General features: G+C 36.0%; 2 protein-coding genes across 2 annotated transcripts; one reads left to right on the forward strand and one right to left on the reverse strand.

Annotated features, from left to right (window-relative positions):
• Positions 1-12,836: 12,836 nt before the first annotated feature.
• On the reverse strand, positions 12,837-19,170 carry LOC138319326 (radial spoke head protein 9 homolog). The gene is made up of 5 exons (XM_069262402.1): positions 18,861-19,170; positions 16,208-16,373; positions 15,835-15,964; positions 14,251-14,397; positions 12,837-13,424 (listed from the first exon to the last, which is right to left on the reverse strand). Exons 1-5 carry the CDS (start codon positions 19,085-19,087, stop codon positions 13,264-13,266), a joined length of 831 nt encoding a protein of 276 aa, XP_069118503.1. The 5' UTR covers positions 19,088-19,170; the 3' UTR covers positions 12,837-13,263.
• Positions 19,171-19,266: 96 nt separating this feature from the next.
• On the forward strand, positions 19,267-21,737 carry LOC138319327 (uridine diphosphate glucose pyrophosphatase NUDT22-like). Its single transcript, XM_069262403.1, has 3 exons — positions 19,267-19,788; positions 20,939-21,144; positions 21,363-21,737. The coding sequence occupies exons 1-3, from the start codon at positions 19,306-19,308 to the stop codon at positions 21,583-21,585; spliced, it is 912 nt and encodes a 303-aa protein (XP_069118504.1). The 5' UTR covers positions 19,267-19,305; the 3' UTR covers positions 21,586-21,737.
• The last annotated feature ends 50,352 nt before the right edge of the window (positions 21,738-72,089 follow it).

Consider the following 72,089-nt stretch of genomic DNA (forward strand, 5'->3'; position numbering starts at 1 on the left):
CTTATAATTAATTTTCCAGACTACTTGATAATATAAATTACGTTTAAAGGATTTGTGCAGCCAATTTTTTTTTTTTTTTTTTTTTTTGATAATACGTCAGGATATTGCTTTGAATGAATGAAAAATCAAGTCCCACCCAACGAATCGCCTAGCTTTTAGCGCTATCGGTTGGTTTTGGTCGTGATTTACGGGTAGTGTCAACTACGGTTCAGAGATAATGAGCTAGGCGGTCATGTGGTCATGTGATGTCACAGTAGTCCGCGGCTACACAAGGTAAGCCTAGTACTATACATATATACAGCACGTTAGATCTACAATTTGAGTTTTTCGAGTAAATGATTATTCTAGCTTTATGATGTAGATATTTTCAGCTTCAAAACATTCCATTTACACCATTTCAAACAAGCATATATCTAACTTTAGATTAGATAAACAGTCCAATTTGATAGCGATATCAAAATGATGTTCAGATCAGTCTGGACTGAGATTTAGATAGCACATTCTGTAAATTTCTGTGTAATAAAAAACAGTATAATGTAACACTATCTTTTTACGAGTAAAATCACTAAAATAAGCATGAATATATCTAGAATGCGTGTTTTAATTTCAAACTTCTGCCATAACGCAACTTCGCTAGCCAAGGGTATTAGTCCGATTCTCTTTCTATTACCCTTGCATATCTCACTTCAGAACAGGTGTTTTTGCTTTCAAATTGTGATTGGATGCGGCTAGGTTCAGGCGACCAATGAAAACGCAGCTTTGATTTGTCAACAAAACTGAACTGAAGCGGTAGTATATATATAGTGACCTACATTTGTATAATGAGGCATCAGGCATGTCTGTCAACATCAACTCTTAGCGAAGTTATATTATTATCTATTTAATCAATTAGATGTTTTATACCAGCTAAATGAACGTCTTGAAGACGTTGCTCTCCAAACAGATTGGAAAGTACGTGCATGGTTTATGTTTCACAAATTAAACAATTAAAAGATATACTACGATCTCGTTACAAAATTGGACACTGCAGAACTTCTGCATGAAACGCAAAAACTGGTGTCCGAACTCACTAATAAACAAATGACTCACACACATGTTCATCTTTGGTATTTTGAATCTGTCGCAAACAACACGCGTGTTTCATAGGGCCCTGCCATTTTTTCAACCATACAACAATGATACGAGCTTTTTAATTGGTTGCTTATTACGTAAATGGAAGGGGCGCAACTGCGGTGATCCAGCAGGTGGCGCAGTGCGGGACCAACCCGTTCTGAAGTCAGATAAGCCAAGGGTAATAGAAAGAGAATCGGACTAATACCCTTGGCTAGCGAAGTTGGCCATAACGATGCAAACACGGCACAGTTTTCGAGTAAAAATAAAATGTGGACGGTTATCAGTTATGTGATATTGGAGTAACAGTACCGATCATATACCGAAAATAATATGTATATCTATATTGTTGCCTTGGAAACTGTATCCATAACGTTTACTAAAAAGCAGAAATACATCAATGATATTTCTGATGTAGTGTAGATTTTAAAAAAAAATCATTATTTCAAAATTATACTAAATCCTTAAAATAGCGTATCCATTGTCGATCCTTTTGTATATCATACCGAGATTTAAATAGTGTTGATATATGAACATACTTAGTGATATTTAAATAAGTATATTTAGTGTGGTAATGCTGTAACCCTTCTAATACATGCTTAGAATTCTAACTAATACCATAGAAATTACGGATGATTGCTATATATGCCATGATTCCGTTATTACAGTACTTGGCTGGAATAATTTTTAAGGTTAAACCTTAAGTTGAAATAGTTCTTAGAACCATTTTTGTTTCTGAATAAGTCAACTTCCATTATTGTTTTACCTGTGTACGACATATATATATATATATATATGTAATATATATTCCTAGGTATGATTAGGGATATTTTATTTCCATTTGCTTTTACATCTTCATTTTAAAAATGTAGGTGACAATAAAAAACAAGATATAGATGTACGGGGTTTCCATAATTCAAATCACAATCCAATTAACGGATGTCCTAACCTGATTGACAGTAAGACAATACCAAATACCCGATATAGTCCACCGAATAGCAAATTGCCCGCGGCCAGGTAATTACAGGTGAGTTCGATGGCGTTGTGTACAGGTAAACCACATCCTGGTCCAGGTATTACATAACCATGAAACAGAAGGCGTGGCTAATTATATAACTATATCAGTGTATCTATTCATATATCAATTAAAAATTGAACGCGACCGCACTGTCTAAAAATAGTTTGTTAATGCTTAATATTTCAATATTTTGGTCTTTTATAATATCAAAAATAAATTCTTTCTACCACATGTTGAAACGTATTACGGTATTGTAATAAATGTATCTCAATTTATTCGGTTAGCAACACACAACACAATGTTTGTAATGATCAATCATCGGTGTGTACGTACGTCAAGCATCATATTCTCGATGCTTTAATCAAGGATTTCTTTACTTGTTACGTAAAATTTCATTTTACAGTCACAAACTTTGCAATTCACAATGTATCAAAGATACAGACTACAGGAACATATTATCTAATTAAAGCTTATTCGTTGACGAACTCCTCGACAAAAAAAAATCCGAAACTTTATTTCTGAGCGGATTTTCTTTCATAATTACACGAAGATACCTGCTATTAAAGCATAAATTAGAGTATTTGAAACATCGAATTTCACTCTTTTAGTTATTTACATTCGAGCCAAAGTTATTGTACGATTAACTTCACTCAAAAGTAATCATAAAAAATTGTTGGCGGCTTTTCCTGTGACCGTCGATATAAGTGATAGCACATCAGTTTATAATAAACGATGCCTTGAAATGGAAATTTAATTTTACTTTTGTAGCATAATGATTTCAAATTTTAGCTAATTTGAAATCATATATGAGTATATGGCGAATGTAGTATAACGATGCCTTGAAATGGAAATTTAATTTAAAGATTTAACTTGATAATTTGATTGAAAAATGTGAATATATCTTCAGGCAGTTGATTCAGGAACATCGTCTAAGAATTAAGCCCATATAGGAAGTTAGTTCATATCTAGGAAGTTGTTATTGAATCATTGCCTGACATAATTTTAGGAAATCGTGACCTTTACGCCATTCCTGCTTCCTTCCTGGTATCGAATATATAAGAGACTCGAGATATTCTTTAAACACACTCGACTCTACACTCTACACTCCATAGACACTCCGGACACAACAGACACTACAGACATGGCACACTTCACACCAGGACACTTCTACAGATACCAACATTAGGAAACATGGAAATAATTTTGTACATGTATTTTAGTAGACGGAGAAGTTATGATTGTAATTCCCGTCAGGATGTATAGGACTATATGGTCCTTTATCCACTGTACTAAGTATATATATGGAACCAAATAAAAACCATGCAACTGAATGTCAACGCCTCCATCATCAATCAACTCTTCAACTACAACTACATCGACACGAACATCACGAGCCATGGGGCAACAAGTTACATCAAGCCTTTAAACAACATGTAAAGAAAAGGCATTTCATTATTACAGATGTATTGAAAAATAACAGAAATTGAAATTGGGAAAAACAGTAAGCACACGGACCCTCATTTTTCAGTTCTGCATGATTTTGAAAGAGCAACATTTTCCCTATTGATGTGCAAAATATTTCCAAAAATTTCAAAACCAGAACTTTTCAACTGTATAAGGGTGAAATCTGGCCAAAATGGCTGAAAATGGTGCATTTTTGTAGCTCAAAATATTAAGAGGTAGCATATTATGGCAAGCCAAGTTACTTTTTATTCTTTTATTCCGATATCGGAATTGAATTTCCGATATCGGAAATTCATTTCTGATATCGGAATTAGAATTCTCGATATCAGAAATTCAATTCCGATATCGGAAATTCTAATTCCGATATCGAAAATTAGAAAACAATTTCCGATATGGGACATTCAATCCCGATATCGGAAATTCAATTCCCGATATCTGAAATTCTCTCTACTCATTATTTGCATTGCAGATTATACTTCATTTCCGATATCGGAAATTGAATTCTCGATATCGGAAATAGAATTACCCATATCAGAATTAGTTTTCTTATTTCCGATATGGGAATTAGAATTTCCGATATGGGAATTAGAATTTCCGATATGGGAATTAGAATTTCCGATATCAAAAATTAATATGAATTCCCGATATCGGAAATTGATTTCTCGAAATCGGAAATTGAATTCCCGATATCGGAAAATGGAATTCCCGATATCGGAAATTAGAATTTCTGATATCGGAAATTAGAATTCCCGATATCGGAAATTGGAATAAAAAGTAACTTGGCTTGCCATAGCATATACATGAGCTATTTTGAGTAAAAATATGGGTCTTATTATAATCATAACTGCTATATTTTAAAGAAGATCACTGGGAAATAACTTCTCCAAAAATCCATGTGTATGAAACACCTCATAAGGAAATTATGGATTTAATCTCTGGTATACATGGTCAAAACGTCAAAATTCCCATAAAATTCAATATTTTGTCAATTTGGTATCTTTGAGTGACAATAGCTCAAAAACGAGCACACTTACATATTTTTTCATCCATTTTCTTTTATGGTATAAACTCCTGTTTCCAAAAATCTATATGAGAAAAAAAGTTTAATGCAAGAAAGTTTTGACTTCTCAGAAGTGTACATCCTTAAGATGCGCACCGTCAACAATTTAACTTCAGATACGGAAGTATCTTTGTTTAAAAAAAAAAAAAAAAAAAAACTTAAATGTCTTTTAAAATGAAACTCTCCCCATTTGACACCATGATCTAATTTGCATTGCAAACAATAATTAGCCCGAGATATTTAGCTAGCCCCGACACCAGACTTTGACATTATGACAGATTGAAGTCTTGTGGCATCAATCTAGTCTAAGTCTGGTGTCAGGGCCAAAATATCTCATTTTGCTTTCTACTATCATGTCCCCGCGCATACGTCGGCATAAACTGGGAAATTTCAATTTATTTTTCAGCCTTTCTTCATATGACAGGCTCTGTAGACCACACAGGCATCACCGAAGGTGCACTCGCATGGTCTAGCTGGGACCTAGTCCGCTAAACCTGCCTATATTATTAGGCTTTTTTAATTCTTATTTTTTTTTCTTGCCTAATATTAGGCAAAAAATAAATAAATAAAAAAGCCTAATAATATAGGCAGGTTTAGCGGACTAGCTGGGACCTGACAAGGGATTTGTATAATGGTATAAATAACTTTGCGTCCATAAAATGAAAAGTTCTTCGTAGCAAACCAAACCGATTGATTTGACTTTTTGTACCTTAAATTGTTGCTTGCATATGATTTTCAAAGCTTAAGGATGTATTCTTCTGAGGTTTCAGTCCCGTTTTAGTCTCGTTTCGACAAAGATCAAAGAAGTTATGAGATTTTCAAATACAATTTATCAATATATGTAGCAAGTTGCCAGTTGCAAATTTTGTCAAAATATTACAGTTCTAACTTTAGCAGATTTTTTTTATACGGGGATTTTAAGAAATGGCCCATTTGGCAGCCCTTTTAAAATTGTGTCTTTTTTCGCTTTGAGTAGAGCCAAAGTTTTACCATTTTTTACTGAAATTGTTTTTACTTAAACCATCACTGCACCAGCATTTTTAGCTGTATCGAGCTAATTTTTGCTTTAAATCTTTACTTGGTTCGTGGTAATTAAGATATTGAGCATTAATGTGTGAAATGATTCACTTTCTTCACTTTATTTTTACATTTAATGGTAATTTGAGCACTTTTATTTTTTACTCTAAAATACTGAAAAATAACAAACACACGGACCCCCCCCCCCCCAATTTTCTGCCTGATTTTGAAAGAACAACCCTTTCCCTTTTGATATGCAAAATACAAACAAAAGTTTAATACCAGAACTTTTTCACGTGGCGTTCTTAGCAATTGTTAATCTATGAGATTATATTGGCAATTAATATCTATAGATTTTCCAATATGCACGTGTTTACACTTACCAAGGTGCATTCATGCACATAGTATCCAAATCATTTTTGCAGAATTTTCCTATCATCTTCATTAGAAATTATTTAGAAGTTTTTGTGTCGTCTGCAAAAAGCTTAAGGTACATCTCACGAGGTATACTGTATAAACATTTAAATGATAATTTTTGTTTACAATTTTATTTAAAGATGCTCCACCGCTGACAAATGGGATTTTTTTCACTATCAAAAACATGAGCAGACGATTGGGTATTTTTCTTCAATTACAAAAGTTACTTACTTTACACCATTACCACCATTGAAAAGTTTGAGATTCTACTTTTACTTTAAGTTAAAAATATGAAAAATAATTAATTGCATCCCAAAAAAATTCCGTGACACTATATCCTATATGGAATGCAGTACTGATTGCGCATGCACCAAAGGCGAAATAAATTATTTTATATTATTTTTTTTGTGTTAATTAGGCATATATACACACGATTTAACACCTATTATTGTTCAAATGATGCATATCATTTATGCGCTGTCGGCGGTGGAGCACCTTTAAGAAAGCCTATTGACACTGTATATAAAAAATGTTTAACCAAAATAAGAATTTCAGCACACTATCTGAATATTGAAAAAGGTAGAAAACAAAATATCCCACGAGAGAATAGATTGTGTACATGTTGTGATTTAAATGAACTTGAAGATGAATATCACTTCCTATTACAATGTCCATTTTATGTTGATTTACGCCAGAAGTATATTAAGAAATGTTATTACAGAAGACCAAGTGTTTTTAAATTAGTTAAATTATTAAGCGTTAACAACGTTAAAGAATTACAAAATACTGGTAAATTTATTCATTTTGCTTTAAAGAAAAGGTCAGAAAAGTTAAAAAGTTGAGACATTTGGCTGGAAATTTAATATCTATTATATAATCAATTGTATATTTTACATGATGTAATTTGTACTTATGGACCGTAAGGTCCACGGAATAAAATGAATTGAATCTCAGAATCAACTAAATTTTGCAGCTCATTAACGAAAATAACGAAGAAAAGTGTTCTAGCACAGAACCTTAGTGCGACTCCAGAAGTGGCCTGTGTCCAATCTTCCCGGCCTATGAGAAAGTTTGATATCCAAGTAACTAATAGAGTATTACATCCTGGATAAACCAGAGGTTACTATGATATTACAGTCGTAATATCCACCTCTGGAATGTATCAAAGTAAAACTGAAGTCATTTCAGGAGAAAAAAAATCATAGGACTTCCCCATACTAAACAAGTGATATTTAAGTCATAAATCAGCGTCCTATTTGTTTCTATTATATTATTAGACATTCTCTTACTTCTGTCGATCTTCTTGTACAATGTGGAGATGTTGAACAAAGTCCGGGTCTTTCTTTAGACCACAGGGGGCCTATGGCAAGCCAAGTTACTTTTTATTCTTTTATTCCGATATCGGATATCAGAAATTCATTTCCGATATCGGAATTAGAATTCTTGATATCAGAAATTCAATTCCGATATCGGAAATTCTAATTCCGATATCGGAAATTCTAATTCTAATATCGGAATTAGAACAAAAATTCTTGATATCAGAAATTCTAATTCTGATATCGGAAATTATAATTTCGATATAGAAAATTCTAATTCCGATATCGGGAATTAGAAAACAATTTCCGATATCGGAAATTTTCTCTACTCATTATTTGCATTGCAGATTATACTTCATTTCCGATATCGGTAATTAAATTCTCGATATCGGAAATTGAAATACCGATATCGGAAATAGAATTACCCATATCAGAATTTGTTTTCTTATTTCCAATATGGGAATTAGAATATCCGATATCGAAATTAGAATTTCTGATATAGGAATTAGAATTTCCGAAATTGATATGAATTCCCGATATCGGAAATTGATTTCTCGATATCGGAAATTGAATTCCCGATATCGGAATTTCCGATATCGGAAATTGAATTTCTGATATCGGAAATTAGAATTCCCGATATCGGAAATTGGAATAAAAAGTAACTTGGCTTGCCATAGGGGCCAGCTGATTGTTTTCAGTAAATACGAGACTTGAAAAAAAAAAATAAAAAAAATCGGGATATTTATTAAACATTCATCAGTCCATTCACCAAATACATAACATGTTTGACAACATCCATTTTTATTGAACTGGTCGTCACTAATATTTTTCTCAAAGAGATGTGCTTTTAAGCTACTACACTGTAATCGGGGTCTGGTAAGATATTTGGACACTGAATTATGATTGCCACTTGTTTGCTATGGGGAAGTCCAAACCTTACTGTAAAACAAAATGAAGAGATTATCTTTACTGTTCTACAATTTATTATTATAGTCTGTGTGTATATGATGGAGTGAGGGTGTAGCTATGTGTGTGTGTGTATATATATATATGTGTATGGAGTGAGGGTGTAGCTGTGTGTGTGTATATGATGGAGTGAGGGTGTAGCTGTGTGTTTATATATGTATATGATGGAGTGAGGGTGTAGCTGTGGGTATATGTATGTGTATGATGGAGTGAGGGTGTAGCTGTGTGTGTATATATATGTGTATGGAGTGAGGGTGTAGCTGTGTGTGTGTGTATATATATATATGTGTATGGAGTGAGGGTGTAGCTGTGTGTGTGTATATATGGATTAGATGATGGAGTGAGGGCTGTGTGTAGCTGTGTGTTTTTATATATGTATATGATGGAGTGAGGGTGTAGCTGTGTGTATATGTATGTGTATGATGGAGTGAGGGTGTAGTTGTGTGTTTATATATGTATGTGTATGATGGAGTGAGGGTGTAGCTGTGTGTGTATATATATATGTGTATGGAGTGAGGGTGTAGCTGTGTGTGTATATGTTTATGCATGTAACCAAGTAAACTATACCAAGCATGTATTGATGTACCATGTCAATACCTGTATTAATTAAGACCTACATGTCAGAATTACATTTTATTTATGCACATGTGATTGCAACTAATTTATTTACTATGAAGTTAAATGCATGAACGTATGACACATTAAAATCTATGTATATAATAATCTACCTTGGTCAATACTTGTACTTTTTAATGATCTTACATGTCATATTTCTATTTTATTTTTGCATATGAATGATTACATTGCTACGAATTTACTTTACATAAACTAAATGTAATTTGTTTGCTATAAAGATAATACATGTGCCTATAGTAATTCCAAGCAGGGAATAATCTATATTACTTAACTGTACACTAGAAAGATCATAAGTTTATTTTATTTTTAGCCCATCATCATCAGATGGTGGGCTACTTTGTCTGTGGTCCGTCCGTCCGTCCGTCCATTAACAATTCTTGATACCGCTATTTCTCAGAAAGCACTAAAGGGATCTTTTTCAAATTTCATATGTAGGTTCTCATAGGGCCCTAGTTGTGCATATTGCATTCTGAGACTTATCGGTCAACAAGATGGCCGACCAGCCGCCTTTTTGGATTTTGATAGTTAAAATTTGTTACCGCTATTTCTCAGAAAGTACTGAAGAGATTTTTCTCAAATTTCATATGTAGGTTCCCCTAGGGCCCTAGTTGTGCATAACGCATTTTGAGACTTATCGGCCTATCGGCCGCCATCTTGGATTTTGCCGCTATTTCTGAGAAAGTATTGAAGGGCTCTCCAAGGGTCCTAGTTCACAGGGATCTGAGAATTAGCTACAGATTATATAATCATGGACCCACCAGAGCAGGGGCAGATTCAGGTTTTGAGGTTAGAGGGGGCGTGTGACCAAGCAAATCAGGCGAGGGGTCTGGGGACCGCCTAGGCCCCCAGAAGCTCTAGAATAAATGGTCAAAATCCTGCATTCTGAGGATTTCATGAACACATTTTCCAGAAAATAATTGAAGCCATTTAATGATGTTTATTTATGGTTTTCGTGTCAAGTGTCATATCTTTTATTTGAAGTTTTGATTTAATTTTTTACTTACAGAATTGCAATATCAAAATCTTAATATTTATATGGACATAAAGCGAAGAAGGGTGGGGGTCTGGGGGCCGCCTAGGCCCCCAGAAGCCCTCGAATAAATGCTAATAAATCCTGCTTTCTGAGGACTTCATGTACACTTTTTCCAAAAAATAATTGAAGTCATGTAAAAATGTTCGTTTATTATTTTTGACGTCTAATGTCACATTTTGAGTAAAGTTACAGAATTGCACTGCCAAAAATCTAAATATTTATAGAGGCACGAAGCAAAGAAAAGGATGGGGGTCTGGGGGCCGCCTAGAACGAATATACGTACCCGGCCTACTATGCATTTGCATGTTATTTTTGTCCAAAACAAACATAAATACCATGCTTACTATCTACTGTACCGCTCACAAAACGTCAAAATCACATTTTGTGAACTTGCCGTATAAATTCCCTTCTGAAAGACCTTATGTATAATGTAAACAAATAATGCCTCGATGAGAATTTTATATTTTATGTGGTTCGTTTTTATTGCCTAGTAGGTAAGCTATATCAAACAAGTACGATAAAATGTAAAACAAACGTTTTATAATGGTTTACATAATCATCACTTTGCTCCATTTGCAGTAATAAGGAACAATTGTAGCTTTAAAGAAGACACCATTTTCAGTCTAAAATACTTTTGAGCTACAATATTGCAGCTAGGGGTCGCCTATTGAAGGTTTTTATAGGACTAATAAAAATGTATGTGAACTTTTTTAACGATATAAGCTTTTACTTTTATACATTATCTGTCAGATTAGATAATTTATTTTCACTAACATACACTTGGTTTGGTTTGTTTATTTTTACGTCCTATTAACAGCCAGGGTCATGTAAGGACGTGCCAGGTTTGTTGGTGGAGGAAAGCCGGAGTACCCGGAGAAAAACCACCGACCAGCGGTCAGTACCTGGCAACTGCCCCACATGGGATTCGAACCCGCATCCCAGAGGTGGAGGGCTTGTGGTAATATGTCGGGACATCTTAACCACTCGGCCACCGCGGCCACTAACATACACAATCTTCATAATTCGTGTATTGGACAATGACAGAAAAGTAGGCTAGTGGTCTGTCTATGGCCAGACGCTGCCTGGTATTATTACTATCATCCTGTTTTCTAATAGGGAGCCTTTTGTCATGTGCATTAATTTTTTAACATCTTTTGTCCCAACTTATAACATTATCGGTAAGATATGTTTTTGTTGAAACAAAAAAGGAAGGCATCTGGCCATGGTGTGCACCCAGACCCATTGGTTCTCCATTTGGTATGATTTTCCACTTTTTTCTTTACACACATTTTCTTAGGACAAATAAAAAGCTTCTAGAAGCATTCGACGTCAGTAGTGATCTTGTAACTGGCGTTTTGAAAGTACGCACACATTTGTGAATTGATAGTCGGATTTAATACAGGACTTTAATGCTGAATCAAAAATGTGTAATATGTCATTTACAACCTGGAGAACGAAGGGCATGGCATATAGTCAACCAGCGAAGACTCATGGCCAGCTACAATTCCTTATACCCACCCCCTCCCCCTTTTCTTTTATTTGCTAAGGATATCGAGATATAACCTGTCAATATTGAATATTAATGACAATAAATTATCTAATATATTGGGATTTTATCGGGTTTTTTTAGGAAAAAGTAAATACTTGAAGGGATTTACATTGTACCTTTTAAGCGATGGAGATAAAATCTTATGTTCATGCATGTATGTACCACAAAGTCGAATACATTTAGATTTTAAAATGATAACATCAAACGGTAAAGGTAGGAAATGGAGCTTTCTGTGTAATTCTCACTCTTTATCTAATTCCTTATTTTTCCCCTTTTCCTTTCTCCCTCTATTTTTTCTTTCTTCCTTCTTTTCCTTCCCTCCCCTCTTTCTTTTTCCCTTTTCTTTTTTCTCTCTCTCCTATTTTAGGGGGTGCGTACGCCGGGTCCGCCCCCCCTTGGATCCGCGCCTGCAGAGTGCCCTAAATTGTACTATATAGTACCATGTTGAGTATGATTTTTATCGTTTTTTAATCTAGACCTCTTAAACTTCTAAAAATGTTCTTAGGGCTCTCTGGTGGGTCCATGATTATATAATCTGTAACTAATTCTCAGATCCCTGTGTCCTAGTTGTCCGTATTACACTTTGGGATTAATTGGTCACCAAGACGGCCAACCAGGCGCCATCTTGGATTTCATCGTTGAAGTTTGTTACCACTGTTTCTCAGAGTGAGAAAGTACTGAAACGATCTGTCTTAAATTTTATATGTATCTCAAATTTTATATGTAGTATGTTTGAAATAGTTTTAATAGCAGGGTAAAGATCACTCTTTCCATTGTCAGACATAGATTATTCTTTGGTGGGCGCCAAGATCCCTCTGGGATCTCTTGTTGTATATGTGTGATTGTAATGATGACAATTACAAACTTATTGTAATTTGTGTATTATAAAGTCAAATACAATTTTCCTATTGCACCTTTACCTTTACACATCCAGTACATGTGACTCATGTGACTCAAGGTCTTCTCTTGTCTATAACCATACCATATACATGACATAGTGTATGATATTGCTGCACACAATTGTAAATTATTATGGAAAACTGGATCTTTAACTATAGCCTTCCCCCTTCTTGTTTGACCACTCTACTTTATAAGATATACGCCTACCACTAATAAGGGGATGGTTTTACATTAGCTTAAAGCTAGTTACCAAATCCTAATATACATTATCAGATTGTATTCTACATGTATTACCTTATAATTGAATAAATATTGTTTAAACTAAAAGCATACATCACTCAGAAATAGTGTTCAATATACAGTTTATTTTACAAATTAATGATTTTTATTCACATTTATGCAATACATGTATATGACAGACAAAAGTAAAATATGAACAAAAAACGTCTCATTATAAACATGTTTCTATGGTAATGACACTGAATGTACTTCATTGACATTTGGAAATTATAATGAGGGAGCATTCTTCACAGTTTGCTCATTATTTATTTTTTTTCATAATATTTTCCAACTGAAATCCTCTTATTTATGAACTTTATTAGAATTGAGTGAGTTTCTGATGTCATTCATGGCTAACTTGTTCAGAGGACACACTAAACCTTAGTACAAATATTTCACTGTCTCTAATGCAAAAAATGGCTCTATGATGTAGTTGTCAAGATTTCGAGTTCCATTTTAGATGTTTTTTCAAGAGTTTTCTTTGTTTTTAGATAAGAGTTACAACATGAATGGCAGATCAAGGTTTTTCTCTCCTGTTCCAACGTAGATAGAGCCATACTTTCTACAGCCTGGAATATGGTAGAACACATAGCCTTGCCATAGCAGACTGCGCAGAGTCACTAATCCACTGCCTCGCTCAAACTGTAAACTCCACGCTCCTGTCAACACAAAATCAAATTTAAATATTTTCATATAACAGTGCATATGATACACATTGTACTTACAAAATTTGAATGTTTTTTTTTAATTGATAATAGTATCAGAAACATATATACATAGAGATTGGCAACTCCGCCATTTTTACATTTGGCAGACGTACCACTGTATGTGCTTACAGGTTTTTAGATAAATTCTAAAATAGTTAAATGCAGCAGAATAACTTTAATATGTTATGAAATATTAGTAATTTTCTTTAATATGTTATGAAATATTGGTAATTTTCAGATGGTTTGAGTAGGATTTTGGATAGAAAAAAATAATATTTTAACTTATATACAGTATAAATAAAACAAAATGCACTTCCTATTTTGACATCTGATTTAAAAAAAAAAGAAAAGGTAAAATTGCTGATTTTCATGCTTTCAAAAATCATATCAAATAACATCAATCGGGGAAAACTGGTCACAATAAACCTTGATTTGTTTAAACTTTGTGTTGATGCAAAAATATCATGTTTAAAAGAATACACTTAAAAGTAGTTAGCCAAGGGAAAATGCTTAAAAACCGGAGGAACCACTGCCTGTCAACAAAAACAAAGAAGGAGTTTCCAATCTCTATGTATATGTTTCTTATAGTATGTGATATACACAAAATCATGCCAAGCATTCACAAATTCACATAAAATGCTGTTTGGCTGTAAAAATCTACAATACATAGTGTATGGTTAAAAGGTTGTATTACAACATAAATTTTTGCATCTTTTAAATGCTCTTCATTATCTGTGTTCACAACAATTGATGTTTAAGAATAAAATATTGATAGTACCTTTTGGTATGTCTTCTTCCAAGTGATCCATGAAGTCAATAGATTTGTCCATATTGGCTTTCTGTAGGAGGGACTTTTCTGGGAGGAGTTTGGGTTCCCTGAAGTGCATGTATGAACAAAGCTTGGCAGCTTCAGATACAATCAGACCTGTGTAGCAAAAATAAAAAAACTCTGTTAGTACACTACACAAAACACCAAGCTAGATACTATGTTTTATCTCCATAGAAAAAATAGGGCATATACACATTCTTGACGAGTGACTGGGATATAACCCAAATTAGTGGTGTGGTACCCAATGACTTATTATTTTATGATCATTTTCTACGAATGATTTTTTTTGTTAAAAAATCTCAAAAATATGCAAACAGGGCACGGCACCATAAAACTTTCTCAGACAGATGTTTTACTCAAGTCACTATGTAAAATCATATACTTGAGTAAAAAATTGTGTGAGAAAGTTTATGGTGCTGGGCCCAGATCTCAGTTTATAAATTGATCAGTAATTATGAGTAGTTCATTGGTATTACTGTCGTGTCGGTCTAACCGTTGACAAAATAAATGATGTAATACCTCGCTATGTTGAGCGACAGTATTATCAACTGGTCGAGTGGTTCTGTCAATTGTCTGGAGGGGCGGAGTTTAGATAGCCTATAGCTACCCGACGTCAGGCGATAGAACGAGTGTGCGGAGTATATCTGACAATGTTCTAGAGTTTGAATGGCAATATAGCTGCGACTGATAAAAAACGCAAGCAAAATCACCAACGAAGTCTTAAATTTATAGAATAAACAGAAATAAAATAATGACCCGTTTATTGGAGAGGAATGTTCGTACGCTGCAAACGGTTCCATCAGCCATTTGAGAATTTAGAGGCAATTTGCTGCATTTCCACGTAAGGCTTAACGATAACAGCGTTAGATATATCTACGAGCGTACGATGTTTGTCCTTGAATGTTTGAAAACGGCACGTTATGTAAGAAATCCATTAACAGCCAATAAATCCGTAGTGAATTAAAAGTACTTTGATATTTAAGAAGTTGATTGATACAGAAACAAACAGAGGTAAACTTACCGCGAGGCGGGCCTCACGGCAGCCATTACGTTGTTCTCGAAGTAGCCTAGCTAACTTTTGTGACGCACATTCTTTACCGTGAATTATGCTAGCGATGACGCAAAAAGTTATCCAGTCTATCCCGGCTGAAACACGGACAGCAGCTCATGAAATCCGCATTATCGCATTTAATGCCAGAGCTTTCTTTGAAGAAACGTCTGTTGTAAAAACTGCGGGTAATAGAAAGTATGGACACATCCTGCAGTTCTTATTAATTCGGTCATACCCGATGAGTTCAGGATAGATCTAGTTCTTATGAGTACGGTAATACCTGATGAGTTCAGGATAGATCTATTACACGTGGGTCACACATATCACACCATATAAGCCACGCCCACCAACCAATCAACTCGCGTTTAGCATTATATTGTAACCCAGTATGCAATAGTATTGTGCAAGTTGCGCGGCGAGTACATCACTGTCATCGTCAACGGTTAGACCGACACGACAGTAAGTCTACTCATCATAAATACCTTCAAAACTACGATTTGATATCACTTCTCCTGTTGGTGTCTGTACAAAAGCTCCTCTTGGGACAATTTTAACATCTTCATCAATGTCTGCAATAACTGAGGAAAGTCTGTCTTCTTCTTTGATAGAGATCTGCAATAATGTAATAGATGATGTAAATGCTTAATCCAGATTACAAAATTATCCGCCAAAGAAAAACAACAATACATTTTGGTTATATTACGTTGTAGATTGCAACATTATTATTCCTGGTGTTTTATACCACAATGCATAAAATTCAAATTTCTTTGAACAAAAAAACAAAAGAAGAAAAAATCACTGACAGGGACGATTACAGCTTTGGTTTAAGTTTATCAATTTAGAACAATTACTCACAGTTTCTTCTTCCTCTTGAGCATCATCTCCTTCACCCACTTTCTTAGTTTCAGTGTGTTCAAACTCATATGAAGGGTCTCCGGTGAAACGTCCCTTTGCAAGCTTGCTCTGGTCACGCATCGCTTTTGTAGCAGGTGGCAGCAAACCCCAGTTGACACAATCTTTGCTGAAATAATGAAAAATGAAGACCTATTAGGGTAGAGTGATATTAAGTCGGACACGATCTAGAGTCGGACATTTTTAACACGTCTTACCGTCCTTATTCCGGTTACCACGTTACAAAAAAACGCTGTCTACATGCTAAATGAAGTATTGACTTTCTAGAGTTGTCTCCCGTTGATAACTTTCTCGTTTACATATTTTGCCAAGTCCGATCGCGAATAGTAACAAAAGCGGTACATTTCACGGTGAGAGCGGGTAAAGTTTTGTGACTTCAAACTGAAATGAGAAGTCATTTCTTTTGATTATTACGCTATAAAACTTAAAACTGGAATTTAACTGTAAGATTTGTGTAAAACAAATGCAGAATTATCTTTACTTTGACAATAGAAACAGCATTTTATCTCATAATTTGGTTCAAAGTCGCAAACGTTATTTGATCTTGAGTCGGACACCAAAAATGTTCAAAACAATCATAAGTTGGACAGTGTATTTTATCATTATACAAATGAATATGATATATAGGCATAAACAAGTGCTGTAATAACCCTTTTTTCACAATACAAGTTTAAATCTTTCATCCCTTATTTTTTTTTATAAATATTTAATATCTATTTTTATTTTCAAATCAGTCTTTAAAGTTTCCTTTCAAGTTTAACGAGAATGTATGGCAAAGCACATTTTAGTGGGAAAACGTGTGCAGCCAAATGAATTAATTTTCTATTTAAAAATATATTATATATACACCAAAATTTCTCTTGTTTTATTAGTGGCATTCTGTTAATTGTACTTCGTAAAGCAAAGAAGTTATATCAAGTACGCAATACACGATTATTTTTACTCGTCCATCAAATAGACAATTTTCTCTGACATATAGCAATGGTACATTCATCTAAAATATCGGCAACACAAGCTAGACAAGAAACTTTAATTTGGGATGGCCATGGCTAGCGCGAGAATATGGAATTGTCCATCCAGTCATCCTGGAATTTGGACACATCACTTTTGGTTGTATAGTTTTCAATTCTTTTAAAAGTAATTGGAGCAGGTTCTGCATGTGTTTATTAGGAACACCGGAGTTGCTATTGGCCATCGTCAATTCATGAAAATGTTTTACTTTGCAAAGGACAAAGTCTCCTAGCATAACTACAAAAAAATGTACTAGTTCTATATATTTCAAAATTGGTTTAGAGCGACAGGCATTTTTCCTTATTCAACTTATGCAACCACGATAAAACACAAACTCAAATTAGGCAAATAGTTGTTTAATGATAAGGCCATTGTTCTGGCTGCTCAGATGACCGCGTAACATCGATACATAGCGCATGTGGACTGCAGATCCCTTTCGTGGTTTAGTACGTCAGGTTCTAAACTTTTACTAACATTGATAATCTTTCACTGCAAGCTTAGAAATAACAGAATATACTTTCAAGGAACATGTTGTGTTGAAACATATAACAACCCAATTTCAAGCATTGTATGAAACAAAATCAATGTAAAATTGACCGCAGTTTCTTTCGTTTTTCAGTCCATGCAATGTCTGCATCTATTTCGTCAGGCTCATATTTGTTATACAAGCTATACCTATTTATTGATTTCCCAGAGATAAGTTTACGTAAAGTGATCGCCAGGAAGTATAGCCACATCTCGTGTCCGCAAATGCACGTGTATGTATTCGATGTCGGAGCAAACGTAATGTTGTAGCATACACAATACAAAATGCAAAGTCATGTGCAGTTTGCTTGACAGCTGGCGATATGTCAATTACCGAAAGTAATATGAACAACAAATTTCTTATTTTATGATCAATGACTAATATTTTTTATTCAGAATTGTATAAAATGTTAACTTAATCCGATTGTCCGACGTAATATCAAAGCAATCTGGACTGTCCGACTCAAAGTCAAATGCGTCCGACTCTCGATCGAATTGCAGGTTAGGTACTTTATTTGCTCTGTATTGTATCGTAGGGAAAAAAAGGAGGGTATCGAAATGTAAATACGATGCAGAAAGTATGCTCTCTCGGACGGTACCCATTACATTAATAATGGTCTTCATATCACGACGTACTACTGTTCTGAACACAAAGGGTGTCCGACTTACGATCATTTTACCCTATGCATAATTGAACTTTTAACCTTACATGATATCACTTTTCTTTGAAAAAGAATGATGGATTTTACTTTTTCAGTACCCTCTCCCACAGATATCTTTCAAGTGAACCTAAGTTTTACTTTAATTTTATTAGTTATTACCATTTAGTAAAATAATACACGAACAATTTATTTAGTTTAAAGGGAGTCCTTTATTATCTATTTGGTTTCGTGTTTGAACAGTGTTTTAGTAGTGAAATTTGGTATTTGATAATCCGACCATAAATACCCATGAGACCATCATTTCTTTGTTGTTATTTACTGTATGTTTTTATCGAATTATTACAGTAACCTTAGAGAAACAAATTGCAATAATAATTTATAGGGCAAGAACTACATACCTGTAAAACGTCTTCTTATCAATCATTTCGTCCCTGGATACACCCTGTGCGATGAAATAGTCATCCTTTACACCCAAAATTTTACCCCATAGGTAAACTTTGTTGAATTTGTTTTGACTTTGCAGAATAACTAATGATGTTTGTAACGCTGCTTTTTGTTCTGGACTAAGAATAACCCCGCTACTTCCAACATAATCAATGTCCAGATGAAGCCCTGCTGATTCCATCTTGCCAAAAAAACTGGAGACTGTGTGCACTCGTTTCGAAATCAACTCTACATCAACAGAAGTTTGATTGTTGCTATGCACTACGCGCATGTCATAGTCAATTTCCGGTCGTCTTCAAAAGTCTTAATCATAAGAGCGCTTCAATAGTATGCATTTAACATTCAGTAAGCTCAGCGTCACAGCGAGACAGGACTGTTTACTTCCGCTTGGTTGGCATCATGGATCCAGACGTATCTGTTATGTTTACTGTTCCCGGTGCGTCTCTAATACACCAATCCAATACAATTGCATGTCTCTCTCAAGATTTTAACAGAAAACCGTTTGGCAAATTTGATGCACAGATAGAATCTATTTGGAACAAAAGAAGAAGTGAAAACCCCAAGTTATTTAACGGGACTAAATTCCGTTTGCATTCCGTTTCAAAAAATTCCGGTGATGGTTCAGACTTTCGGATAACCTTTAACATCGGAATTACATGCTATAGAGATTTCATAAGTACTAATTGGGCCCCAAATGCAATAGAAATATTGCAGTTAGGAGAACAAAATTTTAACGACTCCCAAGCATTCATGTCTGATGCAATGGGAGTTGGGGCCTTTGTACAGACTGCAGACAAACATGTAATTTTCTTGAAGAGAAGTATCCTCTGCGGAGAAGCAAAGGGACAATGGGACATTCCAGGAGGACATGCGGAACCACAGGTAATTGGCCAATTGCTCAGTATAATGAACCTGATTGAGTCTAGCTCTGAACCAGAAGAGTGAAAAAAAACACAACCAGACATGCATCTAGAATGAATAATCATACCAGAAACATATGTTTCTGATCATACCCTGCTTCCACTCCGTTCTGACGACGACCATCTGTCAGAAATCTTGCGTCTGTCGTTCAGAGCTACGTCATCGCAGCTAGTTAAATACATGCCCTCTAAACACTTTATATAAAGCTGAAACATGTAGCCACCAGCTGGTCAACTTTGATTGCCATGGTCCAGCATCGTTACACGTGAAGACATAAGCAGATGAATGATGAAGACTTCATACTTCTATCTTTCAAAATATCGCAGACTGGTGTCAGGATTAGGGTTAACTCAAGCTGCCATGCATGATAATCACTTTTGAAAGATTCCGACTACCTGATCCACTAATCCAATAATATTAGACATCGATATTGAGAAACTTCTGATGGGCAATACCGACGAGGTTAGACACGACATAATGATCAAAAGTCCTTGTCGTGCTATACCTCTAACATTGTTGGAGTACCTGATCCACCAGGACCATTACATAGTGTCAGGAGGATCTGCCACCAATACAATATTAAACAGATCAGATTGCCAGAGTAATGTCACCAAAACGTCATCATGAAATTCTAATGTCGAAAGGCTTCATACAGGAATAAAGGACCATAATAGAATTGGTTATAAAATTCTAATGTTGAAAGGCTTCATACAGGAATTAAGGACCATAAAAGAATTGGTTATAAAATTCTAATGTTGAAAGGCTTCATACAGGAATGAAGGACCATAATAGAATTGGTTATAAAATTCTAATGTTGAAAGGCTTCATACAGGAATTAAGGACCATAAAAGAATTGGTTATAAAATTCTAATGTTGAAAGGCTTCATACAGGAATGAAGGACCATAATAGAATTGGTTATAAAATTTCATTGGTAATTTAGCATATTTATGGATTTTTTTTAAACATTATCTTTAGACTTCTTTTAGGTCTATGTATGTACATTAATTAAGTACTATTTATAAACTTACCCTGTATATATATCTAAGTCATTATAATAAAGTGGTTGTTATATACAGGCAATGATTTGAGCAGGTTAAATTGTATTTGCAGGAGTTGGTTGGGAAACTGCCAGTTGAAGACATTGATGTGACAAAAATGGACTCTGTAAAAGTAATTGAAGAAATGTTTGATTCTATAAAAAGGGAGGTAATAGATGAAGTGAACATTCCCAGTACTTGTTTGTCAGAGCCAGAACTTTGTGGCATTGCCCGAAATACAACGGCAGCTGGCAGACCTAGTGTAGAGTTTGTCATCAGGTAACCATCCCTTCATAAAATATGTATGATTGAGTAACATTTGCATGACTTTAAAGATAAGATTATCATAAACTAATAAATGTTGTTTAATTTTGCCTAAATTGTGAATGCTTAGACGAATCATCCTTTTTCAGTCGCAATTTTAAATATAAATATAATAGATTAGAAATCACCAGCAAATCCTTTGGTGCTGTCAATGAAGTTTGTTTTTATTATAGATGCTCTCTGAACTCTGAAGAGGTCAAGACCAGATATCACCAAGGCAGCCAATCAGAAGCAGATGAATCCACCAATATATGTCTACTGCCATTAGAAACAGTGATAGAAATGAAGTCAGAGGATAATTTCTGGCAGAATATGGCCCCATCTGCAAAAGGCTGTGTTGTACTGTACCGTCTTTACCACAAAAAACTGATGGATGAAGGTCACACAGATATTTGATTGCCATATATTTAGCTTAATATTAAATGATATTGTAAATTAATTAAGGACGTAGACAATGCAATGTATTCTAAGTTTAAATAATGCAGAACATTTTCATCAATGCTGTGGGACGAGGGCAATTTTTGGAAATAAAAGAAGTTTATTACAAACTCACCTGTTATGTTATATTGTGTGTACACAAAGACCACCTTAATGTACTGTATAGCTATCAATATTTGCGGAGGTTTTAATTTTACTAGATTAATAGATTCACCGAAATTCACCAATTATATTACCATGGGAATTTTTTTATAAATCATCACATATATGATCTCTAATGTGCAAGATCACCCTCAACTAGAAATGTGTCAGATCAACCTCATGATGACCCTCAACTAGAAATGTGTAAGATCTCTCCACTAGAAATGTGTAAGATTACCCTCACTAGAAATGTGGAATATCTCTCCAATAGAAATGTGTAAGATCACCCTCAATTAGAATTGTAAGATCACCTTCCACAAGAAATGTGTAAGATCTCTCTACTAGAAATTGTAAAATCACCCTCAACTAGAATGTGTAACATCACACTCCACTAGAAATGTGTAAGATCCCCCTCAACTAGAAATGTGTAAGATCACCCTCAACTAGAAATGTGTAAGATCACCCTCAACTAGAAATGTGTAAGATCACCCTCAACTAGAAGTGTGTAAGATCACCCTCGACTAGAAATGTGTAAGATCACCCTCAACTAGAAATGTGTAAGATCACCCTCAACAAGAAATGTGTAAGATCACCCTCAACTAGAAATGTGTAAGATCACCCTCAACTAGAAATGTGTAAGATCACCCTCAACTAGAAATGTGTAAGATCACCCTCAACTAGAAATGTGTATAAGATCAACCTCAACTAGAAATGTGTAAGATCACCCTCGACTAGAAATGTGTAAGATCACCCTCAACTAGAAGTGTGTAAGATCACCCTCAACTAGAAATGTGTAAGATCACCCTCAACTAGAAGTGTGTAAGATCACCCTCAACTAGAAATGTGTAAGATCACCCTCAACTAGAAATGTGTAAGATCACCCTCAACAAGAAATGTGTAAGATCACCCTCAACTAGAAATGTGTAAGATCACCCTCACTAGAAATATGTAAGATCACCCTCCTCTTCCTGTATCTACTATTACTAATTTTAAGTCTTTGGTCCTCCTCTTCCTTTATCTACCATTAAAGGTACTAATTATTAGTCTGTGGTCCTCCTCTTCCTGTATCTACCATTAAAGGTACTAATTATAAGTCTATCTACCATTACTAATTATAAGTCTGTGGTCCTCCTTTTCCTGTATCTACCATTACTAATTATAAGTCTGTGGTCCTCCTCTTACTTTATCTACCATTACTAATTATAAGTCTGTGGTCCTCCACTTCCTGTATCTACCATTACTAATTATAAGTCTGTGGTCCTCCTCTTCCTTTATCTACCATTACTAATTATAAGTCTGTGGTCCTCCTCTTCCTTTATCTACCATTACTAATTATAAGTCTGTGGTCCTCCTCTTCCTTTATCTACCATTACTAATTATAAGTCTGTGGTCCTCCTTTTCCTGTATCTACCATTACTAATTATAAGTCTGTGGTCCTCCTCTTACTTTATCTACCATTACTAATTATAAGTCTGTGGTCCTCCTCTTCCTGTATCTACCATTACTAATTATAAGTCTGTGGTCCTCCTCTTCCTTTATCTACCATTACTAATTATAAGTCTGTGGTCCTCCTCTTACTTTATCTACCATTACTAATTATAAGTCTGTGGTCCTCCTCTTCCTTATCTACCATTACTAATTATAAGTCTGTGGTTCCTCCTCTTCCTGTATCTACCATTACTAATTATAAGTCTGTGGTCCTCCTTTTCCTTTATCTACCATTACTAATTATAAGTCTGTGGTCCTCCTCTTCCTTTATCTACCATTACTAATTATAAGTCTGTGGTCCTCCTCTTCCTTTATCTACCATTACTAATTATAAGTCTGTGGTCCTCCTCTTCCTTTATCTACCATTACTAATTATAAGTCTGTGGTCCTCCACTTCCTTTATCTACCATTACTAATTATAAGTCTGTGGCCCTCCTCTTCCTTTATCTACCATTACTAATTATAAGTCTGTGGTCCTCCTCTTCCTTTATCTACCATTACTAATTATAAGTCTGTGGTCCTCCTCTTCCTGTATCTACCATTACTAATTATAAGTCTGTGGTCCTCCTCTTCCTGTATCTACCATTACTAATTATAAGTCTGTGGTCCTCCTCTTCCTTTATCTACCATTACTAATTATTAGTCTGTGGTCCTCCTCTTCCTTTATCTACCATTACTAATTATAAGTCTGTGGTCCTCCTCTTCCTTTATCTACCATTACTAATTATAAGTCTGTGGTCCTCCTCTTACTTTATCTACCATTACTAATTATAAGTCTGTGGTCCCTCCTCTTCCTTTATCTACCATTACTAATTATAAGTCTGTGGTCCTCCTCTTCCTTTATCTACCATTACTAATTATAAGTCTGTGGTCCTCCTCTTTCCTGTATCTACCATTACTAATTATAAGTCTGTGGTCCTCCTCTTCCTGTATCTACCATTACTAATTATAAGTCTGTGGTCCTCCTCTTCCTGTATCTACCATTACTAATTATAAGTCTGTGGTCCTCCACTTCCTGTATCTACCATTACTAATTATAAGTCTGTGGTCCTCCTCTTCCTGTATCTACCATTACTAATTATAAGTCTGTGGTCCTCCTCTTCCTTTATCTACCATTACTAATTATAAGTCTGTGGTCCTCCACTTCCTGTATCTACCATTACTAATTATAAGTCTGTGGTCCTCCTCTTCCTTTATCTACCATTACTAATTATAAGTCTGTGGTCCTCCTCTTTCCTTTATCTACCATTACTAATTATAAGTCTGTGGTCCTCCTCTTCCTTTATCTACCATTACTAATTATAAGTCTGTGGTCCTCCTCTTCCTTTATCTACCATTACTAATTATAAGTCTGTGGTCCTCCTCTTACTTTATCTACCATTACTAATTATAAGTCTGTGGTCCTCCTCTTCCTTTATCTACCATTACTAATTATAAGTCTGTGGTCCTCCTCTTACTTTATCTACCATTACTAATTATAAGTCTGTGGTCCTCCACTTCCTTTATCTACCATTACTAATTATAAGTCTGTGGTCCTCCTCTTACTTTATCTACCATTACTAATTATAAGTCTGTGGTCCTCCTCTTTCCTTTATCTACCATTACTAATTATAAGTCTGTGGTCCTCCTCTTCCTTTATCTACCATTACTAATTATAAGTCTGTGGTCCTCCTCTTCCTTTATCTACCATTACTAATTATAAGTCTGTGGTCCTCCTCTTCCTGTATCTACCATTACTAATTATAAGTCTGTGGTCCTCCTTTTCCTTTATCTACCATTACTAATTATAAGTCTGTGGTCCTCCTCTTCCTTTATCTACCATTACTAATTATAAGTCTGTGGTCCCTCCTCTTACTTTATCTACCATTACTAATTATAAGTCTGTGGTCCTCCTTTTCCTTTATCTACCATTACTAATTATAAGTCTGTGGTCCTCCTCTTCCTGTATCTACCATTACTAATTATAAGTCTGTGGTCCTCCACTTCCTGTATCTACCATTACTAATTATAAGTCTGTGGTCCTCCTCTTCCTTTATCTACCATTACTAATTATAAGTCTGTGGTCCTCCTTTTCCTTTATCTACCATTACTAATTATAAGTCTGTGGTCCTCCTCTTCCTTTATCTACCATTACTAATTATAAGTCTGTGGTCCTCCTCTTCCTTTATCTACCATTACTAATTATAAGTCTGTGGTCCTCCTCTTCCTTTATCTACCATTACTAATTATAAGTCTGTGGTCCTCCTCTTCCTTTATCTACCATTACTAATTATAAGTCTGTGGTCCTCCTCTTCCTTTATCTACCATTACTAATTATAAGTCTGTGGTCCTCCTTTTCCTTTATCTACCATTACTAATTATAAGTCTGTGGTCCTCCTCTTCCTGTATCTACCATTACTAATTATAAGTCTGTGGTCCTCCTCTTCCTGTATCTACCATTACTAATTATAAGTCTGTGGTCCTCCTCTTCCTTTATCTACCATTACTAATTATAAGTCTGTGGTCCTCCTTTTCCTTTATCTACCATTACTAATTATAAGTCTGTGGTCCTCCTCTTCCTTTATCTACCATTACTAATTATAAGTCTGTGGTCCTCCTCTTCCTTTATCTACCATTACTAATTATAAGTCTGTGGTCTTCCTCTTCCTTTATCTACCATTACTAATTATAAGTCTGTGGTCCTCCTCTTCCTTTATCTACCATTACTAATTATAAGTCTGTGGTCCTCCTCTTCCTTTATCTACCATTACTAATTATAAGTCTGTGGTCCTCCCTTCCTTTATCTACCATTACTAATTATAAGTCTGTGGTCCTCCTCTTCCTTTATCTACCATTACTAATTATAAGTCTGTGGTCCTCCTTTTCCTTTATCTACCATTACTAATTATAAGTCTGTGGTCCTCCTCTTCCTGTATCTACCATTACTAATTATAAGTCTGTGGTCCTCCTCTTCCTTTATCTACCATTACTAATTATAAGTCTGTGGTCCTCCTCTTCCTTTATCTACCATTACTAATTATAAGTCTGTGGTCCTCCTCTTCCTTTATCTACATTACTAATTATAAGTCTGTGGTCCTCCTCAATTATCTCCTTATCTACCATTACTAATTATAAGTCTGTGGTCCTCCTCTTACTTTATCTACCATTACTAATTATAAGTCTGTGGTCCTCCTCTTCCTTTATCTACCATTACTAATTATAAGTCTGTGGTCCTCCTCTTCCTTTATCTACCATTACTAATTATAAGTCTGTGGTCCTCCTCTTACTTTATCTACCATTACTAATTATAAGTCTGTGGTCCTCCTCTTCCTGTATCTACCATTACTAATTATAAGTCTGTGGTCCTCCTCTTCCTTTATCTACCATTACTAATTATAAGTCTGTGGTCCTCCTCTTCCTTTATCTACCATTACTAATTATAAGTCTGTGGTCCTCCTCTTCCTTTATCTACCATAACTAATTATAAGTCTGTGGTCCTCCTCTTCCTTTATCTACCATTACTAATTATAAGTCTGTGGTCCTCCTCTTCCTTTATCTACCATTACTAATTATAAGTCTGTGGTCCTCCTCTTCCTTTATCTACCATTACTAATTATAAGTCTGTGGTCCTCCTCTTCCTTATCTACCATTACTAATTATAAGTCTGTGGTCCTCCTCTTCCTTTATCTACCATTACTAATTATAAGTCTGTGGTCCTCCTCTTCCTTTATCTACCATTACTAATTATAAGTCTGTGGTCCTCCTCTTCCTTTATCTACCATTACTAATTATAAGTCTGTGGTCCTCCTCTTCCTTTATCTACCATTACTAATTATAAGTCTGTGGTCCTCCTTTTACTTTATCTACCATTACTTATTATAAGTCTGTGGTCCTCCTCTTCCTTTATCTACCATTACTAATTATTAGTCTGTGGCCTTCCACTACCTTTATCTACCATTACTAATTATAAGTCTGTGGTCCTCCTCTTCCTTTATCTACCATTACTAATTATAAGTCTGTGGTCCTCCTCTTACTTTATCTACCATTACTAATTATAAGTCTGTGGTCCTCCTCTTCCTTTATCTACCATTACTAATTATAAGTCTGTGGTCCTCCTCTTCCTTTATCTACCATTACTAATTATAAGTCTGTGGTCCTCCTCTTCCTTTATCTACCATTACTAATTATAAGTCTGTGGTCCTCCTCTTCCTGTATCTACCATTACTAATTATAAGTCTGTGGTCCTCCTCTTCCTTTATCTACCATTACTAATTATAAGTCTGTGGTCCTCCTCTTCCTTTATCTACCATTACTAATTATAAGTCTGTGGTCCTCCTCTTCCTGTATCTACCATTACTAATTATAAGTCTGTGGTCCTCCTCTTCCTTTATCTACCATTACTAATTATAAGTCTGTGGTCCTCCACTTCCTTTATCTACCATTACTAATTATAAGTCTGTGGTCCTCCTCTTCCTTTATCTACCATTACTAATTATAAGTCTGTGGTCCTCCTCTTCCTTTATCTACCATTACTAATTATAAGTCTGTGGTCCTCCTCTTCCTGTATCTACCATTACTAATTATAAGTCTGTGGTCCTCCTCTTCCTGTATCTACCATTACTAATTATAAGTCTGTGGTCCTCCTCTTCCTTTATCTACCATTACTAATTATAAGTCTGTGGTCCTCCTCTTCCATTATCTACCATTACTAATTATAAGTCTGTGGCCCTTCTCTTCTTTAATCTACCATTACTAATTATATGTCTGTGACACTCCTCTTCCTTTATCTACCATTACTAATTATAAGTCTGTGGTCCTCCTCTTCCTTTATCTACCATTACTAATTATAAGTCTGTGGTCCTCCTCTTCCTTTATCTACCATTACTAATTATAAGTCTGTGGTCCTCCTCTTCCTGTATCTACCATTACTAATTATAAGTCTGTGGTCCTCCTCTTCCTTTATCTACCATTACTAATTATAAGTCTGTGGTCCTCCTCTTCCTGTATCTACCATTACTAATTATAAGTCTGTGGTCCTCCTCTTCCTGTATCTACCATTACTAATTATAAGTCTGTGGTCCTCCTCTTCCTGTATCTACCATTACTAATTATAAGTCTGTGGTCCTCCTCTTCCTGTATCTACTATTACTAATTATAAGTCTGTGGTCCTCCTCTTCCTTTATCTACCATTACTAATTATAAGTCTGTGGTCCTCCACTTCCTGTATCTACCATTACTAATTATAAGTCTGTGGTCCTCCTCTTCTTCCTGTATCTACCATTACTAATTATAAGTCTGTGGTCCTCCTCTTCCTTTATCTACCATTACTAATTATAAGTCTGTGGTCCTCCTCTTCCTTTATCTACCATTACTAATTATAAGTCTGTGGTCCTCCTCTTCCTTTATCTACCATTACTAATTATAAGTCTGTGGTCCTCCTCTTCCTGTATCTACCATTACTAATTATAAGTCTGTGGCCCTCCTCTTCCTTTATCTACCATTACTAATTATAAGTCTGTGGTCCTCCTTTTCCTTTATCTACCATTACTAATTATAAGTCTGTGGCCCTCCTCTTCCTTTATCTACCATTACTAATTATAAGTCTGTGGCCCTCCTCTTCCTGTATCTACCATTACTAATTATAAGTCTGTGGTCCTCCTCTTCCTTTATCTACCATTACTAATTATAAGTCTGTGGTCCTCCTCTTCCTTTATCTACCATTACTAATTATAAGTCTGTGGTCCCTCCTTTCTACCATACAACGGGCCTCCTTCCTTTATCTACCATTACTAATTATAAGTCTGTGGTCCTCCTCTTCCTTTATCTACCATTACTAATTATAAGTCTGTGGTCCTCCTCTTCCTTTATCTACCATTACTAATTATAAGTCTGTGGTCCTCCCTTCCTTATCTACCATTACTAATTATAGTCTGTGGTCCTCCTCCATTACCATTACTAATTATAAGTCTGTGGTCCTCCTCTTCCTTTATCTACCATTACTAATTATAAGTCTGTGGTCCTCCCTTTCCTTTATCTACCATTACTAATTATAAGTCTGTGGTCCTCCTCTTCCTTTATCTACCATTACTAATTATAAGTCTGTGGTCCTCCTCTTCCTGTATCTACCATTACTAATTATAAGTCTGTGGTCCTCCTCTTCCTTTATCTACCATTACTAATTATAAGTCTGTGGTCCTCCTCTTCCTTTATCTACCATTACTAATTATAAGTCTGTGGTCCTCCTCTTCCTTTATCTACCATTACTAATTATAAGTCTGTGGTCCTCCTCTTCCTTTATCTACCATTACTAATTATAAGTCTGTGGTCCTCCTCTTCCTGTATCTACCATTACTAATTATAAGTCTGTGGTCCTCCTCTTACTTTATCTACCATTACTAATTATAAGTCTGTGGCCCTTCCCTTTGTTTACCTACCATTACTAATTATAAGTCTGTGGTCCTCCTCTTCCTGTATCTACCATTACTAATTATAAGTCTGTGGTCCTCCTCTTCCTTTATCTACCATTACTAATTATAAGTCTGTGGTCCTCCTCTTCCTTTATCTACCATTACTAATTATAAGTCTGTGGTCCTCCTCTTCCTTTATCTACCATTACTAATTATAAGTCTGTGGTCCTCCTCTTCCTTTATCTACCATTACTAATTATAAGTCTGTGGTCCTCCTCTTCCTTTATCTACCATTACTAATTATAAGTCTGTGGTCCTCCTCTTACTTTATCTACCATTACTAATTATAAGTCTGTGGTCCTCCTCTTCCTGTATCTACCATTACTAATTATAAGTCTGTGGTCCTCCTCTTCCTTTATCTACCATTACTAATTATAAGTCTGTGGTCCTCCTCTTCCTTTATCTACCATTACTAATTATAAGTCTGTGGTCCTCCTCTTCCTTATCTACCATTACTAATTATAAGTCTGTGGTCCTCCTCTTCCTTTATCTACCATTACTAATTATAAGTCTGTGGTCCTCCTCTTCCTTTATCTACCATTACTAATTATAAGTCTGTGGTCTTCCACTTCCTTTATCTACCATTACTAATTATAAGTCTGTGGTCCTCCTCTTCCTTTATCTACCATTACTAATTATAAGTCTGTGGTCCTCCTCTTCCTTTATCTACCATTACTAATTATAAGTCTGTGGTCCTCCTCTTCCTTTATCTACCATTACTAATTATAAGTCTGTGGTCCTCCTCTTTCTTTATCTACCATTACTAATTATAAGTCTGTGGTCCTCCTCTTCCTTTATCTACCATTACTAATTATAAGTCTGTGGTCCTCCTCTTCCTTTATCTACCATTACTAATTATAAGTCTGTGGTCCTCCTCTTCCTTTATCTACCATTACTAATTATAAGTCTGTGGTCCTCCTCTTCCTGTATCTACCATTACTAATTATAAGTCTGTGGTCCTCCTCTTCCTTTATCTACCATTACTAATTATAAGTCTGTGGTCCTCCTCTTCCTTTATCTACCATTACTAATTATAAGTCTGTGGTCCTCCTCTTCCTGTATATCTACCATTACTAATTATAAGTCTGTGGTCCTCCTCTTTCTTTATCTACCATTACTAATTATAAGTCTGTGGTCCTCCTCTTCCTTTATCTACCATTACTAATTATAAGTCTGTGGTCCTCCTCTTACTTTATCTACCATTACTAATTATAAGTCTGTGGTCCTCCACTTCCTGTATCTACCATTACTAATTATAAGTCTGTGGTCCTCCTCTTCCTGTATCTACCATTTACTAATTATAAGTCTGTGGTCCTCCTCTTCCTGTATCTACCATTACTAATTATAAGTCTGTGGTCCTCCTCTTCCTTTATCTACCATTACTAATTATAAGTCTGTGGTCCTCCTCTTCCTTTATCTACCATTACTAATTATAAGTCTGTGGTCCTCCTCTTCCTTTATCTACCATTACTAATTATAAGTCTGTGGTCCTTCTCTTCCTTTATCTACCATTACTAATTATAAGTCTGTGGTCCTCCTCTTCCTTTATCTACCATTACTAATTATAAGTCTGTGGTCCTCCTCTTCCTTATCTACCATTACTAATTATAAGTCTGTGGTCCTCCTCTTCCTTTATCTACCATTACTAATTATAAGTCTGTGGTCCTCCTCTTCCTTTATCTACCATTACTAATTATAAGTCTGTGGTCCTCCTCTTCCTTTATCTACCATTACTAATTATAAGTCTGTGGTCCTCCTCTTCCTTTATCTACCATTACTAATTATAAGTCTGTGGTCCTCCTCTTCCTTTATCTACCATTACTAATTATAAGTCTGTGGTCCTCCTCTTCCTTTATCTACCATTACTAATTATAAGTCTGTGGTCCTCCTCTTCCTTTATCTACCATTACTAATTATAAGTCTGTGGTCCTCCTCTTCCTTTATCTACCATTACTAATTATAAGTCTGTGGTCCTCCTCTTCCTTTATCTACCATTACTAATTATAAGTCTGTGGTCCTCCTCTTCCTTTATCTACCATTACTAATTATAAGTCTGTGGTCCTCCTCTTCCTTTATCTACCATTACTAATTATAAGTCTGTGGTCCTCCTCTTCCTTTATCTACCATTACTAATTATAAGTCTGTGGTCTACTTCTTTATCTACCATTACTAATTATAAGTCTGTGGTCTCCTCTTCCTTTATCTACCATTACTAATTATAAGTCTGTGGTCCTCCTCTTCCTTTATCTACCATTACTAATTATAAGTCTGTGGTCCTCCTCTTCCTGTATCTACCATTACTAATTATAAGTCTGTGGTCCTCCTCTTCCTGTATCTACCATTACTAATTATAAGTCTGTGGTCCTCCTCTTCCTTTATCTACCATTACTAATTATAAGTCTGTGGTCCTCCTCTTCCTTTATCTACCATTACTAATTATAAGTCTGTGGTCCTCCTCTTCCTTTATCTACCATTACTAATTATAAGTCTGTGGTCCTCCTCTTCCTGTATCTACCATTACTAATTATAAGTCTGTGGTCCTCCTCTTCCTTTATCTACCATTACTAATTATAAGTCTGTGGTCCTCCCCTTCCTTTATCTACCATTACTAATTATAAGTCTGTGGTCCTCCTCTTCCTTTATCTACCATTACTAATTATAAGTCTGTGGTCCTCCTCTTCCTTTATCTACCATTACTAATTATAAGTCTGTGGTCCTCCTCTTCCTTTATCTACCATTACTAATTATAAGTCTGTGGTCCTCCTCTTCCTTTATCTACCATTACTAATTATAAGTCTGTGGTCCTCCTCTTCCTTTATCTACCATTACTAATTATAAGTCTGTGGTCCTCCTCTTCCTTTATCTACCATTACTAATTATAAGTCTGTGGTCCTCCTCTTCCTTTATCTACCATTACTAATTATAAGTCTGTGGTCCTCCTCTTCCTTTATCTACCATTACTAATTATAAGTCTGTGGTCCTCCTCTTCCTTTATCTACCATTACTAATTATAAGTCTGTGGTCCTCCTCTTCCTTTATCTACCATTACTAATTATAAGTCTGTGGTCCTCCTCTTCCTGTATCTACCATTACTAATTATAAGTCTGTGGTCCTCCTCTTCCTGTATCTACCATTACTAATTATAAGTCTGTGGTCCTCCTCTTCCTTTATCTACCATTACTAATTATAAGTCTGTGGTCCTCCTCTTCCTGTATCTACCATTACTAATTATAAGTCTGTGGTCCTCCTCTTCCTTTATCTACCATTACTAATTATAAGTCTGTGGTCCTCCTCTTCCTTTATCTACCATTACTAATTATAAGTCTGTGGTCCTCCTCTTCCTTTATCTACCATTACTAATTATAAGTCTGTGGTCCTCCACTTCCTTTATCTACCATTACTAATTATAAGTCTGTGGCCTTCCTCTTCCTGTATCTACCATTACTAATTATAAGTCTGTGGTCCTCCTCTTCCTTTATCTACCATTACTAATTATAAGTCTGTGGTCCTCCTCTTCCTTATCTACCATTACTAATTATAAGTCTGTGGTCCTCCTCTTCCTTTATCTACCATTACTAATTATAAGTCTGTGGTCCTCCTCTTCCTTTATCTACCATTACTAATTATAAGTCTGTGGTCCTCCTCTTCCTGTATCTACCATTACTAATTATAAGTCTGTGGTCCTCCTCTTCCTTTATCTACCATTACTAATTATAAGTCTGTGGTCCTCCTCTTCCTGTATCTACCATTACTAATTATAAGTCTGTGGTCCTCCTCTTCCTTTATCTACCATTACTAATTATAAGTCTGTGGTCCTCCTCTTCCTGTATCTACCATTACTAATTATAAGTCTGTGGTCCTCCTCTTCCTTTATCTACCATTACTAATTATAAGTCTGTGGTCCTCCTCTTCCTTTATCTACCATTACTAATTATAAGTCTGTGGTCCTCCTCTTCCTTATCTACCATTACTAATTATAAGTCTGTGGTCCTCCTCTTCCTTTTATCTACCATTACTAATTATAAGTCTGTGGTCCTCCTCTTCCTTTATCTACCATTACTAATTATAAGTCTGTGGTCCTCCTCTTACTTTATCTACCATTACTAATCATAAGTCTGTGGTCCTCCTCTTCCTTATCTACCATTACTAATTATAAGTCTGTGGTCCTCCTCTTCCTGTATCTACCATTACTAATTATAAGTCTGTGGTCCTCCTCTTCCTTTATCTACCATTACTAATTATAAGTCTGTGGTCCTCCTTTTCCTTTATCTACCATTACTAATTATAAGTATGTGGCCCCCCTCTTCCTGTATCTACCATTAAAGGTACTAATTATAAGTCTGTGGCCTTCCTCTTCCTGTATCTACCATTACTAATTATAAGTCTGTGGTCCTCCTCTTCCTTTATCTACCATTACTAATTATAAGTCTGTGGTCCTCCTCTTCCTGTATCTACCATTACTAATTATAAGTCTGTGGTCCTCCTCTTCCTGTATCTACCATTACTAATTATAAGTCTGTGGTCCTCCTCTTCCTCTATCTACCATTACTAATTATAAGTCTGTGGTCCTCCTCTTCCTTTATCTACCATTACTAATTATAAGTCTGTGGTCCTCCTCTTCCTTTATCTACCATTACTAATTATAAGTCTGTGGTCCTCCTCTTCCTTTATCTACCATTACTAATTATAAGTCTGTGGTCCTCCTCTTCCTTTATCTACCATTACTAATTATAAGTCTGTGGTCCTCCTCTTCCTGTATCTACCATTACTAATTATAAGTCTGTGGTCCTCCTCTTCCTTTATCTACCATTACTAATTATAAGTCTGTGGTCCTCCTCTTCCTGTATCTACCATTACTAATTATAAGTCTGTGGTCCTCCTCTTCCTTTATCTACCATTACTAATTATTAGTCTGTGGTCCTCCTCTTCCTTTATCTACCATTACTAATTATAAGTCTGTGGTCCTCCTCTTCCTGTATCTACCATTACTAATTATAAGTCTGTGGTCCTCCTCTTCCTTTATCTACCATTACTAATTATAAGTCTGTGGTCCTCCTCTTCCTGTATCTACCATTACTAAATTATAAGTCTGTGGTCCTCCTCTTCCTTATCTACCATTACTAATTATAAGTCTGTGGTCCTCCTCTTCCTTTATCTACCATTACTAATTATAAGTCTGTGGTCCTCCTCTTCCTTTATCTACCATTACTAATTATAAGTCTGTGGTCCTCCTCTTCCTTATCTACCATTACTAATTATAAGTCTGTGGTCCTCCTCTTCCTTATCTACCATTACTAATTATAAGTCTGTGGTCCTCCTCTTCCTTTATCTACCATTACTAATTATAAGTCTGTGGTCCTCCTCTTCCTGTATCTACCATTACTAATTATAAGTCTGTGGTCCTCCTCTTCCTTTATCTACCATTACTAATTATAAGTCTGTGGTCCTCCTCTTCCTTTATCTACCATTACTAATTATAAGTCTGTGGTCCTCCTATTCCTTTATCTACCATTACTAATTATAAGTCTGTGGTCCTCCTCTTCCTTTATCTACCATTACTAATTATAAGTCTGTGGTCCTCCTCTTCCTTTATCTACCATTACTAATTATAAGTCTGTGGTCCTCCTCTTCCTTTATCTACCATTACTAATTATAAGTCTGTGGTCCTCCTCTTCCTTATCTACCTTACAATATAAGTCTGTGGTCCTCCTCTTACTTTATCTACCATTACTAATTATAAGTCTGTGGTCCTCCTCTTCCTTTATCTACCATTACTAATTATAAGTCTGTGGTCCTCCTCTTCCTTTATCTACCATTACTAATTATAAGTCTGTGGTCCTCCTCTTCCTTTATCTACCATTACTAATTATAAGTCTGTGGTCCTCCTCTTCCTGTATCTACCATTACTAATTATAAGTCTGTGGTCCTCCTTTTCCTTTATCTACCATTACTAATTATAAGTCTGTGGTCCTCCTCTTCCTTTATCTACCATTACTAATTATAAGTCTGTGGTCCTCCTCTTCCTTTATCTACCATTACTAATTATAAGTCTGTGGTCCTCCTCTTCCTTTATCTACCATTACTAATTATAAGTCTGTGGTCCTCCTCTTCCTGTATCTACCATTACTAATTATAAGTCTGTGGTCCTCCTCTTCCTGTATCTACCATTACTAATTATAAGTCTGTGGTCCTCCTCTTCCTTTATCTACCATTACTAATTATAAGTCTGTGGTCCTCCTCTTCCTTTATCTACCATTACTAATTATAAGTCTGTGGTCCTCCTCTTCCTGTATCTACCATTACTAATTATAAGTCTGTGGTCCTCCTCTTCCTGTATCTACTATTACTAATTATAAGTCTGTGGTCCCTCCTCTTCCTTTATCTACCATTACTAATTATAAGTCTGTGGTCCTCCTCTTCCTTTATCTACCATTACTAATTATAAGTCTGTGGTCCTCCTCTTCCTTTATCTACCATTACTAATTATAAGTCTGTGGTCCTCCTCTTCCTTTATCTACCATTACTAATTATAAGTCTGTGGTCCTCCTCTTCCTTTATCTACCATTACTAATTATAAGTCTGTGGTCCTCCTCTTCCTGTATCTACCATTACTAATTATAAGTCTGTGGTCCTCCTCTTCCTTTATCTACCATTACTAATTATAAGTCTGTGGTCCTCCTCTTCCTTTATCTACCATTACTAATTATAAGTCTGTGGTCCTCCTCTTCCTGTATCTACCATTACTAATTATAAGTCTGTGGTCCTCCTCTTCCTTTATCTACCATTACTAATTATAAGTCTGTGGTCCTCCTCTTCCTTTATCTACCATTACTAATTATAAGTCTGTGGTCCTCCTCTTCCTTTATCTACCATTACTAATTATAAGTCTGTGGTCCTCCTTTCCTTTATCTACCATTACTAATTATAAGTCTGTGGTCCTCCTCTTCCTGTATCTACCATTACTAATTATAAGTCTGTGGTCCTCCTCTTCCTTTATCTACCATTACTAATTATAAGTCTGTGGTCCTCCTCTTCCTTTATCTACCATTACTAATTATAAGTCTGTGGTCCTCCTCTTCCTGTATCTACCATTACTAATTATAAGTCTGTGGTCCTCCTCTTCCTTTATCTACCATTACTAATTATAAGTCTGTGGTCCTCCTCTTCCTTTATCTACCATTACTAATTATAAGTCTGTGGTCCTCCTCTTCCTTTATCTACCATTACTAATTATAAGTCTGTGGTCCTCCTCTTACTTTATCTACCATTACTAATTATAAGTCTGTGGTCCTCCTCTTCCTGTATCTACCATTACTAATTATAAGTCTGTGGTCCTCCTCTTCCTTTATCTACCATTACTAATTATAAGTCTGTGGTCCTCCTCTTCCTTTATCTACCATTACTAATTATAAGTCTGTGGTCCTCCTCTTCCTTTATCTACCATTACTAATTATAAGTCTGTGGTCCTCCTCTTCCTGTATCTACCATTACTAATTATAAGTCTGTGGTCCTCCTCTTCCTTTATCTACCATTACTAATTATAAGTCTGTGGTCCTTCACTTCCTGTATCTACCATTACTAATTATAAGTCTGTGGTCCTCCTCTTCCTGTATCTACCATTACTAATTATAAGTCTGTGGTCCTCCTCTTCCTTTATCTACCATTACTAATTATAAGTCTGTGGTCCTCCTCTTCCTTTATCTACCATTACTAATTATAAGTCTGTGGTCCTCCTCTTCCTTTATCTACCATTACTAATTATAAGTCTGTGGTCCTCCTCTTCCTTTATCTACCATTACTAATTATAAGTCTGTGGTCCTCCTCTTCCTTTATCTACCATTACTAATTATAAGTCTGTGGTCCTCCTCTTCCTTTATCTACCATTACTAATTATAAGTCTGTGGTCCTCCTCTTCCTGTATCTACCATTACTAATTATAAGTCTGTGGTCCTCCTCTTCCTTTATCTACCATTACTAATTATAAGTCTGTGGTCCTCCTCTTCCTTTATCTACCATTACTAATTATAAGTCTGTGGTCCTCCTCTTCCTTTATCTACCATTACTAATTATAAGTCTGTGGTCCTCCTCTTCCTTTATCTACCATTACTAATTATAAGTCTGTGGTCCTCCTCTTCCTTTATCTACCATTACTAATTATAAGTCTGTGGTCCTCCTCTTCCTTTATCTACCATTACTAATTATAAGTCTGTGGTCCTCCTCTTCCTGTATCTACCATTACTAATTATAAGTCTGTGGTCCTCCTCTTCCTTTATCTACCATTACTAATTATAAGTCTGTGGTCCTCCTCTTCCTTTATCTACCATTACTAATTATAAGTCTGTGGTCCTCCTCTTCCTTTATCTACCATTACTAATTATAAGTCTGTGGTCCTCCTTTTCCTTTATCTACCATTACTAATTATAAGTCTGTGGTCCTCCTCTTCCTTTATCTACCATTACTAATTATAAGTCTGTGGTCCTCCTTTTCCTTTATCTACCATTACTAATTATAAGTCTGTGGTCCTCCTCTTCCTTTATCTACCATTACTAATTATAAGTCTGTGGTCCTCCTCTTCCTTTATCTACCATTACTAATTATAAGTCTGTGGTCCTCCTCTTCCTGTATCTACCATTACTAATTATAAGTCTGTGGTCCTCCTCTTCCTTTATCTACCATTACTAATTATAAGTCTGTGGTCCTCCTTTTCCTTTATCTACCATTACTAATTATAAGTCTGTGGCCCTCCTCTTCCTGTATCTACCATTACTAATTATAAGTCTGTGGTCCTCCTCTTCCTGTATCTACCATTACTAATTATAAGTCTGTGGTCCTCCTCTTCCTGTATCTACCATTACTAATTATAAGTCTGTGGTCCTCCTCTTCCTGTATCTACCATTACTAATTATAAGTCTGTGGTCCTCCTCTTCCTTTATCTACCATTACTAATTATAAGTCTGTGGTCCTCCTCTTCCTTTATCTACCATTACTAATTATAAGTCTGTGGTCCTCCTCTTCCTTTATGTACCATTACTAATTATAAGTCTGTTGTCCTCCTCTTCCTTTATATACCATTACTAATTATAAGTCTGTGGTCCTCCTCTTCCTTTATCTACCATTACTAATTATAAGTCTGTGGTCCTCCTCTTCCTTTATCTACCATTACTAATTATAAGTCTGTGGTCCTCCTCTTCCTTTATCTACCATTACTAATTATAAGTCTGTGGTCCTCCTCTTCCTGTATCTACCATTACTAATTATAAGTCTGTGGTCCTCCTCTTCCTTTATCTACCATTACTAATTATAAGTCTGTGGTCCTCCTCTTCCTTTATCTACCATTACTAATTATAAGTCTGTGGTCCTCCTCTTCCTTTATCTACCATTACTAATTATAAGTCTGTGGTCCTCCTCTTCCTGTATCTACCATTACTAATTATAAGTCTGTGGTCCTCCTCTTCCTTTATCTACCATTACTAATTATAAGTCTGTGGTCCTCCTCTTCCTTTATCTACCATTACTAATTATAAGTCTGTGGTCCTCCTCTTCCTTTATCTACCATTACTAATTATAAGTCTGTGGTCCTCCTTTCCTTTATCTACCATTACTAATTATAAGTCTGTGGTCCTCCTCTTCCTTTATCTACCATTACTAATTATAAGTCTGTGGTCCTCCTCTTCCTTTATCTACCATTACTAATTATAAGTCTGTGGTCCTCCTCTTCCTTTATCTACCATTACTAATTATAAGTCTGTGGTCCTCCTCTTCCTTTATCTACCATTACTAATTATAAGTCTGTGGTCCTCCTCTTCCTTTATCTACCATTACTAATTATAAGTCTGTGGTCCTCCTCTTCCTTTATCTACCATTACTAATTATAAGTCTGTGGTCCTCCTCTTCCTTTATCTACCATTACTAATTATAAGTCTGTGGTCCTCCTCTTCCTTTATCTACCATTACTAATTATAAGTCTGTGGTCCTCCTCTTCCTTTATCTACCATTACTAATTATAAGTCTGTGGTCCTCCTCTTCCTTTATCTACCATTACTAATTATAAGTCTGTGGTCCTCCTCTTCCTTTATCTACCATTACTAATTATAAGTCTGTGGTCCTCCTCTTCCTTTATCTACCATTACTAATTATAAGTCTGTGGTCCTCCTCTTCCTTTATCTACCATTACTAATTATAAGTATGTGGCCCCCCTCTTCCTGTATCTACCATTAAAGGTACTAATTATAAGTCTGTGGTCCTCCTCTTCCTTTATCTACCATTACTAATTATAAGTCTGTGGTCCTCCTCTTCCTTTATCTACCATTACTAATTATAAGTCTGTGGTCCTCCTCTTCCTTTATCTACCATTACTAATTATAAGTCTGTGGTCCTCCTCTTCCTTTATCTACCATTACTAATTATAAGTCTGTGGTCCTCCTCTTCCTTTATCTACCATTACTAATTATAAGTCTGTGGTCCTCCTCTTCCTTTATCTACCATTACTAATTATAAGTCTGTGGTCCTCCTCTTCCTTTATCTACCATTACTAATTATAAGTCTGTGGTCCTCCTCTTCCTTTATCTACCATTACTAATTATAAGTCTGTGGTCCTCCTCTTCCTTATCTACCATTACTAATTATAAGTCTGTGGTCCTCCTCTTCCTTTATCTACCATTACTAATTATAAGTCTGTGGTCCTCCTCTTCCTTTATCTACCATTACTAATTATAAGTCTGTGGTCCTCCTCTTCCTTTATCTACCATTACTAATTATAAGTCTGTGGTCCTCCTCTTTCTTTATCTACCATTACTAATTATAAGTCTGTGGTCCTCCTCTTCCTTTATCTACCATTACTAATTATAAGTCTGTGGTCCTCCTCTTCCTTTATCTACCATTACTAATTATAAGTCTGTGGTCCTCCTCTTCCTTTATCTACCATTACTAATTATAAGTCTGTGGTCCTCCTCTTCCTTTATCTACCATTACTAATTATAAGTCTGTGGTCCTCCTCTTCCTGTATCTACCATTACTAATTATAAGTCTGTGGTCCTCCTCTTCCTTTATCTACCATTACTAATTATAAGTCTGTGGTCCTCCTCTTCCTTTATCTACCATTACTAATTATAAGTCTGTGGTCCTCCTCTTCCTTTATCTACCATTACTAATTATAAGTCTGTGGTCCTCCTCTTCCTGTATCTACCATTACTAATTATAAGTCTGTGGTCCTCCTCTTCCTTTATCTACCATTACTAATTATAAGTCTGTGGTCCTCCTCTTCCTGTATCTACCATTACTAATTATAAGTCTGTGGTCCTCCTTTTCCTGTATCTACCATTACTAATTATAAGTCTGTGGTCCTCCTCTTCCTGTATCTACCATTACTAATTATAAGTCTGTGGTCCTCCTCTTCCTTTATCTACCATTACTAATTATAAGTCTGTGGTCCTCCTTTTCCTCTATTCCTTTATCTACCATTACTAATTATAAGTCTGTGGTCCTCCTCTTCCTTTATCTACCATTACTAATTATAAGTCTGTGGTCCTCCTCTTCCTTTATCTACCATTACTAATTATAAGTCTGTGGTCCTCCTCTTCCTTTATCTACCATTACTAATTATAAGTCTGTGGTCCTCCTTTTCCTTTATCTACCATTACTAATTATAAGTCTGTGGTCCTCCTCTTCCTTTTATCTACCATTACTAATTATAAGTCTGTGGTCCTCCTCTTCCTTTATCTACCATTACTAATTATAAGTCTGTGGTCCTCCTCTTCCTTTATCTACCATTACTAATTATAAGTCTGTGGTCCTCCTCTTCCTTTATCTACCATTACTAATTATAAGTCTGTGGTCCTCCTCTTCTTCCTTTATCTACCATTACTAATTATAAGTCTGTGGTCCTCCTCTTCCTTTATCTACCATTACTAATTATAAGTCTGTGGTCCTCCTCTTCCTTTATCTACCATTACTAATTATAAGTCTGTGGTCCTCCTCTTCCTTTATCTACCATTACTAATTATAAGTCTGTGGTCCTCCTCTTCCTTTATCTACCATTACTAATTATAAGTCTGTGGTCCTCCTCTTCCTTTATCTACCATTACTAATTATAAGTCTGTGGTCCTCCTCTTCCTTTATCTACCATTACTAATTATAAGTCTGTGGTCCTCCTCTTCCTTTATCTACCATTACTAATTATAAGTCTGTGGTCCTCCTCTTCCTTTATCTACCATTACTAATTATAAGTCTGTGGTCCTCCTCTTCCTTTATCTACCATTACTAATTATAAGTCTGTGGTCCTCCTTTTCCTGTATCTACCATTACTAATTATAAGTCTGTGGTCCTCCACTTCCTGTATCTACCATTACTAATTATAAGTCTGTGGTCCTCCTTTTCCTTTATCTACCATTACTAATTATAAGTCTGTGGTCCTCCTCTTCCTTTATCTACCATTACTAATTATAAGTCTGTGGTCCTCCTCTTCCTTTATCTACCATTACTAATTATAAGTCTGTGGTCCTCCTCTTCCTTTATCTACCATTACTAATTATAAGTCTGTGGTCCTCCTCTTCCTTTATCTACCATTACTAATTATAAGTCTGTGGTCCTCCTCTTCCTTTATCTACCATTACTAATTATAAGTCTGTGGTCCTCCTCTTCCTTTATCTACCATTACTAATTATAAGTCTGTGGTCCTCCTCTTCCTTTATCTACACCATTACTAATTATAAGTCTGTGGTCCTCCTCTTCCTTTATCTACCATTACTAATTATAAGTCTGTGGTCCTCCTCTTCCTGTATCTACCATTACTAATTATAAGTCTGTGGTCCTCCTCTTCCTTTATCTACCATTACTAATTATAAGTCTGTGGTCCTCCTCTTCCTGTATCTACTATTACTAATTATAAGTCTGTGGTCCTCCTCTTCCTTTATCTACCATTACTAATTATAAGTCTGTGGTCCTCCTCTTCCTTTATCTACCATTACTAATTATAAGTCTGTGGTCCTCCTCTTTCCTTTATCTACCATTACTAATTATAAGTCTGTGGTCCTCCTCTTCCTTTATCTACCATTACTAATTATAAGTCTGTGGTCCTCCTCTTCCTTTATCTACCATTACTAATTATAAGTCTGTGGTCCTCCTCTTCCTTTATCTACCATTACTAATTATAAGTCTGTGGTCCTCCACTTCCTGTATCTACCATTACTAATTATAAGTCTGTGGTCCTCCTCTTCCTTATCTACCATTACTAATTATAAGTCTGTGGTCCTCCTCTTCCTTTATCTACCATTACTAATTATAAGTCTGTGGTCCTCCTCTTCCTTTATCTACCATTACTAATTATAAGTCTGTGGTCCTCCTCTTCCTTTATCTACCATTACTAATTATAAGTCTGTGGTCCTCCTCTTCCTTTATCTACCATTACTAATTATAAGTCTGTGGTCCTCCTCTTCCTTTATCTACCATTACTAATTATAAGTCTGTGGTCCTCCTCTTCCTTTATCTACCATTACTAATTATAAGTCTGTGGTCCTCCTCTCTTCCTTTATCTACCATTACTAATTATAAGTCTGTGGTCCTCCTCTTCCTGTATCTACCATTACTAATTATAAGTCTGTGGTCCTCCTCTTCCTTTATCTACCATTACTAATTATAAGTCTGTGGTCCTCCACTTCCTGTATCTACCATTACTAATTATAAGTCTGTGGTCCTCCTCTTCCTTTATCTACCATTACTAATTATAAGTCTGTGGTCCTCCTCTTCCTTTATCTACCATTACTAATTATAAGTCTGTGGTCCTCCTCTTCCTTTATCTACCATTACTAATTATAAGTCTGTGGTCCTCCTCTTCCTTTATCTACCATTACTAATTATAAGTCTGTGGTCCTCCTCTTCCTTTATCTACCATTACTAATTATAAGTCTGTGGTCCTCCTCTTCCTTTATCTACCATTACTAATTATAAGTCTGTGGTCCTCCTCTTCCTTTATCTACCATTACTAATTATAAGTCTGTGGTCCTCCACTTCCTGTATCTACCATTACTAATTATAAGTCTGTGGTCCTCCTCTTCCTTTATCTACCATTACTAATTATAAGTCTGTGGTCCTCCTCTTCCTGTATCTACCATTACTAATTATAAGTCTGTGGTCCTCCTCTTCCTTTATCTACCATTACTAATTATAAGTCTGTGGTCCTCCTCTTCCTTTATCTACCATTACTAATTATAAGTCTGTGGTCCTCCTCTTCCTTTATCTACCATTACTAATTATAAGTCTGTGGTCCTCCTTTTCCTTTATCTACCATTACTAATTATAAGTCTGTGGTCCTCCTCTTACTTTATCTACCATTACTAATTATAAGTCTGTGGTCCTCCTCTTCCTTTATCTACCATTACTAATTTATAAGTCTGTGGTCCTCCTCTTCCTTTATCTACCATTACTAATTATAAGTCTGTGGTCCTCCTCTTCCTTTATCTACCATTACTAATTATAAGTCTGTGGTCCTCCTCTTCCTTTATCTACCATTACTAATTATAAGTCTGTGGTCCTCCTCTTCCTTTATCTACCATTACTAATTATAAGTCTGTGGTCCTCCTCTTCCTTTATCTACCATTACTAATTATAAGTCTGTGGTCCTCCTCTTCCTTTATCTACCATTACTAATTATAAGTCTGTGGTCCTCCTCTTCCTTTATCTACCATTACTAATTATAAGTCTGTGGTCCTCCTCTTCCTTTATCTACCATTACTAATTATAAGTCTGTGGTCCTCCTCTTCCTTTATCTACCATTACTAATTATAAGTCTGTGGTCCTCCACTTCCTGTATCTACCATTACTAATTATAAGTCTGTGGTCCTCCTCTTCTTTATCTACCATTACTAATTATAAGTCTGTGGTCCTCCTCTTCCTGTATCTACCATTACTAATTATAAGTCTGTGGTCCTCCTCTTCCTGTATCTACCATTACTAATTATAAGTCTGTGGTCCTCCTCTTCCTTTATCTACCATTACTAATTATAAGTCTGTGGTCCTCCTCTTCCTTTATCTACCATTACTAATTATAAGTCTGTGGTCCTCCTCTTCCTTGTATCTACCATTACTAATTATAAGTCTGTGTGGTCCTCCTCTTCCTTTATCTACCATTACTAATTATAAGTCTGTGGTCCTCCTCTTCCTTTATCTACCATTACTAATTATAAGTCTGTGGTCCTCCTCTTCCTTTATCTACCATTACTAATTATAAGTCTGTGGTCCTCCTCTTCCTTTATCTACCATTACTAATTATAAGTCTGTGGTCCTCCTCTTCCTTTATCTACCATTACTAATTATAAGTCTGTGGTCCTCCTCTTCCTTTATCTACCATTACTAATTATAAGTCTGTGGTCCTCCTCTTCCTTTATCTACCATTACTAATTATAAGTCTGTGGTCCTCCTCTTCCTTTATCTACCATTACTAATTATAAGTCTGTGGTCCTCCTCTTCCTTTATCTACCATTACTAATTATAAGTCTGTGGTCCTCCTCTTCCTTTATCTACCATTACTAATTATAAGTCTGTGGTCCTCCTCTTCCTTTATCTACCATTACTAATTATAAGTCTGTGGTCCTCCTCTTACTTTATCTACCATTACTAATTATAAGTCTGTGGTCCTCCTCTTCCTTTATCTACAATACCTAATTATAAGTCTGTGGTCCTCCTCTTCCTTTATCTACCATTACTAATTATAAGTCTGTGGTCCTCCTCTTTCCTTTATCTACCATTACTAATTATAAGTCTGTGGTCCTCCTCTTCCTTTATCTACCATTACTAATTATAAGTCTGTGGTCCTCCTCTTCCTTTATCTACCATTACTAATTATAAGTCTGTGGTCCTCCTCTTCCTTTATCTACCATTACTAATTATAAGTCTGTGGTCCTCCTCTTCCTTTATCTACCATTACTAATTATAAGTCTGTGGTCCTCCTCTTCCTTTATCTACCATTACTAATTATAAGTCTGTGGTCCTCCTCTTCTTTATCTACCATTACTAATTATAAGTCTGTGGTCCTCCTCTTCCTTTATCTACCATTACTAATTATAAGTCTGTGGTCCTCCTCTTCCTTTATCTACCATTACTAATTATAAGTCTGTGGTCCTCCTCTTCCTTTATCTACCATTACTAATTATAAGTCTGTGGTCCTCCTCTTCCTGTATCTACCATTACTAATTATAAGTCTGTGGTCCTCCTCTTCCTTTATCTACCATTACTAATTATAAGTCTGTGGTCTTCCTCTTCCTTTATCTACCATTACTAATTATAAGTCTGTGGTCCTCCTCTTCCTTTATCTACCATTACTAATTATAAGTCTGTGGTCCTCCTCTTCCTTTATCTACCATTACTAATTATAAGTCTGTGGTCCTCCTCTTCCTGTATCTACCATTACTAATTATAAGTCTGTGGTCCTCCTCTTCCTGTATCTACCATTACTAATTATAAGTCTGTGGCCCTCCTCTTCCTGTATCTACCATTACTAATTATAAGTCTGTGGTCCTCCTCTTCCTTTATCTACCATTACTAATTATAAGTCTGTGGTCCTCCTCTTCCTTTATCTACCATTACTAATTATAAGTCTGTGGTCCTCCTCTTCCTTTATCTACCATTACTAATTATAAGTCTGTGGTCCTCCTCTTCCTTTATCTACCATTACTAATTATAAGTCTGTGGTCCTCCACTTCCTTTATCTACCATTACTAATTATAAGTCTGTGGTCCTCCTCTTCCTTTATCTACCATTACTAATTATAAGTCTGTGGTCCTCCTCTTCCTTTATCTACCATTACTAATTATAAGTCTGTGGTCCTCCACTTCCTGTATCTACCATTACTAATTATAAGTCTGTGGTCCTCCTCTTCCTTTATCTACCATTACTAATTATAAGTCTGTGGTCCTCCTCTTCCTTTATCTACCATTACTAATTATAAGTCTGTGGTCCTCCTCTTCCTTTATCTACCATTACTAATTATAAGTCTGTGGTCCTCCTCTTCCTGTATCTACCATTACTAATTATAAGTCTGTGGTCCTCCTCTTCCTTTATCTACCATTACTAATTATAAGTCTGTGGTCCTCCACTTCCTGTATCTACCATTACTAATTATAAGTCTGTGGTCCTCCTCTTCCTTTATCTACCATTACTAATTATAAGTCTGTGGTCCTCCTCTTCTTTATCTACCATTACTAATTATAAGTCTGTGGTCCTCCTCTTCCTGTATCTACCATTACTAATTATAAGTCTGTGGTCCTCCTCTTCCTTTATCTACCATTACTAATTATAAGTCTGTGGTCCTCCTCTTCCTTTATCTACCATTACTAATTATAAGTCTGTGGTCCTCCTCTTCCTTTATCTACCATTACTAATTATAAGTCTGTGGTCCTCCTCTTCCTTTATCTACCATTACTAATTATAAGTCTGTGGTCCTCCTTTTCCTTTATCTACCATTACTAATTATAAGTCTGTGGCCCTCCTCTTCCTTTATCTACCATTACTAATTATAAGTCTGTGGTCCTCCTCTTCCTTTATCTACCATTACTAATTATAAGTCTGTGGTCCTCCTCTTCCTTTATCTACCATTACTAATTATAAGTCTGTGGTCCTCCTCTTCCTTTATCTACCATTACTAATTATAAGTCTGTGGTCCTCCTCTTCCTTTATCTACCATTACTAATTATAAGTCTGTGGTCCTCCTCTTCCTTTATCTACCATTACTAATTATAAGTCTGTGGTCCTCCTCTTCCTTTATCTACCATTACTAATTATAAGTCTGTGGTCCTCCTCTTCCTTATCTACCATTACTAATTATAAGTCTGTGGTCCTCCTTTTCCTTTATCTACCATTACTAATTATAAGTCTGTGGTCCTCCTCTTCCTTTATCTACCATTACTAATTATAAGTCTGTGGTCCTCCTCTTCCTGTATCTACCATTACTAATTATAAGTCTGTGGTCCTCCTCTTCCTTTATCTACCATTACTAATTATAAGTCTGTGGTCCTCCTCTTCCTTTATCTACCATTACTAATTATAAGTCTGTGGTCCTCCTCTTCCTGTATCTACCATTACTAATTATAAGTCTGTGGCCCTCCTCTTCCTTTATCTACCATTACTAATTATAAGTCTGTGGTCCTCCTCTTCCTTATCTACCATTACTAATTATAAGTCTGTGGTCCTCCCTTTCCTTTATCTACCATTACTAATTATAAGTCTGTGGTCCTCCTCTTCCTTTATCTACCATTACTAATTATAAGTCTGTGGTCCTCCTCTTCCTTTATCTACCATTACTAATTATAAGTCTGTGGTCCTCCACTTCCTGTATCTACCATTACTAATTATAAGTCTGTGGTCCTCCTCTTCCTTTATCTACCATTACTAATTATAAGTCTGTGGTCCTCCTCTTCCTTTATCTACCATTACTAATTATAAGTCTGTGGTCCTCCTCTTCCTTTATCTACCATTACTAATTATAAGTCTGTGGTCTTCCTCTTTCTGTATCTACCATTACTAATTTTAAGTCTTTGGTCCTCCTCTTCCTTTATCTACCATTACTAATTATTAGTCTGTGGTCCTCCTCTTCCTTTATCTACCATTACTAATTATAAGTCTGTGGTCCTCCTCTTCCTTTATCTACCATTACTAATTATAAGTCTGTGGTCCTCCTTTTCCTTTATCTACCATTACTAATTATAAGTCTGTGGTCCTCCTCTTACTTTATCTACCATTACTAATTATAAGTCTGTGGTCCTCCTCTTCCTTTATCTACCATTACTAATTATAAGTCTGTGGTCCTCCTCTTCCTTTATCTACCATTACTAATTATAAGTCTGTGGTCCTCCACTTCCTGTATCTACCATTACTAATTATAAGTCTGTGGTCCTCCTCTTCCTGTATCTACCATTACTAATTATAAGTCTGTGGTCCTCCTCTTCCTTTATGTACCATTACTAATTATAAGTCTGTGGTCCTCCTCTTCCTTTATCTACCATTACTAATTATAAGTCTGTGGTCCTCCTCTTCCTTTATCTACCATTACTAATTATAAGTCTGTGGTCCTCCTCTTCCTTTATCTACCATTACTAATTATAAGTCTGTGGTCCTCCTCTTCCTTTATCTACCATTACTAATTATAAGTCTGTGGTCCTCCTCTTCCTTTATCTACCATTACTAATTATAAGTCTGTGGTCCTCCTCTTCCTTTATCTACCATTACTAATTATAAGTCTGTGGTCCTCCACTTCCTCTTATCTACCATTACTAATTATAAGTCTGTGGTCCTCCTCTTCCTTTATCTACCATTACTAATTATAAGTCTGTGGTCCTCCTCTTCCTTTATCTACCATTACTAATTATAAGTCTGTGGTCCTCCTCTTCCTTTATCTACCATTACTAATTATAAGTCTGTGGTCCTCCTCTTCCTTTATCTACCATTACTAATTATAAGTCTGTGGTCCTCCTCTTCCTTTATCTACCATTACTAATTATAAGTCTGTGGTCCTCCTCTTCCTTTATCTACCATTACTAATTATAAGTCTGTGGTCCTCCTCTCTTCCTTATATCTACCATTACTAATTATATAAGTCTGTGGTCCTCCTCTTCCTTTATCTACCATTACTAATTATAAGTCTGTGGTCCTCCTCTTCCTTTATCTACCATTACTAATTATAAGTCTGTGGTCCTCCACTTCCTGTATCTACCATTACTAATTATAAGTCTGTGGTCCTCCTCTTCCTGTATCTACCATTACTAATTATAAGTCTGTGGTCCTCCTCTTCCTTTATCTACCATTACTAATTATAAGTCTGTGGTCCTCCTCTTCCTTTATCTACCATTACTAATTATAAGTCTGTGGTCCTCCCTCTTCCTTTATCTACCATTACTAATTATAAGTCTGTGGTCCTCCTCTTCCTTTATCTACCATTACTAATTATAAGTCTGTGGTCCTCCTCTTACTTTATCTACCATTACTAATTATAAGTCTGTGGTCCTCCTCTTCCTGTATCTACCATTACTAATTATAAGTCTGTGGTCCTCCTCTTACTTTATCTACCATTACTAATTATAAGTCTGTGGTCCTCCTCTTCCTGGTATCTACCATTACTAATTATAAGTCTGTGGTCCTCCTCTTCCTGTATCTACCATTACTAATTATAAGTCTGTGGTCCTCCTCTTCCTTTATCTACCAATACTAATTATAAGTAGATCCTTTATCTACCATTACTAATTATAAGTCTGTGGTCCTCCACTTCTAATTATCTACCTAATGGTACTAATTATAAGTCTGTGGTCCTCAGACTTATAATTACGTAATGGTAGATAAAGGAAGAGGAGGACCACAGACTTATAATTAGTAATGGTAGATAAAGAAAGTGGAGGACCACAGACTTATAATTAGTAATGGTAGATACAGGAAGTGGAGGACCACAGACTTATAATTAGTAATGGTAGATAAAGGAAGAGGAGGACCACAGACTTATAATTAGTAATGGTAGATACAGGAAGAGGAGGACCACAGACTTATAATTAGTAATGGTAGATAAAGGAAGAGGAGGACCACAGACTTATAATTAGTAATGGTAGATAAAGGAAGAGGAGGACCACAGACTTATAATTAGTAATGGTAGATAAAGGAAAGAGGAGGACCACAGACTTATAATTAGTAATGGTAGATACAGGAAGAGGAGGACCACAGACTTATAATTAGTAATGGTAGAGATAAAGGAAGAGGAGGACCACAGACTTATAATTAGTAATGGTAGATAAAGGAAGAGGAGGACCACAGACTTATAATTAGTAATGGTAGATAAAGGAAGAGAGGAGGACCACAGACTTATAATTAGTAATGGTAGATAAGGAAGAGGAGGACCACAGACTTATAATTAGTAATGGTAGATAAGGAAGAGGAGGACCACAGACTTATAATTAGTAATGGTAGATAAAGGAAGAGGAGGACCACAGACTTATAATTAGTAATGGTAGATAAAGGAAGAGGAGGACCACAGACTTATAATTAGTAATGGTAGATAAAGGAAGAGGAGGACCACAGACTTATAATTAGTAATGGTAGATAAAGGAAGAGGAGGACCACAGACTTATAATTAGTAATGGTAGATAAAGGAAGGAGGACCACAGACTTATAATTAGTAATGGTAGATAAAGGAAGAGGAGGACCACAGATTATAATTAGTAATGGTAGATAAAGGAAGAGGGAGGACCACAGACTTATAATTAGTAATGGTAGATAAAGGAAGAGGAGGACCACAGACTTATAATTAGTAATGGTAGATAAAGGAGAGGGAGGACCACAGACTTATAATTAGTAATGGTAGATAAAGGAAGAGGAGGACCACAGACTTATAATTAGTAATGGTAGATAAAGGAAGAGGAGGACCACAGACTTATAATTAGTAATGGTAGATAAAGGAAGAGGAGGACCACAGACTTATAATTAGTAATGGTAGATAAAGGAAAGGAGGACCACAGACTTATAATTAGTAATGGTAGATAAAGGAAGAGGAGGACCACAGACTATATAATTAGTAATGGTAGATAAAGGAAGAGGAGGACCACAGACTTATAATTAGTAATGGTAGATAAAGGAAAGAGGAGGACCACAGACTTATAATTAGTAATGGTAGATAAAGGAAGAGGAGGACCACAGACTTATAATTAGTAATGGTAGATAAAGGAAGAGGAGGACCACAGACTTATAATTAGTAATGGTAGATAAAGGAAGAGGAGGACCACAGACTTATAATTAGTAATGGTAGATACAGGAAGAGGAGGACCACAGACTTATAATTAGTAATGGTAGATACAGGAAGAGGAGGACCACAGACTTATAATTAGTAATGGTAGATAAAGGAAGAGGAGGACCACAGACTTATAATTAGTAATGGTAGATAAAGGAAGAGGAGGCCACAGACTTATAATTAGTAATGGTAGATACAGGAAGAGGAGGACCACAGACTTATAATTAGTAATGGTAGATAAAGGAAGTGGAGGACCACAGACTTATAATTAGTAATGGTAGATAAAGGAAGAGGAGGACCACAGACTTATAATTAGTAATGGTAGATAAAGGAAGAGGAGGACCACAGACTTATAATTAGTAATGGTAGATAAAGGAAGAGGAGGACCACAGACTTATAATTAGTAATGGTAGATAAAGGAAGAGGAGGACCACAGACTTATAATTAGTAATGGTAGATAAAGGAAGAGGAGGACCACAGACTTATAATTAGTAATGGTAGATAAAGGAAGAGGAGGACCACAGACTTATAATTAGTAATGGTAGATAAAGGAAGAGGAGGACCACAGACTTATAATTAGTAATGGTAGATAAAGGAAGAGGAGGACCACAGACTTATAATTAGTAATGGTAGATAAAGGAAGAGGAGGACCACAGACTTATAATTAGTAATGGTAGATAAAGGAAGAGGAGGACCACAGACTTATAATTAGTAATGGTAGATACAGGAAGTGGAGGACCACAGACTTATAATTAGTAATGGTAGATAAAGTAAGAGGAGGACCACAGACTTATAATTAGTAATGGTAGATAAAGGAAGAGGAGGACCACAGACTTATAATTAGTAATGGTAGATAAAGTAAGAGGAGGACCACAGACTTATAATTAGTAATGGTAGATACAGGAAGAGGAGGACCACAGACTTATAATTAGTAATGGTAGATAAAGGAAAGGAGGACCACAGATAAATTAGTAAGGATAAGAAGAGGAGGACCACAGACTTATAATTAGTAATGGTAGATACAGGAAGTGGAGGACCACAGACTTATAATTAGTAATGGTAGATAAAGGAAGAGGAGGACCACAGACTTATAATTAGTAATGGTAGATAAAGGAAGAGGAGGACCACAGACTTATAATTAGTAATGGTAGATACAGGAAGAGGAGGACCACAGACTTATAATTAGTAATGGTAGATACAGGAAGAGGAGGACCACAGACTTATAATTAGTAATGGTAGATACAGGAAGAGGAGGACCACAGACTTATAATTAGTAATGGTAGATAAAGGAAGAGGAGGACCACAGACTTATAATTAGTAATGGTAGATAAAGGAAGAGGAGGACCACAGACTTATAATTAGTAATGGTAGATACAGGAAGAGGAGGACCACAGACTTATAATTAGTAATGGTAGATAAAGGAAGAGGAGGACCACAGACTTATAATTAGTAATGGTAGATAAAGGAAGAGGAGGACCACAGACTTATAATTAGTAATGGTAGATAAAGGAAGAGGAGGACCACAGACTTATAATTAGTAATGGTAGATAAAGGAAGAGGAGGACCACAGACTTATAATTAGTAATGGTAGATAAAGGAAGAGGAGGACCACAGACTTATAATTAGTAATGGTAGATAAAGGAAGAGGAGGACCACAGACTTATAATTAGTAATGGTAGATAAAGTAAGAGGAGGACCACAGACTTATAATTAGTAATGGTAGATAAAGGAAGAGGAGGACCACAGACTTATAATTAGTAATGGTAGATAAAGGAAGAGGAGGACCACAGACTTATAATTAGTAATGGTAGATAAAGGAAGAGGAGGACCACAGACTTATAATTAGTAATGGTAGATAAAGGAAGAGGAGGACCACAGACTTATAATTAGTAATGGTAGATAAAGGAAAAGGAGGACCACAGACTTATAATTAGTAATGGTAGATAAAGGAAAAGGAGGACCACAGACTTATAATTAGTAATGGTAGATAAAGGAAGAGGAGGACCACAGACTTATAATTAGTAATGGTAGATAAAGGAAGAGGAGGACCACAGACTTATAATTAGTAATGGTAGATAAAGGAAGAGGAGGACCACAGACTTATAATTAGTAATGGTAGATAAAGGTAAGAGGAGGACCACAGACTTATAATTAGTAATGGTAGATACAGGAAGAGGAGGACCACAGACTTATAATTAGTAATGGTAGATAAAGGAAGAGGAGGACCACAGACTTATAATTAGTAATGGTAGATACAGGAAGAGGAGGACCACAGACTTATAATTAGTAATGGTAGATAAAGGAAAGAGGAGGACCACAGACTTATAATTAGTAATGGTAGATAAAGGAAGAGGAGGACCACAGACTTATAATTAGTAATGGTAGATACAGGAAGAGGAGGACCACAGACTTATAATTAGTAATGGTAGATAAAGAAGAGGAGGACCACAGACTTATAATTAGTAATGGTAGATAAAGGAAGAGGAGGACCACAGACTTATAATTAGTAATGGTAGATACAGGAAGAGGAGGACCACAGACTTATAATTAGTAATGGTAGATAAAGGAAGAGGAGGACCACAGACTTATAATTAGTAATGGTAGATAAAGGAAGAGGAGGACCACAGACTTATAATTAGTAATGGTAGATACAGGAAGAGGAGGACCACAGACTTATAATTAGTAATGGTAGATAAAGAAGAGGAGGACCACAGACTTATAATTAGTAATGGTAGATAAAGGAAGAGGAGGACCACAGACTTATAATTAGTAATGGTAGATAAAGGAAGAGGAGGACCACAGACTTATAATTAGTAATGGTAGATACAGGAAGAGGAGGACCACAGACTTATAATTAGTAATGGTAGATACAGGAAGAGGAGGACCACAGACTTATAATTAGTAATGGTAGATAAAGGAAGAGGAGGACCACAGACTTATAATTAGTAATGGTAGATAAAGGAAGAGGAGGACCACAGACTTATAATTAGTAATGGTAGATACAGGAAGAGGAGGACCACAGACTTATAATTAGTAATGGTAGATAAGGAAGAGGAGGACCACAGACTTATAATTAGTAATGGTAGATAAAGGAAGAGGAGGACCACAGACTTATAATTAGTAATGGTAGATAAAGGAAGAGGAGGACCACAGACTTATAATTAGTAATGGTAGATAAAGGAAGAGGAGGACCACAGACTTATAATTAGTAATGGTAGATAAAGGAAGAGGAGGACCACAGACTTATAATTAGTAATGGTAGATAAAGGAAGAGGAGGACCACAGACTTATAATTAGTAATGGTAGATAAAGGAAGAGGAGGACCACAGACTTATAATTAGTAATGGTAGATAAAGGAAGAGGAGGACCACAGACTTATAATTAGTAATGGTAGATAAAGGAAGAGGAGGACCACAGACTTATAATTAGTAATGGTAGATAAAGGAAAGGAGGACCACAGACTTATAATTAGTAATGGTAGATAAAGGAAGAGGAGGACCACAGACTTATAATTAGTAATGGTAGATAAAGGAAAAGGAGGACCACAGACTTATAATTAGTAATGGTAGATAAAGGAAAAGGAAGACTACAGACTTATAATTAGTAATGGTAGATAAAGGAAGTGGAAGGCCACAGACTAATAATTAGTAATGGTAGATAAAGGAAAAGGAGGACCACAGACTTATAATTAGTAATGGTAGATACAGGAAGAGGAGGACCACAGACTTATAATTAGTAATGGTAGATACAGGAAGAGGAGGACCACAGACTTATAATTAGTAATGGTAGATAAAGGAAGAGGAGGACCACAGACTTATAATTAGTAATGGTAGATAAAGGAAGAGGAGGACCACAGACTTATAATTAGTAATGGTAGATACAGGAAGAGGAGGACCACAGACTTATAATTAGTAATAGTAGATACAGGAAGAGGAGGACCACAGACTTATAATTAGTAATGGTAGATAAGGAAGAGGAGGACCACAGACTTATAATTAGTAATGGTAGATAAAGGAAGAGGAGGGCCACAGACTTATAATTAGTAATGGTAGATAAAGGAAGAGGAGGACCACAGACTTATAATTAGTAATGGTAGATAAAGGAAGAGGAGGACCACAGACTTATAATTAGTAATGGTAGATAAAGGAAGAGGAGGACCACAGACTTATAATTAGTAATGGTAGATAAAGGAAGAGGAGGACCACAGACTTATAATTAGTAATGGTAGATAAAGGAAGAGGAGGACCACAGACTTATAATTAGTAATGGTAGATAAAGGAAGAGGAGGGCCACAGACTTATAATTAGTAATGGTAGATACAGGAAGAGGAGGACCACAGACTTATAATTAGTAATGGTAGATAAAGGAAGAGGAGGACCACAGACTTATAATTAGTAATGGTAGATAAAGGAAGAGGAGGACCACAGACTTATAATTAGTAATGGTAGATAAAGGAAGAGGAGGACCACAGACTTATAATTAGTAATGGTAGATACAGGAAGAGGAGGACCACAGACTTATAATTAGTAATGGTAGATAAAGGAAGAGGAGGACCACAGACTTATAATTAGTAATGGTAGATACAGGAAGAGGAGGACCACAGACTTATAATTAGTAATGGTAGATAAAGGAAGAGGAGGACCACAAGACTTATAATTAGTACCAGTAATGGTAGATACAGGAAGAGGAGGACCACAGACTTATAATTAGTAATGGTAGATAAAGGAAGAGGAGGACCACAGACTTATAATTAGTAATGGTAGATAAAGGAAGAGGAGGACCACAGACTTATAATTAGTAATGGTAGATAAAGGAAGAGGAGGACCACAGACTTATAATTAGTAATGGTAGATACAGGAAGAGGAGGACCACAGACTTATAATTAGTAATGGTAGATACAGGAAGTGGAGGACCACAGACTTATAATTAGTAATGGTAGATAAAGGAAGAGGAGGACCACAGACTTATAATTAGTAATGGTAGATACAGGAAGAGGAGGACCACAGACTTATAATTAGTAATGGTAGATAAAGGAAGAGGAGGACCACAGACTTATAATTAGTAATGGTAGATAAAGGAAGAGGAGGGCCACAGACTTATAATTAGTAATGGTAGATACAGGAAGAGGAGGACCACAGACTTATAATTAGTAATGGTAGATAAAGGAAGAGGAGGACCACAGACTTATAATTAGTAATGGTAGATAAAGGAAGAGGAGGACCACAGACTTATAATTAGTAATGGTAGATAAAGGAAGAGGAGGACCACAGACTTATAATTAGTAATGGTAGATAAAGGAAGAGGAGGACCACAGACTTATAATTAGTAATGGTAGATACAGGAAGTGGAGGACCACAGACTTATAATTAGTAATGGTAGATAAAGGAAGAGGAGGACCACAGACTTATAATTAGTAATGGTAGATAAAGGAAGAGGAGGACCACAGACTTATAATTAGTAATGGTAGATAAAGGAAGAGGAGGACCACAGACTTATAATTAGTAATGGTAGATAAAGGAAGAGGAGGACCACAGACTTATAATTAGTAATGGTAGATAAAGGAAGAGGAGGACCACAGACTTATAATTAGTAATGGTAGATACAGGAAGAGGAGGACCACAGACTTATAATTAGTAATGGTAGATACAGGAAGAGGAGGACCACAGACTTATAATTAGTAATGGTAGATAAAGGAAGAGGAGGACCACAGACTTATAATTAGTAATGGTAGATAAAGGAAGAGGAGGACCACAGACTTATAATTAGTAATGGTAGATAAAGGAAGAGGAGGACCACAGACTTATAATTAGTAATGGTAGATAAAGGAAGAGGAGGACCACAGACTTATAATTAGTAATGGTAGATACAGGAAGAGGAGGACCACAGACTTATAATTAGTAATGGTAGATACAGGAAGAGGAGGACCACAGACTTATAATTAGTAATGGTAGATAAAGGAAGAGGAGGACCACAGACTTATAATTAGTAATGGTAGATAAAGGAAGAGGAGGACCACAGACTTATAATTAGTAATGGTAGATAAAGGAAGAGGAGGACCACAGACTTATAATTAGTAATGGTAGATAAAGGAAGAGGAGGACCACAGACTTATAATTAGTAATGGTAGATAAAGGAAGAGGAGGACCACAGACTTATAATTAGTAATGGTAGATAAAGGAAGAGGAGGACCACAGACTTATAATTAGTAATGGTAGATAAAGGAAGAGGAGGACCACAGACTTATAATTAGTAATGGTAGATAAAGTAATGGAGGACCACAGACTTATAATTAGTAATGGTAGATAAAGGAAGAGGAGGACCACAGACTTATAATTAGTAATGGTAGATAAAGGAAAGAGGAGGACCACAGACTTATAATTAGTAATGGTAGATACAGGAAGAGGAGGACCACAGACTTATAATTAGTAATGGTAGATAAAGGAAGAGGAGGACCACAGACTTATAATTAGTAATGGTAGATAAAGGAAGAGGAGGACCACAGACTTATAATTAGTAATGGTAGATACAGGAAGAGGAGGACCACAGACTTATAATTAGTAATGGTAGATACAGGAAGAGGAGGACCACAGACTTATAATTAGTAATGGTAGATAAAGGAGAGGAGGACCACAGACTTATAATTAGTAATGGTAGATAAAGGAAGAGGAGGACCACAGACTTATAATTAGTAATGGTAGATAAAGAAAGAGGAGGACCACAGACTTATAATTAGTAATGGTAGATAAAGGAAGTGGAGGACCACAGACTTATAATTAGTAATGGTAGATAAAGGAAGAGGAGGACCACAGACTTATAATTAGTAATGGTAGATAAAGGAAGAGGAGGACCACAGACTTATAATTAGTAATGGTAGATAAAGGAAGAGGAGGACCACAGACTTATAATTAGTAATGGTAGATAAAGGAAGAGGAGGACCACAGACTTATAATTAGTAATGGTAGATAAGAAGAGGAGGACCACAGACTTATAATTAGTAATGGTAGATAAAGGAAGAGGAGGACCACAGACTTATAATTAGTAATGGTAGATAAAGGTAAGAGGAGGACCACAGACTTATAATTAGTAATGGTAGATAAAGGAAGAGGAGGACCACAGACTTATAATTAGTAATGGTAGATAAAGGAAGAGGAGGACCACAGACTTATAATTAGTAATGGTAGATAAAGGAAAAGGAGGACCACAGACTTATAATTAGTAATGGTAGATAAAGTAAGAGGAGGACCACAGACTTATAATTAGTAATGGTAGATAAAGGAAGAGGAGGGCCACAGACTTATAATTAGTAATGGTAGATACAGGAAGAGGAGGACCACAGACTTATAATTAGTAATGGTAGATAAAGGAAGAGGAGGACCACAGACTTATAATTAGTAATGGTAGATACAGGAAGAGGAGGACCACAGACTTATAATTAGTAATGGTAGATACAGGAAGAGGAGGACCACAGACTTATAATTAGTAATGGTAGATAAAGGAAGAGGAGGACCACAGACTTATAATTAGTAATGGTAGATACAGGAAGAGGAGGACCACAGACTTATAATTAGTAATGGTAGATAAAGGAAGAGGAGGACCACAGACTTATAATTAGTAATAGTAGATACAGGAAGAGGAGGACCACAGACTTATAATTAGTACCTTTAATGGTAGATACAGGAAGAGGGGGGCCACAGACTTATAATTAGTAATGGTAGATAAAGGAAGAGGAGGACCACAGACTTATAATTAGTAATGGTAGATAAAGGAAGAGGAGGACCACAGACTTATAATTAGTAATGGTAGATAAAGGAAGAGGAGGACCACAGACTTATAATTAGTAATGGTAGATACAGGAAGAGGAGGACCACAGACTTATAATTAGTAATGGTAGATACAGGAAGAGGAGGACCACAGACTTATAATTAGTAATGGTAGATAAAGGAAGAGGAGGGCCACAGACTTATAATTAGTAATGGTAGATAAAGGAAGAGGAGGACCACAGACTTATAATTAGTAATGGTAGATAAAGGAAGAGGAGGACCACAGACTTATAATTAGTAATGGTAGATAAAGGAAGAGGAGGACCACAGACTTATAATTAGTAATGGTAGATAAAGGAAGAGGAGGACCACAGACTTATAATTAGTAATGGTAGATAAAGGAAGAGGGAGGACCACAGACTTATAATTAGTAATGGTAGATAAAGGAGAAGAGGAGGGCCACAGACTTATAATTAGTAATGGTAGATAAAGGAAGAGGAGGACCACAGACTTATAATTAGTAATGGTAGATACAGGAAGAGGAGGACCACAGACTTATAATTAGTAATGGTAGATACAGGAAAAGGAGGACCACAGACTTATAATTAGTAATGGTAGATAAAGGAAGAGGAGGACCACAGACTTATAATTAGTAATGGTAGATAAAGGAAGAGGAGGACCACAGACTTATAATTAGTAATGGTAGATACAGGAAGAGGAGGACCACAGACTTATAATTAGTAATGGTAGATAAAGTAAGAGGAGGACCACAGACTTATAATTAGTAATGGTAGATAAAGGAAGAGGAGGACCACAGACTTATAATTAGTAATGGTAGATAAAGGAAGAGGAGGACCACAGACTTATAATTAGTAATGGTAGATAAAGGAAGAGGAGGACCACAGACTTATAATTAGTAATGGTAGATAAAGGAAGAGGAGGACCACAGACTTATAATTAGTAATGGTAGATAAAGGAAGAGGAGGACCACAGACTTATAATTAGTAATGGTAGATAAAGGAAGAGGAGGACCACAGACTTATAATTAGTAATGGTAGATAAAGGAAGAGGAGGACCACAGACTTATAATTAGTAATGGTAGATACAGGAAGAGGAGGACCACAGACTTATAATTAGTAATGGTAGATAAAGGAAGAGGAGGACCACAGACTTATAATTAGTAATGGTAGATAAAGGAAGAGGAGGACCACAGACTTATAATAATTAGTAATGGTAGATAAGGAAGAGGAGGACCACAGACTTATAATTAGTAATGGTAGATAAAGGAAGAGGAGGACCACAGACTTATAATTAGTAATGGTAGATAAAGGAAGAGGAGGACCACAGACTTATAATTAGTAATGGTAGATAAAGGAAGAGGAGGACCACAGACTTATAATTAGTAATGGTAGATAAAGGAAGAGGAGGACCACAGACTTATAATTAGTAATGGTAGATAAGGAAGAGGAGGACCACAGACTTATAATTAGTAATGGTAGATAAAGGAAGAGGAGGACCACAGACTTATAATTAGTAATGGTAGATACAGGAAGAGGAGGACCACAGACTTATAATTAGTAATGGTAGATAAAGGAAGAGGAGGACCACAGACTTATAATTAGTAATGGTAGATAAAGGAAGAGGAGGACCACAGACTTATAATTAGTAATGGTAGATAAAGGAAGAGGAGGACCACAGACTTATAATTAGTAATGGTAGATAAAGGAAGAGGAGGACCACAGACTTATAATTAGTAATGGTAGATACAGGAAGTGGAGGACCACAGACTTATAATTAGTAATGGTAGATAAAGTAAGAGGAGGACCACAGACTTATAATAATTAGTAATGGTAGATAAAGGAAGAGGAGGACCACAGACTTATAATTAGTAATGGTAGATAAAGGAAGAGGAGGACCACAGACTTATAATTAGTAATGGTAGATACAGGAAGAGGAGGACCACAGACTTATAATTAGTAATGGTAGATAAAGGAAGAGGAGGTCCACAGACTTATAATTAGTAATGGTAGATACAGGAAGAGGAGGACCACAGACTTATAATTAGTAATGGTAGATAAAGGAAGAGGAGGACCACAGACTTATAATTAGTAATGGTAGATAAAGGAAGAGGAGGACCACAGACTTATAATTAGTAATGGTAGATAAAGGAAGAGGAGGACCACAGACTTATAATTAGTAATGGTAGATAAAGGAAGAGGAGGACCACAGACTTATAATTAGTAATGGTAGATAAAGGAAGAGGAGGACCACAGACTTATAATTAGTAATGGTAGATAAAGGAAGAGGAGGACCACAGACTTATAATTAGTAATGGTAGATACAGGAAGAGGAGGACCACAGACTAATAATTAGTAATGGTAGATACAGGAAGAGGAGGACCACAGACTTATAATTAGTAATGGTAGATACAGGAAGAGGAGGACCACAGACTTATAATTAGTAATGGTAGATACAGGAAGAGGAGGGCCACAGACTTATAATTAGTAATGGTAGATACAGGAAGAGGAGGACCACAGACTTATAATTAGTAATGGTAGATAAAGGAAGAGGAGGACCACAGACTTATAATTAGTAATGGTAGATACAGGAAGAGGAGGACCACAGACTTATAATTAGTAATGGTAGATAACAGAAAGAGGAGGACCACAGACTTATAATTAGTAATGGTAGATAAAGGAAGAGGAGGACCACAGACTTATAATTAGTAATGGTAGATAAAGGAAGAGGAGGACCACAGACTTATAATTAGTAATGGTAGATAAGGAAGAGGGAGGACCACAGACTTATAATTAGTAATGGTAGATAAAGGAAGAGGAGGACCACAGACTTATAATTAGTAATGGTAGATAAAGGAAGAGGAGGACCACAGACTTATAATTAGTAATGGTAGATACAGGAAGTGGAGGACCACAGACTTATAATTAGTAATGGTAGATAAAGGAAGAGGAGGACCACAGACTTATAATTAGTAATGGTAGATACAGGAAGAGGAGGACCACAGACTTATAATTAGTAATGGTAGATAAAGGAAGAGGAGGACCACAGACTTATAATTAGTAATGGTAGATAAAAGGAAGAGGAAGGACCACAGACTTATAATTAGTAATGGTAGATAAAGGAAGAGGAGGACCACAGACTTATAATTAGTAATGGTAGATAAAGGAAGAGGAGGACCACAGACTTATAATTAGTAATGGTAGATACAGGAAGAGGAGGACCACAGACTTATAATTAGTAATGGTAGATAAAGGAAGAGGAGGACCACAGACTTATAATTAGTAATGGTAGATTAAGGAAGAGGAGGACCACAGACTTATAATTAGTAATAGTAGATACAGGAAGAGGAGGACCACAGACTTATAATTAGTAATGGTAGATAAAGGAAGAGGAGGACCACAGACTTATAATTAGTAATGGTAGATAAAGGAAGAGGAGGACCACAGACTTATAATTAGTAATGGTAGATAAAGGAAAAGGAGGACCACAGACTTATAATTAGTAATGGTAGATAAAGGAAGAGGAGGACCACAGACTTATAATTAGTAATGGTAGATAAAGGAAGAGGAGGACCACAGACTTATAATTAGTAATGGTAGATAAAGGAAGAGGAGGACCACAGACTTATAATTAGTAATGGTAGATAAAGGAAGAGGAGGACCACAGACTTATAATTAGTAATGGTAGATAAAGGAAGAGGAGGACCACAGACTTATAATTAGTAATGGTAGATACAGGAAGAGGAGGACCACAGACTTATAATTAGTAATGGTAGATAAAGGAAGAGGAGGACCACAGACTTATAATTAGTAATGGTAGATAAAGGAAGAGGAGGACCACAGACTTATAATTAGTAATGGTAGATAAAGGAAGAGGAGGACCACAGACTTATAATTAGTAATGGTAGATAAGGAAGAGGAGGACCACAGACTTATAATTAGTAATGGTAGATAAAGGAAGAGGAGGGCCACAGACTTATAATTAGTAATGGTAGATAAAGGAAGAGGAGGACCACAGACTTATAATTAGTAATGGTAGATAAAGGAAGAGGAGGACCACAGACTTATAATTAGTAATGGTAGATACAGGAAGAGGAGGACCACAGACTTATAATTAGTAATGGTAGATAAAGTAAGAGGAGGACCACAGACTTATAATTAGTAATGGTAGATACAGGAAGAGGAGGACCACAGACTTATAATTAGTAATGGTAGATAAAGGAAGAGGAGGACCACAGACTTATAATTAGTAATGGTAGATAAAGGAAGAGGAGGACCACAGACTTATAATTAGTAATGGTAGATAAAGGAAGAGGAGGACCACAGACTTATAATTAGTAATGGTAGATAAAGGAAGAGGAGGACCACAGACTTATAATTAGTAATGGTAGATAAAGGAAGAGGAGGACCACAGACTTATAATTAGTAATGGTAGATAAAGGAAGAGGAGGACCACAGACTTATAATTAGTAATGGTAGATAAAGGAAGAGGAGGACCACAGACTTATAATTAGTAATGGTAGATACAGGAAGAGGAGGACCACAGACTTATAATTAGTAATGGTAGATAAAGTAAGAGGAGGACCACAGACTTATAATTAGTAATGGTAGATAAAGGAAGAGGAGGACCACAGACTTATAATTAGTAATGGTAGATAAAGTAAGAGGAGGACCACAGACTTATAATTAGTAATGGTAGATAAAGGAAGAGGAGGACCACAGACTTATAATTAGTAATGGTAGATAAAGGAAGAGGAGGACCACAGACTTATAATTAGTAATGGTAGATACAGGAAGAGGAGGACCACAGACTTATAATTAGTAATGGTAGATAAAGGAAGAGGAGGACCACAGACTTATAATTAGTAATAGTAGATACAGGAAGAGGAGGACCACAGACTTATAATTAGTAATAGTAGATACAGGAAGAGGAGGACCACAGACTTATAATTAGTAATGGTAGATAAAGGAAGAGGAGGACCACAGACTTATAATTAGTAATGGTAGATAAAGGAAGAGGAGGGCCACAGACTTATAATTAGTAATGGTAGATAAAGGAAGAGGAGGACCACAGACTTATAATTAGTAATGGTAGATAAAGGAAGAGGAGGACCACAGACTTATAATTAGTAATGGTAGATAAAGGAAGAGGAGGACCACAGACTTATAATTAGTAATGGTAGATAAAGGAAGAGGAGGACCACAGACTTATAATTAGTAATGGTAGATACAGGAAGAGGAGGACCACAGACTTATAATTAGTAATGGTAGATAAGGAAGAGGAGGACCACAGACTTATAATTAGTAATGGTAGATAAAGGAAGAGGAGGACCACAGACTTATAATTAGTAATGGTAGATAAAGGAAGAGGAGGACCACAGACTTATAATTAGTAATGGTAGATAAAGGAAGAGGAGGACCACAGACTTATAATTAGTAATGGTAGATAAAGGAAGAGGAGGACCACAGACTTATAATTAGTAATGGTAGATACAGGAAGTGGAGGACCACAGACTTATAATTAGTAATGGTAGATAAAGGAAGAGGAGGACCACAGACTTATAATTAGTAATGGTAGATAAAGGAAGAGGAGGACCACAGACTTATAATTAGTAATGGTAGATAAAGGAAGAGGAGGACCACAGACTTATAATTAGTAATGGTAGATAAAGGAAGAGGAGGACCACAGACTTATAATTAGTAATGGTAGATAAAGGAAGAGGAGGACCACAGACTTATAATTAGTAATGGTAGATAAAGGAAGAGGAGGACCACAGACTTATAATTAGTAATGGTAGATAAAGGAAGAGGAGGACCACAGACTTATAATTAGTAATGGTAGATACAGGAAGAGGAGGACCACAGACTTATAATTAGTAATGGTAGATAAAGGAAGAGGAGGACCACAGACTTATAATTAGTAATGGTAGATAAAGGAAGAGGAGGACCACAGACTTATAATTAGTAATGGTAGATAAAGTAAGAGGAGGACCACAGACTTATAATTAGTAATGGTAGATAAAGGAAGAGGAGGACCACAGACTAATAATTAGTAATGGTAGATAAAGGAAGAGGAGGACCACAGACTTATAATTAGTAATGGTAGATAAAGGAAGAGGAGGACCACAGACTTATAATTAGTAATGGTAGATAAAGGAAGAGGAGGACCACAGACTTATAATTAGTAATGGTAGATAAAGGAAAAGGAAGGCCACAGACTTATAATTAGTAATGGTAGATAAAGGAAAAGGAGGACCACAGACTTATAATTAGTAATGGTAGATAAAGGAAGAGGAGGACCACAGACTTATAATTAGTAATGGTAGATAAAGGAAGAGGAGGACCACAGACTTATAATTAGTAATGGTAGATAAAGGAAGAGGAGGACCACAGACTTATAATTAGTAATGGTAGATAAGGAAGAGGAGGACCACAGACTTATAATTAGTAATGGTAGATAAAGGAAGAGGAGGACCACAGACTTATAATTAGTAATGGTAGATAAAGGAAGAGGAGGACCACAGACTTATAATTAGTAATGGTAGATAAAGGAAGAGGAGGACCACAGACTTATAATTAGTAATGGTAGATAAAGGAAGAGGAGGACCACAGACTTATAATTAGTAATGGTAGATAAGGAAGAGGAGGACCACAGACTTATAATTAGTAATGGTAGATAAAGGAAGAGGAGGACCACAGACTTATAATTAGTAATGGTAGATAAAGGAAGAGGAGGACCACAGACTTATAATTAGTAATGGTAGATAAAGAAGAGGAGGACCACAGACTTATAATTAGTAATGGTAGATAAAGGAAGAGGAGGACCACAGACTTATAATTAGTAATGGTAGATACAGGAAGAGGAGGACCACAGACTTATAATTAGTAATGGTAGATAAAGGAAGAGGAGGACCACAGACTTATAATTAGTAATGGTAGATAAAGGAAGAGGAGGACCACAGACTTATAATTAGTAATGGTAGATAAGGAAGAGGAGGACCACAGACTTATAATTAGTAATGGTAGATACAGGAAGAGGAGGACCACAGACTTATAATTAGTAATGGTAGATACAGGAAGAGGAGGACCACAGACTTATAATTAGTAATGGTAGATAAAGGAAGAGGAGGACCACAGACTTATAATTAGTAATGGTAGATAAAGGAAGAGGAGGACCACAGACTTATAATTAGTAATGGTAGATAAAGTAAGAGGAGGACCACAGACTTATAATTAGTAATGGTAGATACAGGAAGAGGAGGACCACAGACTTATAATTAGTAATGGTAGATAAAGGAAGAGGAGGACCACAGACTTATAATTAGTAATGGTAGATAAAGGAAGAGGAGGACCACAGACTTATAATTAGTAATGGTAGATAAAGGAAGAGGAGGACCACAGACTTATAATTAGTAATGGTAGATAAAGGAAGAGGAGGACCACAGACTTATAATTAGTAATGGTAGATAAAGGAAGAGGAGGACCACAGACTTATAATTAGTAATGGTAGATAAAGGAAAAGGAGGACCACAGACTTATAATTAGTAATGGTAGATAAAGGAAGAGGAGGACCACAGACTTATAATTAGTAATGGTAGATAAAGGAAGAGGAGGACCACAGACTTATAATTAGTAATGGTAGATACAGGAAGAGGAGGACCACAGACTTATAATTAGTAATGGTAGATAAAGGAAAAGGAGGACCACAGACTTATAATTAGTAATGGTAGATAAAGGAAGAGGAGGACCACAGACTTATAATTAGTAATGGTAGATAAAGGAAGAGGAGGACCACAGACTTATAATTAGTAATGGTAGATACAGGAAGAGGAGGACCACAGACTTATAATTAGTAATGGTAGATAAAGGAAGAGGAGGACCACAGACTTATAATTAGTAATGGTAGATAAAGGAAGAGGAGGACCACAGACTTATAATTAGTAATGGTAGATAAAGGAAGAGGAGGACCACAGACTTATAATTAGTAATGGTAGATAAAGGAAGAGGAGGACCACAGACTTATAATTAGTAATGGTAGATACAGGAAGAGGAGGACCACAGACTTATAATTAGTAATGGTAGATAAAGGAAGAGGAGGACCACAGACTTATAATTAGTAATGGTAGATACAGGAAGAGGAGGACCACAGACTTATAATTAGTAATGGTAGATAAAGTAAGAGGAGGACCACAGACTTATAATTAGTAATGGTAGATAAAGGAAGAGGAGGACCACAGACTTATAATTAGTAATGGTAGATAAAGGAAGAGGAGGACCACAGACTTATAATTAGTAATGGTAGATAAAGGAAGAGGAGGACCACAGACTTATAATTAGTAATGGTAGATAAGGAAGAGGAGGACCACAGACTTATAATTAGTAATGGTAGATACAGGAAGAGGAGGACCACAGACTTATAATTAGTAATGGTAGATACAGGAAGAGGAGGACCACAGACTTATAATTAGTAATGGTAGATAAAGGAAGAGGAGGACCACAGACTTATAATTAGTAATGGTAGATAAAGGAAGAGGAGGACCACAGACTTATAATTAGTAATGGTAGATAAAGGAAGAGGAGGACCACAGACTTATAATTAGTAATGGTAGATAAAGGAAGAGGAGGACCACAGACTTATAATTAGTAATGGTAGATAAAGGAAGAGGAGGACCACAGACTTATAATTAGTAATGGTAGATAAAGGAAAGAGAGAGGACCACAGACTTATAATTAGTAATGGTAGATACAGGAAGAGGAGGACCACAGACTTATAATTAGTATAATGGTAGATAAAGGAAGAGGAGGACCACAGACTTATAATTAGTAATGGTAGATACAGGAAGAGGAGGACCACAGACTTATAATTAGTAATGGTAGATAAAGGAAGAGGAGGACCACAGACTTATAATTAGTAATGGTAGATAAGGAAGAGGAGGACCACAGACTTATAATTAGTAATGGTAGATAAAGGAAGAGGAGGACCACAGACTTATAATTAGTAATGGTAGATAAGGAAGAGGAGGACCACAGACTTATAATTAGTAATGGTAGATACAGGAAGAGGAGGACCACAGACTTATAATTAGTAATGGTAGATACAGGAAGAGGAGGACCACAGACTTATAATTAGTAATGGTAGATAAAGGAAGTGGAGGACCACAGACTTATAATTAGTAATGGTAGATACAGGAAGAGGAGGACCACAGACTTATAATTAGTAATGGTAGATAAAGGAAGAGGAGGACCACAGACTTATAATTAGTAATGGTAGATAAAGGAAGAGGAGGACCACAGACTTATAATTAGTAATGGTAGATAAAGGAAGAGGAGGACCACAGACTTATAATTAGTAATGGTAGATACAGGAAGAGGAGGACCACAGACTTATAATTAGTAATGGTAGATAAAGGAAGAGGAGGACCACAGACTTATAATTAGTAATGGTAGATAAAGGAAGAGGAGGACCACAGACTTATAATTAGTAATGGTAGATAAAGGAAGAGGAGGACCACAGACTTATAATTAGTAATGGTAGATAAAGGAAGAGGAGGACCACAGACTTATAATTAGTAATGGTAGATAAAGGAAGAGGAGGACCACAGACTTATAATTAGTAATGGTAGATAAAGGAAGAGGAGGACCACAGACTTATAATTAGTAATGGTAGATACAGGAAGAGGAGGACCACAGACTTATAATTAGTAATGGTAGATAAAGGAAGTGGAGGACCACAGACTTATAATTAGTAATGGTAGATAAAGGAAGAGGAGGACCACAGACTTATAATTAGTAATGGTAGATAAGGAAGGAAGAGGAGGACCACAGACTTATAATTAGTAATGGTAGATACAGGAAGAGGAGGACCACAGACTTATAATTAGTAATGGTAGATAAGGAAGAGGAGGACCACAGACTTATAATTAGTAATGGTAGATACAGGAAGAGGAGGACCACAGACTTATAATTAGTAATGGTAGATACAGGAAAGAGGAGGACCACAGACTTATAATTAGTAATGGTAGATAAAGGAAGAGGAGGACCACAGACTTATAATTAGTAATGGTAGATAAAGGAAAAAGAGGAGGACCACAGACTTATAATTAGTAATGGTAGATAAAGGAAGAGGAGGACCACAGACTTATAATTAGTAATGGTAGATAAAGGAAGAGGAGGACCACAGACTTATAATTAGTAATGGTAGATAAAGGAAAGAGGAGGACCACAGACTTATAATTAGTAATGGTAGATAAAGGAAGAGGAGGACCACAGACTTATAATTAGTAATGGTAGATACAGGAAGAGGAGGACCACAGACTTATAATTTAGTAATGGTAGATAAAGGAAGAGGAGGACCACAGACTTATAATTAGTAATGGTAGATACAGGAAGAGGAGGACCACAGACTTATAATTAGTAATGGTAGATACAGGAAGAGGAGGACCACAGACTTATAATTAGTAATGGTAGATACAGGAAGAGGAGGACCACAGACTTATAATTAGTAATGGTAGATAAAGGAAGAGGAGACCACAGACTTATAATTAGTAATGGTAGATAAAGGAAGAGGAGGACCACAGACTTATAATTAGTAATGGTAGATACAGGAAGAGGAGGGACCACAGACTTAATAATTAGTAATGGTAGATAAAGGAAGAGGAGGACCACAGACTTATAATTAGTAATGGTAGATAAAGGAAAGGAGGACCACAGACTTATAATTAGTAATGGTAGATAAAGGAAGAGGAGGACCACAGACTTATAATTAGTAATGGTAGATAAAGGTAAGAGGAGGACCACAGACTTATAATTAGTAATGGTAGATAAGGAAAAGGAGGACCACAGACTTATAGTCTTGTCCCTCCTTTTCCTTTATCTACCATTACTAATTATAAGTCTGGTTGTCCTCCTCTACTTTTACTAACCATTACTAATTATAATCCACTTCCTCTATCTACCATTACTAATTATAAGTCTGTGGTCCCTCCTTCTTCATTTTATCTACCATTACTAATTATACAGTCTGTGGTCCCTCCTCTTTCCTATTATCTACCATTACTAATTATAAAGTCTGTGGTCCTCCTCTTCCTTTATCTACCATTTACTAATTTAAGTCTGTGGCGGTCCTCCACTTCCTGTATCTACCATTACTAATTATAAGTCTGTGGTCCTCCTCTTCCTGTATCTACCATTTACTAATTATAAGTCTGTGGTGCCCTCCTCTTCCTTTATTACTACCATTACTAATTATAAGTCTGTGGTCCTCCTCCTTCCTTTATCTACCATAAACTAATTATAAGTCTGTGGTCCTCCCTTCCTGTATCTACCCCTATTACTAATTATAAGTCTGTGGTCCTCCCTCTTCTTTTATCTACCGATTACTGAATTATAAGTCTGTGGTCCCTCCACTTCCTTTATCTACCATTACTAATTATAAGTCTGTGGTCCTTCCTCTTGTTTTTATCCTAACCTATTACTAATTATAAAGTCTCGGTGGTCTCCTCTTTTTTCCTGTATCTACCATTACTAATTATAAGTCTGTGGTGCCCTTCCTCCCTTTACTGCTATCTTCCATAAACTAATTATAAGTCTTGTGGTCCTCCTCTTCCTGTATCTACCATTACTAATTATAAAGTCTGTGGTCCTCCTCTTTCCTTTTTTCCTTTATCTACCATTACTAATTATAAGTCTGTGTGGTCCTCCTCTTCCTGTATCTACTATATTACTAATTATAAGTTCTGTGGTCCTCTGTATCTAACATTACTAACTTCACTGTTTTATCTACCATTACTAATTATAAGTCTGTGTGGTCCTCCAGCTTCCTGTATCTACCATTGTCTAATTATAAGTCTGTGGTCCTCCTTCTTCCTTATCTACCATTTTTTTACTAATTATAAGTCTGTGGTCCTCCTCCTTCCTGTATCTTACCATTACTAATTATAAAGTCTGTGGTCCTCCTCTTACTGTATCTTAGCCAATTACTAATTATAAGGTTTGTGGTTCTTCTCCTCTTCCTGTGATCTACCATTACTAATTATAAGTCTGTGGTCTCCTCCTCTTCCTTTATTCTACCATTACTAATTATAAGTCTGTGTGGTCCTCCTCTTCCTATTTTTCTATACCATTACTAATTATTAGTCTGTGGTCCTTTCCACTTCCTCTCTATGTACCATTACTAATTATAAGTCTGTGGTCCACTCCTCTTCCTTTATCTACTATTACTAATTCTAAGTCTGTGGTCCTTCTCTTTTCCTTTATCCTACCATTACTAATTATAAGTCTGTGGTCCTCACTTCCTTTAGTCTTACCATTACTAATTATTAAGTCTGTGGTCCTCCTCATCCTGTTTATCTACCATTATTTTTTTTTCATAATTAAGTCTGTGGCCCTCCTCTTTACTTTATCTACCAATATCTAATTATAAGTCTGTGGTCCTCAACTTCCTGTATCTACCATTACTAATTATAAGTCTGTGGTCCCTCCTCTTACTTTTATCTACCATTACCTAATTATAAGTCTGTGGTCCTCCTCTTTACTGTATCTACCATTACTAATTATAAGTCTGTTGGTCCTCCTCTTCCTGTATCTACCATTACTAATTATAAGTCTGTGGTTCTCCTCGTTACCTTTATCTACCCATTACTTAATTATAAGTCTGTGGTCCTCCTCTTCCTGTTATCTACTCATTACTAATTATAAGTCTGTGGTCCTCCTCTTTACTTTATCTACCATTACTAATTATAAGTCTGTGGTCCTCCTCTTACTTTATCTACCATTTACTAATTAATAAGTCCTCCTCTTCCCTTTATCTACCATTACTAATTATAAATAAGTGGTTTCCTCTCTTTTCGCTTTATCT

Source organism: Argopecten irradians, chromosome 3, assembly GCF_041381155.1.
Source record: "Argopecten irradians isolate NY chromosome 3, Ai_NY, whole genome shotgun sequence".
Lineage (NCBI taxonomy): Eukaryota > Metazoa > Mollusca > Bivalvia > Pectinida > Pectinidae > Argopecten > Argopecten irradians.

Coding starts and splice junctions, on each gene's coding strand:
- LOC138319326 (XM_069262402.1), bottom strand. CDS start 19,087: ATGGAATCAGCAGGGCTTCATCTGGACATTGATTATGTTGGAAGTAGC. Junction 16,374..18,860: donor GATAAGAAGACGTTTTACAG/GTATGTAGTTCT, acceptor TCATTATTTCAG/CAAAGATTGTGTCAACTGGG. Junction 14,398..15,834: donor ATCAAATCGTAGTTTTGAAG/GTATTTATGATG, acceptor TTTGCTACACAG/GTCTGATTGTATCTGAAGCT.
- LOC138319327 (XM_069262403.1), top strand. CDS start 19,306: ATGGATCCAGACGTATCTGTTATGTTTACTGTTCCCGGTGCGTCTCTA. Junction 19,789..20,938: donor GAGGACATGCGGAACCACAG/GTAATTGGCCAA, acceptor TTGTATTTGCAG/GAGTTGGTTGGGAAACTGCC. Junction 21,145..21,362: donor AGTGTAGAGTTTGTCATCAG/GTAACCATCCCT, acceptor TTTTTATTATAG/ATGCTCTCTGAACTCTGAAG.